Source organism: Convolutriloba macropyga, chromosome 15 (assembly GCF_964194025.1).
Source record: "Convolutriloba macropyga chromosome 15, txConMacr16.3, whole genome shotgun sequence".
Taxonomy (NCBI): Eukaryota; Metazoa; Xenacoelomorpha; order Acoela; family Convolutidae; genus Convolutriloba; species Convolutriloba macropyga.
In genome coordinates this window covers 34,259,708-34,331,796 of record NC_134482.1, presented here as the reverse complement: position 1 = coordinate 34,331,796, position 72,089 = coordinate 34,259,708, and positions in this window count along the sequence as shown.

Here is a 72,089-nt window from a genome sequence, read left to right as displayed (position 1 = left end):
TGCAAATTCGCGAAGAAAACATATCCTTCCTACAAAGGGACACGAAAATAAAGAAGTACAACGAACAACTGTTGCATTATTCTCCACCAAAGATCATATTCCTCAACGACACCAACATTACAAACACAGAAAAAAAGACCACCGTCATGAACAACCACAATCACAAAGTTAAGCAACAACAACAAGCGAATAACATCACAATACAACCACTAACAACAAAAATGCTGTCGGAACCAACAGACATGTCCGCACTAGTTATCTTATAATCCTTACATACAACGGCATCTAGAACAAGTAGCACAACATCGCAAGAGTATCAATCTCCACTTGCATCAACAACGCAAGAGGACATATCGGATTTAAACTTTGAAGGTAACGGAGAGAGAGCTAAACGAAATGTCATTACAGCCATTTTGTCCCCAGAAGGGAAACTGTAACCAAGGACTTACACTATCTATTTTAAAGCACTTTGAAGATTATATTGTTCCGCCTGGATTGATTGACAAAAGTGGTGTTAGGGTGCCTCTAGGTTCATGATTCCTTGGAGTTTTCATTTTTTTGTGCAATGTTGCGTTTTTTGGTCATTCATCGTAATTTTAGCGTTTGGAAATGCGTTTTTGAAAGTAAATTGCGTCATTCATATTGCGTTTTTGGTAATTTTAGCTCCGTTTTTTGAAAGTAAATTTAGGAGCTTTTTGAATACATCTGCGTGTGGGCGGATAAGTGGTTCATTGTCTGAGTCGGATTCGTGGTTCGCGACTGGAGCCACCCGGTTCACGTCCTGAGGATCTTCCGTATCGGTTGCCGAGATTGAACTCAGAATTGGTCTCTCTCTGTCCCACATTTCTGTGGCTGACAATGATTGGTGCTTCAGGAGTCGTTTATCTAGATGGAAACGGGATATGTCTTTTAATGTGAGGAGCTTGAATTTAGTTTGGTTAAACTGTTGCTTTGTTTCCTGTTTGGAGGCCTGTCGAAGTGGGATTGAAAGGTGTTATTTCCGTTCTATTATTAGGGAATAGTATTTTTTGACTATAGAGGCTGTATTTTTCAAAAGGGTGTATTCATCCCAAAGGGCGTCAATTTCATTGACTCGAGGGATCTATTCTGTTTCGCCCCCACCCCCAGCTTAGTGAGCAAAAATTTTTTATGACCGCCAGGCGTACGTGGTATTTTCTTACATAGTAACGTGCTATGTAACAACATATAATTTGTAACGGGGGTCATAGAAAATACTGGGGGGAAACAGAATAGAACCAACTTGAGAAGGCGTTTTACGGTTTGCATAAACCGTTCGACTAGGCCTGTAGCGCGGTGGGCTCCAGCCGGAGCAAGCATCAATTTTATTATTCACAGAAAAATTCAAATGATCGCGATGAAAATGCTTGTGCTCAGTGGCTTAAGCGTAGGATTTTTTGGAATGCGCTGTATTTTTTTGGTAAACTTATTGCTGTTTGAGAACTAAACTGAGGAAGAAAACAGTGGAAGGGAGCGTGGAAATCGGTCGACATGACTACTAATTATAACTCTGTTTTGATTTATTGTCGGGATGGAACCTGTGAAGTCCATTCGGACGTCTTCCTTAGGCTTAGTTAATGTTGCTAAATGATTTGGTTTTGTTTTAGGTAAAAATGTCTTCAGGTTTTTACTCCAATCCTTGTACTAGTTACAGTTCTCAACCCGGAGAGCAAGAGACCTATGGGTGTGGGGAACCAGTTTAGATTGGCGAAGGGGATCCTTACTTGGCCCGGGCGAGTCAATTTCACTTTGTTGTAGTTGTGATTTTCTATCATAAATTAGACAGCGAGATGTAACCACGAGATAGTTGCAAAAGTTGTAGTAATGTTTGTTTATTTTCCCAATGTTGCTCCAGTTTTGTGACTACTGCTGCGTTTATGTGTTTTGAGTTCTTACGTCTAGTCGTTACTGCTGCTAGAAAATTCTCTCCTTAAAAATCTTTAAGTTTTTTACTGTAATCAGTTTTTTTCTGCGATTGGGGCTCTTTTGTTGCTCCCTATGGAGATTTTTTTTTTAATTTGGGACTCAAAAACGTTCGCTGATTGGTATATCAAATAAAATAACAGTAAGTTTCTTCTCGTAATGAGATTTAAGAAATGAGAATTTGGAAAAAAATGAGTTAGAATTGTGTGAAAGAGCGACTGTTTGCTATAAGAACTTAGTTGTAATTGTGACGTCATCCTTTTGAAAATAATATTCAAATGGAGCGAGTCGATTGGATAAGAGTCGTGTTATTCTACTTCAGTTGTTTAGCGTATGAACAAATTCATTTAACTCAAATATAACAAAAAGTCCGTCGTCTGCTTCAATTGGTTGTCCTTTTGACAACGGTTTTCGTCTTAACGAATCTGTGATTTCCACGCCTTTAACAGATATAAGATCAATATTGAATTGGAAAGGGGAGTAAACGGTGGACCAAACGTTTTAGGAGGCTCGAATGTGTCTTGTTTGCTTTGTTACCATCTAAGATTGAAAGTAATGCTCTATTATCTGTTATGAGTTCTAAAAACGTGCCGTATAGGCAGTATTCAAAAAAGTTCAAGGGCGCAGACGACTGCTAAAAATTCAAAATTGTTGGCGCCTTAACGTTTTTCACAGCTGTTTAGATGTGCTCGCGTTGCTATAGAGTGCCATCCATTTAAAAAGATCTATTCGGTGGAAGCTCCTAAATCTAGGCTGCTTGCATCGCATATTACTCTTGTTTTTCTAATTGTGTAAAAGTGTTGTCTCAATATTTTGTAAGTATTTGTGATGTGATCGAATGAATGTCTTATGTATGCTTTTTTCCATTCCATCTTACGGTTTATGATCATAAAGCTGTGATCTAAAAGGGTTGAGGGAAGCTCCTAAATCTAGGCTAATAGGGCCGAGGGAAACTCCTAAATTTAGGCTGATTGCGTCGCATATTACTCTTGTTTTTCTAATTGTGTAAAAGTGTTGTCTCAATTTTTTGTAAATAATTGTGTTCTGACCGAATGAAGGTCTTCTGTATCCTTGTTTTCATTCTATCTTACTGTTTTTGATAACAGAGCTAGGATCTAATAGGGTTGAGGGCAACTCCTAAACCTAATCTAAGAGGGTCGAGGGAAAATCTAGGCTGATTGCGTCGTATACTACTCTTGTTCTAATTGTGTAAACCTGTTGTCTCAATTTTTGTAAGTATTTGCAATTTCGTCATTTAAATAATTTTGGTATGCTTTTGTTTCTATTCTATCTTACTGTTTTTGATTATAAAGCCGGTGTCTAATAGGGTTGAGGAGGTATGCAATGTTGGGAACAATTTTCGTGAAATGGTGGAGTCAATCATATCTGATCAATCATATCTGATCATGAATCTATAAGTTCCTGTTGCATTTTCTCCGATTACACTGAATTTACCATGCTTTCGATCTAAGAGTCCAAATGTATTTGGCTGTACAAAAAATTTTGTCAATTTTAGAAAACAGACAAGTTAAGTAGGCCAAAGTATCTATGAGGTGGCCTATTGGTTGCACATGTTGTTTGTTTTTGTTTATATTTTTTGCTCTATTTTGTTGCTCTATTTATGATCATTGGGTCGTTGTTGGATCTATTTATATGTTCCTATTGCAATGATCAGTGGTCTGATTAATACCCAGTCTGAAATCTTATCATACTTGGTGATTTCTTTTTTTGGATGATTTATTTCTTCTAAAACTTTTTCGATTCTTGGAGGAGTACTCTACGATTAATGGATATCATCTGGGGAGTCAAAAGCTCGTGTAAATCGCTAAGCGACTTCTTTTCTGGAGTGATAGAATTGGGTAGCTATGTACACAACCTTGTTTGTGCAGTTAGTAGCAGTGTTAATGATGGGTACTGCTGAGGTGTCCAGAGAAGATCAATTGTGTACGTGAGACATCAAGGAAAAAAGACCACTTTGTGAAAGAAAACAACTAAATCTTTGCAACTCTATTTTCAATTGACTCTGTTCTGTAACATACAGTTTTTCTTTTCTGCAGATACAATTATATTCGAATGACAAGTGCGTTGGCTGTCAATAATTTCTTAAATAAAGCTGCGATAAAAGTTCATGTATATTATCCTCGCAGATCGTTGGTATCCTTATCGTGCATAAATGCGACGGAAGAGTCCCAGCAAAATGACAACAATTTTTGTTGTGTCAAGGATACTACAGCACTCGAACAGTGCACAAATTTCTCTTTCTAGATAGATTTGGCCGACAAAATAATTATTGCTTATCGTTTGTTATATTTTCCCAAACATGCTGACACGAACAAATTATGCAAACATGGTGCCACAAAGCATTTTCTTGTCACACAGAGACAACAAGACACCTATCAGTCACTCTGAAGCAGACAATAACAGGCAATTGATTAAAGAACATTGTAGCCAAGAACGTTTTTTTTTCGCTTCAAATCCGCACAACAATTTTTTCTCAATGGTTTATATTAACAAAAATTAGATTTCTTTAGAGCAATAGTAGCTTGTAACAAAGAAATGTGTTGTGTAATGGATGATTTAATGGAAAAAAAGAGCACTGAACGCGAGAAAGATTAGGCCCTTAACTCAGTATGTCGTACTAGTGTCAAGAGAATCTTAAGTGTAAGTATAGTTTAACATAGTGATTTAGATTGTTTATCAAACAGAAATTATTAGTGAGTTGAGCAGTCCAAAAAATTAGTTCAAACAGAGATAAGATAGTTTACAGTGGGCTTATTTTGCTGAAAAAATTGAGATTTGCATGCACTCGCTAAAACTTGGTAATGTTCCTAGTGTAGAAGCCATAATTCAAAACTGTATGCAAGCTGTTAAAAAGGTCTTTGGAGGATCAACTAAGACAAACTGTAGATTTTAAACAGGAAGAACTAGAAAAAGAGAAAAAATTAATTGCGTCATCAAGTAAAGTTTTTAGACAAAGGTAAACTCTTTTTCTATAACCACGCAGGGTTGATTTCGCTAGAGCTTGCGATGTAATATTTAAACAATTCAAAAGGTTTGACAGACTTCAATTATATAGAATATTAGCTGAAGTGGCGAGCTTCACAAAGATTTCAAATGGGAGATTATCTCACCGAAGCTGAAGACATAAAAACCAACTTAGTCCTGGTAGGACTCCTGAAAGAATATGAGAAATTTGCAACACTCTTTTTGTATAGCAAAGATGTGAGAACTCTAAAAAACTGTACAACAACTGATTACTTTCGTCAAGGAAACTGTTAAGAAAAGAGCTGAGGGTTTTTCAATTAGTTCAAAAGAACAATTCAAAAAAGAATTTCACAATTTTAGGGTCCAGAGCAAGAAAATAAGACAATGTAATGCGTTAGTACAAAAAATGGAACTTCTTTTCTGCTGATGAAAGATGTTTTTTGTTTATTTGGAAAAAAAACTCTTACTCCACAAGATCCTCAGATCAGTGCAACCTAGCTAATGAAAAACCTTTTGATTTGTAAAATAGGAGAATGGACCAGAACAACGTTGAAGATATTCACGAGCTAAAAGATCTCGCAGGAGGTTTGAAACTGATTGAGACGATTTAGCGAACTGTCAAACATGTCAACTAAACTAACCAAGGAAATTTCTAGTACAGACTCAGTCAAGAACAGGAGTTCTAGAAATTGTCCATCGTAGGAGGCTTAGTCCTCTCCACCCGAAAGAAATGGATAAGGTCAGTAGATAAATTTAGCAGGTATTGGAATGTTGATTTGTTGAGGTCGAGAAGCGATGCCATTGAGTAAATTTGACAGTTCTTTGATGATATAGGAAAACCAGCAATTTAATTTTTTTGCAGTGACGCCGGGTAATTTGCTTTCAATAACTTGAAACAATTTTGTAGACAAATAAGTGTTAAGCTAGAGCTCTCAGCCACGTAAACGCCACTAAGGAGTGAAAAGTTGAGAAATTGAACAATGACAAAATTATTCCTCAGATGTTTTATGCAGCAATCAGTCTTAAATATGGCGTACTCACCGTACGCACTCAAGATGTCAAGAATGACTACAAAATTTGTTTTGTACTAATGAGTTCTTACGCCAACTTTTGAGGCAAATTGGATTGTCAAACCTAGCTTAGAGTCTATCAGATTGATTGTTTCTTCATTTTTTGTTCATATTGAAAAAAAAGTTTTTTTATCAGCGAAATCCTCGAAGTCTAATTTTTAACGCAATAAATTGATCGGTGAAGTCAAAAAATGAAGGAGGGGAGAGCAAAAATCTCATCCAAGGGTTATAATAGTTTTTATCCAGTGGAAGTACTTGGGAATTATTTGAATAATAGTTGTTATATATGTCTACTGATAAAGTCAATAATATTAGAGTTTTGCGTCAAACAAGAAGAATGTAGGAGAATTCAAACGTTGAGAAAAAAGTTTGGCAACCGGTATGGACCAGATGATATATTCCCATCAGTGGCTCCTGAAACTTAAGGCTTGTTTCGCGCGACCGGGGAAATAACACGACATAAAACCAGGTTAGTTGCAAAAGATTCTAGCCGAATACCTGGTTTGGTTTACGACAAAACCTACTCACCAATAACACGCCTCTCTACCATTAGAGTACTCATAAGCTATTCAGTATGTAATGACACCAAATTGAAGTCAATAGACAGTAAAATTGCATCTTTATACGATCTCATTGATAAAAAATTTCAAGTAACAAACCGAAGGCTTCAAAAAAATGGTCGAGCAAGAAAACCTACTAATTTTCGTGCTGACAAAGAGTTTATATAAAAAAAGCAGTCCATTATAAATTGATATCTGACAATTAAACATATCCTCGAGCAATTAGTTTTCAAAACGCCTATCGAAGAAAAGTGTTTTTTTTTGTAACGATAACTGAAATTGATATGGAAAGAATGGTGTTTCCGTGGCAGATGATGGATAGGGTGATAATATGCATCCAAGCAATTTCGAAATAGACGTTATGGAGATCTTAGTTGGTTCTTAAATAAAACAAAGTTAGATAAATCCAATTCTGAATAAAAATATACTACATATGTTGATTGATGACGCCATTAGGAAAAAATTGTTATTGGACAAAGAAAGTAGAAAAATTCAATAATTGAAAAAAATTTTGTAGCTGTGAGTGAACAAATGATTTAAGCCTATTGTTATCCGCTGGCACTTCACGCTTTATTTCTGTCCTGGCGGAGATAACAAGACATAAGGCAACAGTCTTACCGAAAACTTATTGCGAGTTGCTAGCCCGGAATTACGACGAAACGTACTCACCAACAACTCGCCTCCAACCACAAGAGTTCTGATACACTACGCTGCGTTGAAACAAGTACACATCAAAACAACAGACGCTAAGATTGACGAAATGCTCTGTATGCAGTAACGCGAATGCGTCGAAAAATTTAGGAGAGAATTAGCTCAACTTTTTCTCAAGCTCAAGAGAAGTTTATAAGGATTGAAAAAGTTCTGTAGAAAAGGGTACCTTTAGATTAAACTTGTCATCTATCAGTTAGGTTCCGCACCGGCTATTCGAGACCAGTGCGTCTTTATCAGGAAAGCTGAGAATGGTATGGGGCTTGGTGTGTCTTTGGGTAGGAGCGCAAAAAAGGTTTTGTGAGAACTTTAAAAACTAAGTTAGTGTGCACTTCCAAATTTTTAGTTACAGAGATATTAGTTGGTTTATAAATAAAGCAATTCACGGAACAAAAAATAAAGCTGAGTGAAGAAGCTTATATAAATAAATTCCTAGAGAAATTTATCGTGAGAGAATCGATGAACTTTGGGACACAATTAGATGTTAGAAAAAACTGTGAAAATTAGATTTACCAGCAATATGGAGAAACGATCACAGAAACTTGTAATAATGTGACTAAAATGGTATACTGGGATGCTTGAACTATCAGCATAACAAGTAGACAAGATAATGCGCACGCAGGTAAATTAATGAGTTTTGTTTTTGTTGAAAACCTTGTTAACGATCACACGCAACCAGGTTAATGATCAGTCGTGAACTTCCTAGTGATCAGATTTTACCTAGTTAACGATAACATATTACCCCAGATCAAACTTTACATTATTAACGAACAGACTGAACTTGGTTATAACGATCAGACGTCGTTTATGTTTGGAATTTACTTGTACTTTGACAAGGGAGCTCGTACGGAACCAAATTTAAGCCCCCATGCGTATTTAACTTAAGATTCTGATTAGTGTTTCTCACACCAACTTTTGAAGCGAACGCATCAATGAAATATCAGGAAACGTTTCTGAGGGGGGGTGTTGAAATTTAAACTAAAATGTAAAGGGAAAATTAGCTGATCGGAAAAATCACTGACGCTCAAATTATCATACTGATGCTCTTTGCCTGGTCTGATTTTGGCCAAATCTTTGATTTTGATTCCAACGTCTTGTGAATTTAACAATTCGAGTTTATCATTAAGAAATTAACCAATCATAACGCTATATGCGGTTTTCATGGAAGCTTACTATAACCATACAACCGTCATAAAAAATTTTAGTCCGGTTTATAAAAAGTCTATTGGACGAATAACAATTTTTGTACATTTATGCTCACAAAAACTATATAATACTATCGTTTCTTTTACCATGAAACACTGCAAAAGAAAATGTTTTTGTTCGTTTTATAGACATATATTCGTTTTATATCCGTTTTACGCAGGTAGTAAGTTCCGGTTGACACGCGAGTAAATATTGGTTAGTTTTTGCCGTATACCACTGCCTCAAGCTTCAAAATCGGGTCTCAGCATGTAGGAGTTTTTGAATCAATGATAATGACACCATTTCTTCTAAAAATTGCCTACACATCATTTTTTAAATTATATTAGACACTTGCGGCTACTATGAAAATTAAAACAATCTATAGCAATAATAATCTTTATTACCACTGTAGTTGAAAATTTTAACTATTAAAAATCAAAAACGGAGAAATCTTTTGATTAGTCCAGTCATTTTTTAGATTAAAATTTTTGTACCATTAAAATAGTTGTATATACTAGTCGCTGGTGAATTTTTACTACATCAATTGTCTTTTCAAAATGATGCCACGGAAAGATGAACAAGGTTTTGTATACACAAATTATACTTGTTTATTGTCACTGGAGATAGCATAGCCCACTCTAATTGTTCCGATTCCCACTTTAGTGGGGAGGGAGGAACTATATACTCAACTGGGATTTTTTTTGATCAGTCAATTTTGGCCGATCGATATATTCATCGTACAGAATTGTGAGTGGTATCAATAAAAAGCACGTACATCCTATAATATGGAATTAAAAAGATTTTTTCGATTTTCGTGTTTTACAGGGAGTTATAGAGTATTAAAGTTTTGTGAATATTCAACTGTTTCTGTTCACATTTTCAGTAATTTTCGCTAAAATTTGGCACAATTCCGGTAAATTAATTTAAAATAAGTTTAAATTTTTAACGGCAGAGTGTTGTTGTTACCCTTAGAAATAGAAGAGCGTTGCTGAATTGTTTTTATGAAGTTTTTTTGGCTAAAATTTTTCGATAAAATTTTCAAAGTTCGAACGTTTTCCATCAAAATTGGCAGAAAATATGCTTTTTTGGTTCACTTTGTTAAAGTTTGCCAGACGTAGTGACCTGAAACCTTAACATAGACACCCTAACCTTCAACAAGGCGGTATCTGAATTTAGGAGCCCTATCAAAGTCTTCTGGAATTAAATTTTTGCCGTTTTTTGCATATTTAACTCGATAATTATACAAAATGCATCGTTGTTTTTTTTTCTAATATTTGAAGAACTTCACTCAACAATTGGTCTAATTTGCAAACACTTGGAATACTTGGGTGGTGTGTTGAGCCCGCGGCAACATACGGGATAGGTTTGATATTATCTTGGATTTCTAGAATTAGAAACTTTCGATTTTTATTTTAGAGCTGCATTCTTTCAAAAAATTTTGCTTTTGTTCTTTTAATATTAATTATTGACAAAAATTTTTATTCACGGCTCCATTAATGACAGCTACCAATTAGTTAACTATGAGTCTGAATGTAGACAGAGTCTGTTGTCAGAGAACCATAGAGTTTTTACGGCTTTGAGGAATGTATTTGTTTTAAGGAAATTTCAGTGATTTGTTTGAACTCGTCAATTTCTTATATTTTTTTAGACAATTTTGTCGTATTCTCCGTAAATACAGTTCAAACTTTCTTCCCTATAAAATACAATCTAATTTTGTGGCGGATTGTTTTAACGGAAGGTTTTCTTGCTTTTGGTACTACGAGTTTTCATACAAAATTTTATGATTTTTGTGCATAATTGCCCACTTTTGCTGTTGTTTTTGTTTCTTTGGTAAGTTGTCGCAATAATTAACTGTCTAACTGAAAAAAAATTCACAAAATTTGGAATTCAAATTTTTTTTGATCGATTACATATGGTTTTAAGGGCTGCGACACCATTCTATTGCAGAATTTGATTGTTTTTTTTTTATATTTGCCCTCCGTTTGTTGTTAATTTTTGTTGTCGTATGAAAAAAATTTGGTGATGAAAAGTCTCAGTGGCCAACTAAGGATAAATCATTGAACTTAATAGCTGATATCGGTAAATAGCTAATGGTTTTTTTGACTTTCAAATTAAATTCCTGAAAACAGAGTAATAGCATTCTTCAACTTATCACTTTTCGTTCAGATTCGGGTTTTTTTCGTATTTTACAATGTTGTATCATTTTCGTAACTTTGCATTATTTAGAGCTCTTTTAAATGTTTTTTTGAATCAAACAATAAATTCTCTGTTGCTTAAACGTTTTGACTGATGTCTTCAGGGCTTAGACAATTTATTTCAGAAGAATTTTGTGAAATTTATATATTTTTCATTTTTTGTGGTTCTTTTTGCTGTCAATTTGTGATAGTCGTTTTACAAAAAAAAACATTATGATGATCAAACAAGACGTAAATGAAGATTTTAAGTTCCACTGAATAATTTTTTTTAAAATTTAATGGTTTCAACAATGTGGTTTCGTAAAGTTGTGTGTGATTTTTTTTAGTTCAGCTTGTACTTGAGGTTATTTGGTAGTCCTATAATTTAGTGTCACTAATAACGGGCGCAATTAGTTTTCCAGTTTTGCAGTTAATTGCGAGACAAACTCTCTTTATTTTTAGTCGAAAGTTTTTGTTGTCTATGAGTTTTGGAAATATTTGTTTTTTTTAAAAAAGACAATAGATTTTTGTGAATTGCCAATCTTATTTTTGTTAACTTGTAGCTGAGCATCTCTAATGACAGGTCATGTCATTCATCTATTGAAATACAATTTGCTCTTCATAAAGGTTTTATTTTCCTCAAATGGTCATTTTTGCTTGGTACAACCGTTTTTCATAAAATATTCGTTATTTTTGCATATTCGCCCCCTTTTTGTAGGTTTTCTTTTCACAGTATTTCAATAATAGGCGACATTTGATTCACAATTTTTGTCAAATAATGAGACACAATCGAATATTTTGAATGTTTTTAATGAACAGCTTAATGTTAATTGGCTGGGACATCATTTTCGTGCATATTTTTTCGTGCAAATTTTTCCTTTTTGCCTCTATTCGTCCTTCTGTTTGCAGTCGTATGATATATCATGGATAGTGAAAGGTCTCAATCATTCTCTGTGAAGATATAAAAGAATCTCTCAATGATTTCATTTGATGCATAATATTTCTAATCAGTTCGAAATTTATTCTTTTCAAAAAAGCAATGTTTTTTTTAATTTTGCCCTTTTGCTCATTTCTTGTCGACTTGTTACCAAGTCGCATTGGGGATAGGTTCCATGTTTTGTTCTAATAAAAAACAGGTTAACTTTCTTAGTATAAGTTTTATCTGATGACATCTTGATTTGGTTATAAATGATTTTCAAAAAATGGACAACGAATTTTGGTCGTAATTAATATTTGAAACTATTTGATTTTTTTCGCCGTCTTTTCTGGTAGTCATATTATGGTCTCATATGCGCTCTAAGGTAGATTGTTTTTATTCATTTATTACTTTGTCAATTTTTGACATGAACGTCTGTTTTAGAAATCAATTATCCGGGTATGAAATCTTTTTTTTTGAAAAATTGATGAGTAGAAGCAAAGTGCAACTGAAGTTTACCTGAGTTGACACAAAACGCGGCTTCCTTTGATCTGATCATAAACAAAAGAGGCTTAATTGCATCTGAGAATACACAATTGAATCTTACTTTGATCTGAACTATTCCGTGTCGTTGGGAGATGGGGCTGCTCAGGTGATTGGAAAAGAGATTATAAATTGCGTAGAACTTGATTTGGGTTCGGTTGTTACGTGGATACAATTTTGAGGTGGCGGAGGGGGTTGCTAAAAAATAAGGGTCCGTGTTTTATAGTTTGATATTTTGCATCCGAATTAGCAGTTTCATCCGGTTCCTCTTCCCGCTGGACTGGCTGTTACTCCCAAATCTGAGAAGGTAACTGCCTTACAATAGAATTTCCATCTTTGTTGTTAATGGAAATTAAATTAATCTCTTGTTTTGGCAGCTTTAATTATGAATCAAATATGAATTTTTCAGAAAATAAACCATTATTTTTCTAAGCCGCCAATTTAATTCAGACTCTTGTGTTCATTTGCAAAACTTCAATTTCTAGATGCTGCACAGAAATACTCTTACTAATACCAATCTGAACACTCTGATTCTAACATGTGACAATTCAGAAAGAATTCAGTGAAAATTTGTTTCTGTTCATACCACAGTAAGTCTGAGTTTGCTCATGCTCAGCTTTCAGTACATTGTTTGGTTTCCTGGGCAGATTAAAATGTTTTTTTTTTGAATTGTTTTTATAATGATTCACAACTGAATAGTACTCATATACACTGTTTCTGTAATGAATTGCTCTGGGACCAAAGTTTTCCCCCCGAACGGTCTATTATTGTTTCTTTCCAAACGGTCCATTATTTTCTGATAGGTCAAAACATTTTTTGAATGCTAATAATCGAGTTGAATAACTCAAACAAGTAATGTTTTCTACTTCTGTTTTGGGCTAAAGGTGAATTCAGTATGCTCATTTTTTGCTATAGCTCAGAAGCCTATTTTGTATGTAAGGTGAATTTTAAAAGTGTTGAAACACATAAATTTCATACAGCAATATAAATCCACAAGATTGCTTTATGTTTGTGTCACAAAATTTAAAAGAGAATTTTTGTGAAATTAAAAAACCTCTGAATTTAGGTTTCAAAAAGAACAAAATTTATTTTTTATTATCATCAAAACTTTATCTTTATCATTATCAACACTTTATCATAATCGGTTCACACAAATCAATATGAAAAATTATAATTTGAGCCAAGCACTCACGTTTATGAAGGAAGCGTCAAATTCATTAACTCGTTTTTAAATGTTCAACCCAAAAATTCTGACTGATGCAGATTTTTAACTTTTTGTTGTTTTAACTGTAACCATTAGACCCACAGACAGTGTTACGACAATCGCAAAACATCTTTATTGTTCCGACCCCTCTTGAGGGGGAAGGAACTATATACTCAAATGGGTTTTTTTTGTTCCGTGAATTTTGGCCGATCGATATATTCGTCGTAGAGAGTTGAGACTGGTATCACCAGAAAGCTTGTCCAGCGTAGAATATTGAACTAAAAAGATTTTTTTTAATTTTCGTTTTTTACAGGTAGTTATCGAGGTTTGAATTTTGAGAAAATAGAGTGAATTCCGGTGAGATTTTATTCACATTTTCCGGAATTTTTGAATAAAACTTTTTGCCAATTTTCGCCAATTTTGCATAAAATTTGTTATTTTTTTTGAAACAAAAAGTTGTTGATCTTTATTTGTAAAGAGAAAAAAACATTGTAAGTTACTTTTATTAATTTTTTTGTCGAAAAAAGCTGGCTAAATATTTCAAAATTAAGACTTTTTCATCAAAAACAGCACGAAATAAGTTTTTTTAGTCCAGTTTGATTAATATTACAGGAATTACAGACCCAAACAACACTAACACAATCTTTGTAGACTCAAAAAGGGCTTTTTTTCTTCAAATTCTGTTGAGAATAATCTGTAATAAAAACTTTGCCGTTTTTTGCTAATTTTATTCGTTGATTATCAAAAACGCAGCATCTATTTTTGATTCTTTAACTAACAAAATATCAATATCTATAACATTCGAATAATTAAGTGTTCCTTACGACCAAATAGCATTAGCAGGGCTAGTTTTGGACGAATCTTGAACTGGAATAATCCAAAAATATTTCGGATTGTAAACTGTCGATCTTTTTTATTAAAAAAATTCGATCTTTTCTACATTAATTAAATAACAGAACATTTCAAACTACAGCTCACTAATGATAGATCCAATCGGCTTCCGAATTGGCTCCACATTTTTGCATCTAGTTCATTACTTGAAAGCTTATGGTCTTTTTATGGTCCTTTTAAAATACTTTTAAAATTAATTTATTTTTTAAGTAAATAATGACTTATTGAAATTTGCCTCCATTTTTCTCTTAATTTGGTCAACTTGTAGCTTATTGCCATCAATGAGAGAAGGCTTTTTCTTTTTATTGAAATCAAATTCAATCTCTATTGCGGTTTTACGCCTTAAGTTATGGTTTTCTGGCTTTGATACTACTAGAATTCACATTCTTTTTTAACTTAAAGGTTTTTGCCCATTTTTCACGTTTTCTATTTTTGTCACATTATCACGTTATTAACAGTTCACAAATAAAATTATTGGCTTTCAAATTAAGACAAAATTGATAACCGTAAAATCCTTGAAGATATAGATTATGATTTTAAGGGCTTCGACACTACTTTCTCGAAGAACTTATTTGAATTTTTTTAAATTTTTTCCTTAACTGTCGGTTTTAATTTGTCTTTTTAGTCGTATGAAGTTTCCTGTTCATTGAGCCAGTTTCATTGATATTTCATAGAAGAACAAATTAGCCAATATTCTGATATTGGGAGATAGCTGATGGCTTTCATGACTCTGAAAACAATTGTTTTCCAATCTTAAAAAAAACAACACTTTTAAACTTCGAAATTCTGTTCCTTTTATTGTCTGTTTGTTATCTAGTCTCGTTAATTACACGCTAAATGTGACAAATTTGTTGCAAAGGAAGGTTTCAGAAGAGATTGGTGTCACACAATCTAATATTTTTTGTAAGAATTCATTGACTTTACTGGCTTCGACACGGAAAATAAAGTAAATTAATTTTTGATTTTTGTCATGTTTGACGTTCTTTTTGCAGACGTAAGACATATTCCGGATAAATGCAATTCTCAGGTATTCCTTTGGAAGATTAGACAAAACCTTTTTTTTATTTCGTTCTGCAATAAATGGCGTTCATGTCTTTGAAATTTTTTTTCGAAAAAAAATTAAAGTGTTACTTAATTTCGCATTTTTTTCTTTTTTGTCTACTTGCTATTTAGCATCATTTATGAGAGGTCACATAACACATTATCGGTAATGGAACATATTCTGATGGTATGGCTTTAAGGTTTCGAAAGCTTTTTCTGCCAAGTTTTAATTGATTTTTTGTTCGTTGTCTATTTGTTGTTCTTTTTGTGACCGCATAAAAAGTTAAATACCGACAATTCTTAATCCATTCTATAGAAGCTTTGGCAATTGTCCACCTATGGGATGTTTTCATTGATTTCTAATGGTTTTCATTACTTTGAAGTTAAATGAATTAAAAAAATTAAGCGAATTTTTCAACTTTTCTGTTTTTGTTGTTTATTGTCTAATTGTTACCAAGCCTTTTAATTGACTACTCTCATATCTTTTCTGGTGAATTACAAGTTATTTTGTTTAATATCAGTTTTATCCTACGCTATTTTGACTTTGTTATAAAATTTTGTTTTTTAAAACGAACATGAAGTTTTTGATGTAATGAATTTTTGTTGTTGTTATTTGATTTTGCTGTTCGTCTTGACTCGCTTTCTTAATATTTGCACATACTATCAATCTAATGCACCATTTTTACTCCACCACTGATTTAATTGCTTTCGAGGCTATGTTTTCTTTCATACACCAATTTTTTTAAACGTACTTGAATTTCTGAGTTTTTCTATGTTCCTCATTTGGTATCCAGCCAAAATTGTGGATGAGCGGGGTCGGAACCTTATGTGCGATCGCACATAACCGAGTCGCCTTGTATACATTTACATACGAATCAAATTTATCAAAGAAATTTTAAATTGTCGAAGGTTTCCTAGAATCACGAACAGATAAAATTGGAAAGATCACAGCTTGCTAATTTAAAATAATGTTTAGTACCACAAATGAAATTCATGGTTCACCTGAATTACTTTTGTTATCAGTCATGAGATTTGCAACGGAACAAATTTTTGAAGTATTGGTGATTCAAATCTATTTGACATAAAGTGACATTTAAATTGCTACCTCAACAGGAAATTCACCGGCGCCTTCTCAAAAATTATTGAAAAGGTTCTACATTAACTATTTTTATTGTGGTAATATGGGTTTGAAAGTCGAAAAGTATAATGGCTGGTTTTTTGTTATTGTTCCGACACCCACTTTAGTGGGGAGGGAGGAACTATATACTCAACTGGGTTTTTTTTGTTCAGTCAATTTTGGCCGACCTATATATTCATCGTAGAGAATTGTGAGTGGTATCACTAAAAAGCCCGTCCACCGTAGAATACGGAATGAAAGAAAGATTTTTTTTCGATTTTCGTGTTTGACAGGGAGTTATCGAGATTTAAAGTTTTGTGAACATTCGACTGTTTTTGTTCACATTTTCAGTAATTTTTGCTAAAATTTGACACAATTTCGCTAATAAAATTCAAAACAGGTTAAAATTGTTAACGGCAGAGTGTTGTTGTTACCGTTAGAGATAGAAGAGCGTTGCTGAATTGTTTGATTGAAGTTTTTTATTTGGCTAAAATTCTTGATAAAATTTTCAAAATTCAACCTTTTTTCATCAAAAATGGCACAAAAAATGTTTTTTGATCCACTTTGTTAAATTTTGCTAGACTTAGTGACCCAGAAACCAAAACACAGACTCCCTAATCTCAAAACTCCCTAATTTCATACGGCGCCTAATTAGTTGCAAATAGGCGCCGTATGAAAGTCTTCTGGAATTAAAATTTGCCGTTTTTGCAGATTTATTTGATAATTCTACAAAATGCATTTTTTTTTCAATATTTGAAGAATTCCAATCAACCATTGGTCTAATTCGCAAATACTTGGTCGGACAATTGGTCGGTTTGCTGGGCACGCGGCAAAATCAGGGAAAGCTTCGATACTATCATGGAGTGTTAGAATCGGATAATTTGGTTTTTATTTTGATGCCACCTTTTTCAAAATATTTTGCTTTTGTTTTTTTTAATGTTACTTACTGCCAATATTTTTTTATACACGGCACTGTTGATGGCAGCCCCACTTTACGTTAATTTGAGGCCAAATGAAGATACAGTTTGTTTTCAGAGAACCTAAGGGTTTTTATGGCTTTGAAAAGAGTTTTAGTAAAATTTATCTGATTTCTTGTCTTTTGCCTTCAATTGTTATTCTTTTGGCAGTCTGATTTTTAAGTTTAACCACTCAAAGATCTAAATTTCTTCTTCAAAGGATGCAAACGAACCTTTTCAATTTATTTGATTGTTTCCAAATGTCTCTTATGTTATTGAATGTGTTTGTTTTAAGGAAATTTCTGTGATTTTTTGAACTAGTCAGTTTTATATATTATTTTAGTCAGCATTTTGCTTTTGCTCAGTAGGTACAGGTCAACCTTTCCTCCTTATAAAATAAAAACTAATTTCGTGGCCGATTGTTTTAACAGAAGGTTTTCTTGCTTTTGGTACTACGAGTTTTCATACAAAATTTTCTGATTTTTGTGCATAATTGCCCCTTTTTGCTGTTGTTTTTGTTTCATCTGTAAATTGTCATATTATTTAACAATCTCACTGAAAAAATTTTTTCAACATTTGAAAATGAACATAGTTTTTGTTTTCATTACGTATGGTTTGAAGGGCTGCGACACCGTCCTCTTGCAAAAATTGGTAGAGTTTTTTATTTTTGCCCTTTATTTGTTAATAATTTTTGTTGTCATATGCCAAAAACTGTGTAATTAAAGGTCTCAGCGGCCAATTATAGATAAACAAAAGAACTTAAATAACTGATATTGGTAAAAAAACTAATGGTTGTTCAGACATTCGAATTAAATTTCTAAAAAGAAAGAGTAATAGTTTTCTTCAACTTATCACTTTTTGTTCTGGTTTGCGTTTTTTTTGGTATTTTACAATGTTCTATCATTTTCGTATATTAACCTCATTATTAAGAGCTCTTTTCAATGTTTCGTTGAATTAAACAACAGTTTTTCTGTTATTTAAACTTTTTAAATGATGTCTTCAGGGCTTAGACAATTTGTTTCAGGAGAATTTTGTGATGTTTAGATAATTTTTAGTTTCTGTGGTTTTCGTTGTCATTATGTGATAGTCGTTTTACAAAAAGATGTTATGATGATCAAAGGATACGCAAATGAAGATGTTATATTCTCGCGGTTAATATCAAACAAATTTAATGGCTTCAAAATTGTGGTTTCATAAATTTGTTTGTGAAACTTATTCGTTAAGCTTGTATTTAATGTTATTTTAAAGTCTTGTAATTTAACCTCATTAATAACAAATTCCAATTAGATTTCCGAGCAGTTGCAAGGCAAACTGTCTACTCTTTTAGTCGAAAACTTTTGTTGGCTATGAATTTTGGAAATTTTTGTTTTTAATAAAAAAAAGAGATAGATTTTTGAGATCAGCCAATTTTTGTTTTTGTTTATTTGTAGCTAAGCATCTCTATATACAATTCACATCATTTATCTTTTGAAATACAAATTGTTCCTCATAACGATTTTTTTCCTCAAATGCTCTTTCTTCTTGGAACAACCAGTTTTCATGAAACCAATTTTCGTGATTTTTGCAAAATTGCCTTTTTTTTGTAGGTTTCTGTATGACATATCCTGGATAATGAAAGGCCTAAGTCGCTCACTATTGAGGTCGAAAACAATTTTCTCTTCAAGGTTTCATTTGATGCATAATGTTTCTAACCATTTCAAATTTAATTCTTTTTTTTTTTTTAAAAAAAAAGCAATGTTTTAATAAACTTATGCCGCTTTTGCTCATTTCTAGTCGACTTGTTGCCAAGTCGCATTGAGGAAAAGTTCCATATTGTGTGCCAAAAAGTACCGGTTAATCTTCCTAGTATAAATTTCATCTGATGCCATTTTGATTTGGTTATTAGTGGTTTTCAAAAATTGGACAAGGAGTATTGGTCCTAATTAATATTTGTAACTATTTGATTTTTATTGCCGTCTTTTCTGGTAATCATATTATGATAGCCACAGGTCTCATAGGCCCTCTAGAGTAGATTATTTTACTCTTTTAGTGGTTTGTTGAACGATATGTTGATATGTTAATTTTTTTTTATCTCTTCCTCATTTGGTAGACAATTAAGTGAAAAATGTAGATGAGCGGGATCGGAACTTAATGTGCAAGCGCACATTACCGAGCCTCCTTGTTATCATTTCATTACTAAAAGCACATTTGGTTGGGTCTATATACTCACCAATATCAATGTTTTCCGCACACATGTATTAAGATCAGGAGAGTAAGCGAGCGCAGATAAGTCCAGCAAGCTGAACTTTTTGCAAATAGGCATGTATTTTTTGCAATATGCATTGCTCATAATCTAGCAACAATTGTTATAGACTCTAGTCTTTTGTTCTTGTCCCTCATTTCTGCAAGTTAGATGTCAGTGAATTCAACCTTAAACAGTATCCACTTTTCGCAACTTCAATGTCACAATTTCATGCCGGCGGTTTTCATTTGCTTACAGCATCTATCTTCCGCAGCTTTAAATTCACCATTGTCCGCAATTGGTTGTCATTGTACTCAAATCAGTGGATTAACTCCCCCCCCCCACAATTTCCGGCAGAAAGCAGTCTCAGATTGAGCGCACCCCAGGTTGAGGTGCCAGACCGAAAGTCGATATGTCCAGACCGTCCCAGACGGAAAGTGTCTATGTCCAGACCCTCCCAGACGGAAAGTGCCTATGTCCAGACTTTCGTGCGTTCAAAATTTTTCGTGCGTTCATCGTGCGTTCAAAAGTCCTCATGTCCAGACTTTCGTGCATTCAAAATTGCCTATGTCCAGACTTTCGTGCGTTCCAAAAAAAAAATCGTGCGCTCCAAAATTAATAATTTGTGCGTTCATGTCCAGACTATCGTGCGTTCAAAAGTCCTCATGTCCAGACTTTCGTGCGTTCAAAATTGCCTATGTCCAGACTTTCGTGCGTTCCAAAAGAAAATTCGTGCGCTCCAAAATTAATAATTTGTGCGTTCATGTCCAGACTATCGTGCGTTCAAAAGTCCTCATGTCCAGACTTTCGTGCGTTCAAAATTGCCTATGTCCAGACTTTCTTGCGTTCCAAAAGAAAATTCGTGCGCTCCAAAATTAATAATTTGTGCGTTCATTTCCAGACTATCGTGCGTTCAAAGGGCTTTATGTACAGACTTTCGTGCGTTCAAAATACCTATGTCCAGACTTTTTGTTTGTTCAAAAATTGACGATGTGTACTAAATTTGACGATTTGATCAGTCCAAAAAAAGCTAGTCCAAAATGGTTCGGTCAGACCAATTTTTTCAACTCATCGCCAATTATGGCTAAAGCTGAGCATACCCACCTAAGTTGAGCACAATTGGACTAAAATTGACGATTTGGTCACCAAAACAATGTTCGGTGATCGAAAAAGTTCGGATACTTTTTTGGAAATAGGTAAAAACTTGTCCAAAACGGTCCGGTCAGTCCAATTTTTTAATTTCATCGCCAATTATGGCCAAAGTAGAGCATACCATCAAAAATGAGCTATATTGTATTAAAATGGACGATTTGGTGTCCAAAACAATGTTCGGTGATCGACAAAGTTAAGCCTCATCGAGCGCGGTTACTTTTTTGGAAATAATTGAAAACTTGTGAAAAAAAGTTCGCTCATTACATTTTTTTTATTTCATCCCCAATTCTGGCTAAATTGGAGCCTGCCTACCAAAAATGAGCACAATTGGTCTAAAATTGACGATTTGGTCACCAAAACAATGATGAGTGATCGAAAAATTTCGGATACTTTTTTTTTGGAAATAGATGAAAACTAGTTCAAAATGGTTCGGTCAGTCCAATTTTTTAATTTCATCACCAATTACGACTAAACTGGAGCGTAACCACCCAAAAATGAGCACAATTGGATTAAAATTGACGATTTGGTGTCCAAAACAATGTTCGGTGATCGAAAAAGTTCGGATACTTTTTTGGAAATAGGTAAAAACTTGTCCAAAACGGTCCGGTCAGTCCAATTTTTTAATTTCATCGCCAATTATGGCCAAAGTAGAGCATACCATCAAAAATGAGCTATATTGTATTAAAATGGACGATTTGGTGTCCAAAACAATGTTCGGTGATCGACAAAGTTAAGCCTCATCGAGCGCGGTTACTTTTTTGGAAATAATTGAAAACTTGTGAAAAAAAGTTCGCTCATTACATTTTTTTTATTTCATCCCCAATTCTGGCTAAATTGGAGCCTGCCTACCAAAAATGAGCACAATTGGTCTAAAATTGACGATTTGGTCACCAAAACAATGATGAGTGATCGAAAAATTTCGGATACTTTTTTTTTGGAAATAGATGAAAACTAGTTCAAAATGGTTCGGTCAGTCCAATTTTTTAATTTCATCACCAATTACGACTAAACTGGAGCGTAACCACCCAAAAATGAGCACAATTGGATTAAAATTGACGATTTGGTGTCCAAAACAATGTTCGGTGATCGAAAAATTTAAGCCTCATCGAGCGCGGATACTTTTTGAAAATAAGTAGAAACTTGTCCAAAATGGTTCGTTCCGTCCATTTTGTTTCTCTCATCCCCAATGTTGGCTGGTATGGAGCCTGCCCACCAAAAATGAGCACAATTGAACTAAAATTGACGATTTTGTTCACCAAAACAATGTTCGGTGATCGAAAAAGTTAGGATACTTTTTGGAAATAGGTAAAAACTTGTCCAAAACGGACCGGTCAGTCCAATTTTGTAATTTCATCGCCAATTGTGGCTAAAGTAGAGCATACCCATCAAAAATGAGCACTATTGTACTAAAATTGACGATTTGGTGTCCAAAACAATGTTCGGTGATCGAAAAAGTTAAGCCTCATCGAGCGCGGATAATTTTTTGGAAATAGGTACAAAACTTGTCCAAAATGGTTCGTTCAGTCCATTTTTTTTTATTTCATCATCAATTAAAGCTAAAGTAGAGCATACCCACCAAAAATGAGCTCTATTCTTTTAAAATTGGCGATTTGATGACTGCAACAATGTTCGGTGAGGAAAAAAGTTCGGATACTTTTTGGGAAATAGGAAGAAACTTGTCCAAAATTGTTCGTTCAGTCCATTTTTTTTCTTTCTTTGCCGATAATGGCTGCAGTAGAGCTTATCCACCAAAAATGAGCACTATTGTACTACTATTCACGATTTAATGACAACGAAAATGTTCGGTGATGGAAAAAGCTCGGATACTTTTTGAGAAATAGGTAGAAACTTCTCCAAAAATGTCCGTTCAGTCCATTTTTTACAATTCATAACCAATTATGGCTAAAGTGGAGCATACCCACCAAAAAAGGCACATTTCTGCTAAAATTGACGATTTGGTGTCCAAAACAATGTTCGGTGATCGAGAAAGTTAAGCCTCATCGAACGCGGATACTTTTTTGGAAATAATTGAAAACTTGTAAAAAATAGTTCGCTCATTCTATTTTTCTTATTTCCTCCCCAATTATGGCTAAATTGGAGCCTGCATATCAAAAATGAGCACAATTGGACTAAAATTGACGATTTGGTCACCAAAACAATGTTCCGTGGTCGAAGAAGTTCGGATACTTTTTTGGAAATAGGTAAAAACTTGTCCAAAACGGTCCGGTCAGTCCAATTTCTTGGTTTAATCGCCAATTATGGCTAAAGTAGAGCATGCCCATCAAAATTGAGCACTATTGTACTAAAATTGACGAATTGGTGGCCAAAGCAATGTTCGGTGATCGAAAAAGTTAAGCCTCATCGAGCGCGGATACTTTTTTGGAAATCACTAAAAACTTAACCAAAATGGTTCCCTGAGTCCAGTTTTTTTTATTTTAACCCCAATTACGGCTAACGCAAAGGGTACCCAGCAAAAATGAGCACAATTGAACTAAAATTGACGATTTGGTCACCAAAACAATGTTCCATGATCGAAAAAGTTCTTGTACTTTTTTTGGAAATAGGAAAAAACTTGTCCAAAACGGTCCGGTCAGTCCAAGGCTGTAATTTTATCGCCAATTATGGCTAAAGTGGAGCGTACCTAGTAAAATTGAGCACAATTGGACTAAAATTGACGATTTGGTCAGCAAAACAATGTTCGGTGATCGAAAAAGTTCGGATAATTATTTGGAAATAGCAAATAACTTGTCCAAAACGGTCCGGTCAGTCCAATTTTTTAATTTGATCGCCAACTGTGGCTAAAGTAGAGCATACCCACCAAAAATGAGCACTATTGTACTAAAATTGACGATTTGTTGTCCAAAGCAATGTTCGGTGATCGAAAAAGTTAAGCCTCATCGAGCGCGGATACTTTTTTGGAAATCATTGAAAACTTTACCAAAATGGTTCCCTGAATTCAATTCTTTTATTTTATCACCAGTTATGGCTAAAGTGGAGCCTGCCCACCAAAAATGAGCACAATTGGACTAAAATTGACGATTTGGTCACCAAAATAATGATCGTCGATCGAAAAATTTCGGTTCTTTTTTTTGGAAATAGATAAAAACTATTTCAAAATGGTTCGGTCAGTCCCATTGTTTAATTTCATCACAAATTATGGCTAAAGTGGAGGATACCCACCAAAAATGAGCACAATTGGAGTAAAATTGACGATTTGGTGTCCAAAACAATGTTCGGTGATCGAAAAAGTTAAGCCTCATCGTGTGCGGTCAGTTTTTGTGACCGGGTCAAAGTGTTGTTCAGATTAATGTTAATATGATACGAAAAGTTCTAATTGTGTGTTCAAGGCAAATCAAAAGGAAAAATTAGCCTGCTTGCTTTGAAAAATAATCTTCGGTGAAAAAATTTGCATTGGGTCTCAAAATGTTATATTTTTTTCACTGTACTAACAAAAAAAACATTAAATTTATTGTTTTTAAGGGATTCCGCACTTAAAATCTGTTGTGGTTTTCAATAGATCAGGCGTGAAAGAAAAGTTGCGCGAAAAGAAAGGGTCTTTAAAGTATCTTTTACGCATGAAAATTGGAAGAAGTTTTTGAAACTTTTCAATTTTTTTTTAGGTGAATTTTAAAGCATATCAACGTATTTTATCATTACAGAATACTTATCTGGCATATTTATGCTTGTTATACTGCTTAGAAACTCGTCTTTCTAGATATGTATACAAAGACTATCGTTTTTGAAAAAAAGGGTTAAAAAAATTGCAAGGAATTGGAAGAAAAGTGAAAAAAACGCCTTTTTTCAAAATCAGTCCTGTTTTAAAGTTGTGTTTGTACTTCGAAACTTTGATTTTCAGTACGCATCGTGCAGCTTAATATCGCAGCTTTGTAACGAAACCAATTTTAATCTAAAAAAACGTTAAATTTTTTGAGAAATTGGTCAAAGAGTACGACGTACTTGAGGTCGAAATTTCGAAAAAAATTTGAATTTTCAAAGTTGTTTTTGTTAATAACTTCGAGCATAGATAGAGTTAGAAAGCGTTCTATGGCGTAAAATAAAGCTTGGCTAATTTTCGTTACGGTCATGTATTTTGTTGCAATGTTATCTCTGACCAAAGGTGTTGTATTTTTGCTTTCTCTGAAGAATGTCGAAAATGAGCTGTTTTTGACCAAGGGGTCAAAATCATCAAAATTTAAAAACTGTTTTTCCGAACTTTTTTAAGTTCCAGATGATAGCCTTTTTCTTCTTGATTCCAAAACACCTTCATTTTTAAAAATCGGTTCAGTCATCTTCGAGATATTAAGCTTTGAAAACAGGTTGGGGGGGTGGGATCACCAAATAGTTGCTATTATTCCGATCTGTATTCTCTTTTTTCAAAACTAACAACCAAATAGCTAAATATATTCGGCAGCTCGAGGGCATCCGAAATATGTAAATTGAATGCAAGTTGTATTTCGCCTCTCTACAGGTAAGTTATATGTGTTGGCAATGTGAAATATTCGAATTAACTGCCCCATTGTCAACTGACCAGCTGTATACATTCTGAGCATTTCATCTGACAGCAGGAGGAGTGCTATGATGCGCTGTCCGGCTAGATCATTATAATTAACCTGCAAAGAGGTGCATATGAAATGAAATGTATCGGAAACGTTCAAATGGTGATAGTAAGTTAGCGAAAGCAATGAGAAAGTGTCAGAGCCCCCCCCCACCCCCCCGTCGCACATCCAGCAGCTACACCAGAATACCGCTGCCCGTGGATACTAAGCTACGTGTCGTACCCGTACGAGTGTTGCACGTCGCAGAATAGCTGCGCGCGCTTCTGTAGAGCGCAGATCAGAGTGTCAGGCATGTCCCAGGCCATTTTAATAGCAGAAATTGAGTATTTTAGATCTAGTGAGATGCAATCACGATACTTTGACGATGATGTACCCGGACAGGGCGTTAACGTCGATGAGTTTTTAAGTCCAGGAGGCCGTCGAAAAGAGATTAGAGTGAAGTGCTTGAGTGGTTTAGCTAAAGAAAAGGCCTTATTTGCAAGACGCCGGAAACTTGATTTAGATCTTGCTACATCAATAAAGTTTGTTAATTTCCAAGCTAATTGCGAACCCGATAAAGTTTTGTCCAAAGTGAGTAAGCTCTTCATGAATGCCAAATCAGTCAATTTAGGAAAATTAAGACCGAACCAAAAGAGAGGAGAAAAAAACAATGGCGATATAATGGAATGGTAAACTTTTTTGGCAGTGGTGATTGCAATAGTGCGAAGCGTCTTATCGAAAGAAAGAAGCGAAAACTCGGCAACATGAAGATCGAAAAAGTCGGGAACGTAAAGTGTATTGGATTTGATTATAAGAAGAAGTTCATAGCTTCACAATTGATACGATTTAAAGCGAAAAAAAGTTCCAAGACAGTTTTACAGCTGGGGTCACCATTGGTCCCCCAAAAACGATAGTCGTTTTGCTGAAGATTTTTTTGATGGCTTGTTATCTAATGGTGTGGTGCTTGTTGAGTGATCTTGTGTTCTTTATTGTTCTTTATTGTTTTGTCTTGTAGTTTTAGTCGATAGATTGAGAATTTTTTAAAATTGATGTCTATAATAGCATAACCTGAATTCAAGAATGTGCAATTTGACAGCTTTTTTTCAGTTGTTCTATTTATATTAATTACTTTAATATTTGGTTTGTTTTTGAGGTTTCTGCAGGGGAAACCCTAGATTACCAACAGAATCGTTGAAAACATTCCATTTCTTGAAATTTTCGATTTTTCCGAATAACCAATTTTAAATAAAGCTATTTTTGATTAGATCATAGAGTTGTCCTAATCGAATCAAACTTGGTATGAAGTATCCCCTGTGTAGCTAGAGTATAAAACAAAAAGAATTTTTGGTATAGCTTGCCTAGGAAAAAAGTTAGCTTTTCATACGGAAATTTGCTATTTTTTCAAATAAATAATTTTAAAAATAGGTCTTTTTCGTCGGGTCAAGGAGTTGTCCAAAGTGATCCAAACTGGGTATGGAGTATACCATGGGTGTCTAGAGTCTAAAACAGAAAGAATTTTTGGTTTAGCTTGCCTAGGACAAAAGTTAGTTTTTCATACGGAAATTTGCTATTATTTCGAATAAATAATTTTAAAAATAGGTCTTTTTCGTCGGGTCAAGGAGTTGTCCAAAGTAAACCAAACTGGGTATGGAGTATACCACGGGTGCCTAAAGTCTAAAACAGAAAGATTTTTTGGTTTAGCTTGCCTAGGAAAAAAGTTAGCTTTTCATACGGAAATTTGCTATTATTTCAAATAAATAACTTTAAAAATAGGTCTTTTTCGTCGGGTCAAGGAGTTGTCCAAAGTGAACCAAACTGGGCATGGAGTATACCATGGGTGCCTAGAGTCTAAAACAGAAAGAATTTTTGGTATAGCTTGCCTAGGAAAAAGTTAGCTTTTCATACGGAAATTTGCTATTATTTCAAATAAATTGCAATTGAATTTTAAAAATTGGTCTACTTCGTCGGATCAAGGAGTTGTTCAAATCGAACCAAACTCGGCATGGAGTATCCCCAGTGTATGTAGAGTCTAAAACAAAAAGAGTTTTTGCTATAGCTTGCCTAGGAAAAAAGTTAGCTTTTCATACGGAAATTTGCTATTCAAATAAATTGCAATTATTGAATTTTAAAAATTGGTCTATTTCGTTGGATCAAGGAGTTGTTCAAATCAAACCAAACTCGGCATGGAGTTTCCCCAGTGTATGTAGAGTCTAAAACAAAAAGAATTTTTGGTATAGCTTGCCTAGGAAAAAAGTTAGTTTTTCATACGGAAATGTGCAATTATTTCGAATAAGTAATTTTAAAAATAGGTCTTTTTCGTATGGTCAAGGAGTTGTCCAAAGTGAACCAAACTCGGTATTGAGTATACCATGGGTGCCTAGAGTCTAAAACAGAAAAAATTTTTGGGATAGCTTGCCTAGGAAAAAATTTAGCTTTTCATACGGAAATTTGCTATTATTTCAAATAAATATTTTTAAAAATAGGTCTTTTTCGTCGGGTCAAGGAGTTGTCCAAAGTGAACCAAACTGGGTATGGAGTATACCATGGGTGCTTAGAGTCTAAAACAGAAAGAATTTTTGCTATAGCTTGCCTAGGAAAGAACTTAGTTTTTCGTACGGAAATTTGCTATTAATTCGAATAATTAATTTTAAATAATTTTTAAAAATAGGTCTTTTTCGTCGGGTCAAGGAGTTGTCCAAAGTGAACCAATCTGGGTATGGAGTATACCATGGGTGCTAAGAGTCTAAAACAGAAAGAATTTTTGCTATAGCTTGCCTAGGAAAGAAGTTAGTTTTTCATACGGAAATTTGCTATTATTTCGAATAAATAATTTTAAAAATAGGTCTTTTTCGTCGGGCCAAGGAGTTGTCCAAAGTGAACCAAACTGGGTTTGGAGTATACCATGGGTACTTAGAGTCTAAAATAGAAAGAATTTTTGCTATAGCTTGTCTAGGAAAGAAGTTAGTTTTTCATACGGAAATTTGCTATTATTTCGAATAATTAATTTTAAATAATTTTTAAAAATAGGTCTTTTTCGTCGGGTCAAGGAGTTGTCCAAAGTGAACCAATCTGGGTATGGAGTATACCATGGGTGCTAAGAGTCTAAAACAGAAAGAATTTTTGCTATAGCTTGCCTAGGAAAGAAGTTAGTTTTTCATACGGAAATTTGCTATTATTTCGAATAAATAATTTTAAAAATAGGTCTTTTTCGTCGGGTCAAGGAGTTGTCCAAAGTGAACCAAACTCGGTATTGAGTATACCATGGTTGCCTAGAGGCTAAAACAGAAAGAATTTTTGCTATAGCTTGCCTAGGAAAGAAGTTAGTTTTTCATACGGAAATTTGCTATTATTTCGAATAAATAATTTTAAAAATAGGTCTTTTTCGTCGGGTCAAGGAGTTGTCCAAAGTGAACCAAACTGGGTATGGAGTATACCATGGGTACTTAGAGTCTAAAACAGAAAGAATTTTTGCTATAGCTTGCCTAGGAAAGAAGTTAGTTTTTCGTACGGAAATTTGCTATTAATTCGAATAATTAATTTTAAATAATTTTTAAAAATAGGTCTTTTTCGTCGGGTCAAGGAGTTGTCCAAAGTGAACCAATCTGGGTATGGAGTATACCATGGGTGCTAAGATTCTAAAACAGAAAGAATTTTTGCTATAGCTTGCCTAGGAAAGAAGTTAGTTTTTCATACGGAAATTTGCTATTATTTCGAATAAATAATTTTAAAAATAGGTCTTTTTCGTCGGGTCAAGGAGTTGTCCAAAGTGAACCAAACTCGGTATTGAGTATACCATGGTTGCCTAGAGGCTAAAACAGGACGAATTTTTGGTATAGCTTGCCTAGGAAAAAAGTAAGCTTTTCATACGGAAATTTGCTATTATTTCAAATAAATAATTTTAAAAATAGGTCTTTTTCGTCGGGTCAAGGATTTGTCCAAACTGAACCAAACTGGGTATGGAGTATACCATGGGTGCTTAAAGTCTAAAACAGAAAGAATTTTTGCTACAGCTGGCCTAAGAAAGAAATTAGTTTTTGGTACGGAAATTTGCTATAATTCGAATAATTAAATTTAAATAATTTTTAAAAATAGGTCTTTTTCGTCGGGTCAAGGTGTTGTCCAAAGTGAACCAAACTCGGTATTGAGTATACCATGGGTGCCTAGAGGCTAAAACAGAAAAAATTTTTGGTATAGCTTGCCTAGGAAAAAAGTAAGCTTTTCATACGGAAATTTGCTATTATTTCAAATAAATAATTTTTAAAATAGGTCTTTTTCGTCGGGTCAAGGAGTTGTCCAAAGTGAACCAAACTGGGTATGGAGTATACCATGGGTGCTTAAAGGCTAAAACAGAAAGAATTTTTGCTATAGCTTGCCTAGGAAAGAAGTTAGTTTTTCGTACGGAAATTTGCTATAATTCGAATAATTAATTTTAAATAATTTTTAAAAATAGGTCTTTTTCGTCGGGTCAAGGAGTTGTCCAAAGTGAACCAAACTCGGTATTGAGTAAACCATGGGTGCCTAGAGGCTAAAACAGAAAGAATTTTTGGTATTGCTTGCCTAGGAAAAAAGTTAGCTTTTCATATGGAAATTTGCTATTATTTCAAATAAATAATTTTAAAAATATGTCTTTTTCGTCGGGTCAAGGAGTTGTCCAAAGTAAACCAAACTGGGTATGGAGTATACCATGGGTACCTAGAGTCTAAAACAGAAAGAATTTCTGCTATAGCTTGCCTAGGAAAAAAGTTAGTTTTTCATACGAAAGTTGCAATTATTTCGAATAATTAATTTTAAAAATAGGTCTTTTTGGTCGGGTCAAGGAGTTGTCCAAATGGAACCCAACTCGGTATGGAGTATACCATGGGTGCCTAGAGTCTAAATCAGAAAGAATTTTTGCTATAGCTTGCCTAGGAAAAAAGTTAGTTTTTCATACGGAAAGTTGCTATTATTTCAAATAAATAATTTTAAAAATAGGTCTTTTTCGTCGGGTCAAGGAGTTGTCCAAAGTGAACCAAATTGGGTATGGAGTATACCATGGGTGCCTAGAGTCTAAAACAGAAAGAATTTTTGCTTTAGCTAGCCTAGAAAAAAGGTTAGTTTTTCATACGGAAATGTGCAATTATTTCGAATAACTTGAGATTATTGAATTTTAAAAATTGGTCTATTTCATCGGATCAAGGAGCTGTTCAAATCGAGCCAAACTCGGCATGGAGTATCCACAGTGTATGTAGAATCAAAAACAAAAAAATTTTTGCTATTGCTTGCCTAGGAAAAAAGTTAGTTTTTCATACGGAAATGTGCAATTATTTCGAATAAGTAATTTTAAAAATAGGTCTTTTTCGTATGGTCAAGGAGTTGTCCAAAGTGAACCAAACTGGGTATGGAGTATACCATGGGTGCCTAGAGTCTAAAACAGAAAGAATTTTTGCTTTAGCTAGCCTAGAAAAAAGTTAGTTTTTCATACGGAAATGTGCAATTATTTCGAATAAATAATTTTAAAAATAGGTCTTTTTCGTCGGGTCAAGGAGTTGTTCAAAGTGAACCAAACTCGGTATTGAGTATAACATGGGTGCCTAGAGTCTAAAACAGAAATAATTTTTGGGATAGCTTGCCTAGGAAAAAAGTTAGCTTTTCATACGGAAATTTGCTATTATTTCAAATAAATTGCAATTATTGAATTTTAAAAATTGGTCTATTTCGTCGGATCAAGGAGTTGTTCAAATCGAGCCAAACTCGGCATGGAGTATCCACAGTGTATGTAGAGTCTAAAACAGAAAGAATTTTTGGTATAGCTTGCCTAGGAAAAGAGTTAGTTTTTCATACGGAAATGTGCAATTATTTCGAATAAGTAATTTTAAAAATAGGTCTTTTTCGTATGGTCAAAAACTTCTTGAAATTGAACCAAACTTGGTATGGAGTATCCCCTGTGTATGTAGAGTCTAAAACAAAAAGAATTTTTGCTATAGCTTGCGTAGGAAAAAAGTTAGTTCATCATACGGAAATTTCCTATTATTTCCGAATAATTTTGAATAAGTAATTTTTTAATTAAGTCTTTTTCATCGGGTCAAGGAGTTGTTCAAATCAAACCACACTCGGTATAGAGTATCCCATGTGTATCTAGAGTGTAAAACAAAAAGAATTTTGGCTATAGCTTGCCTAGGAAAAAAGTTCGTGTTTCATTCGGAAATATCGACTTATTCGCTTATTATTCGCTTATTCTATTTTCAAAAATATAGAAACTTGATCGGGTCAAGGAGTTGTCCAAATCAAACCATACTCGGTATGTAGTATCACCAGTGTAATTAGAGTTTAAAACAAAAAGAATTTCTGGTATACATTGCCTTGGAAGAAGAAAGTTTTTCATACGGAAATTTGCTATTATTTCAAATAAGTAATTTTGAAATTAGGTGTTTTTATAACGAATTTTAAGTAAAGTTGATTTTGATCAGGTCATTGAGTTGTCCAATTCGAACCAAATTTGGTATGAGGTATTCTCTATGTATGTACGAGCAAATGTCAGCTTGTATAAAGGTTTATTGTTTTCAGTTGTTGTAATGCACCAAACAGAAATTTACGCAAATGAAAAAGGTGTTTTTTGCAAAAAGCGAAGATTGTCTACGGCCATTATTAGCGAATCTAATCATGTAAATGAGGATACATTGCGGAAAGAAATTGAACATCTCAAAAAGAAGGTTTAGGAGCTGAGCAAGAGAGTTGAAGAACTCGAGAAAGCCAATATTGAATTGGTAGACCTGACCAATGATAGCTTTGACACTACGGTATCGGTACACTCAGAAGACTTAATTGAGGTTCCGAATGGCATCTGAAAAAATGGAGTTAGATTAGTTGTAGCTGATTGATTGAAACAGTTGTTCAGACATCGAAAGATCAAACTTGAGGCTTTTTTGTTAAGGTTTAAACTCTGAAATACTCTTACGTTGTATAATGTTTGTTGCGGTTTTTAATCATTTTCCTAACCGGCTTTTCGTCCCCTTAGCCTAAAAAGTTTCTCAATTACGTGAATGTTTCCATTCATCAATAATTTTCCTTACATTCAAGGCTTTATCTTTTTCAGTTTGTGAAAATGTCCGGCTTCAATTGGTTGATTATGAGTCTCGAGAAAGACGACGCTCAAATTATTGATATCAACTCTAAAATGTGGGGAAGCTTGAGCTATGTTGACAAGGTCAAGAGAACGGAAGGCACCCAAACCATGCTCCTAAAGGATGGAAGGTTGCGATCTTACCTGATTTTGAAGCAAGGAGCAGACGATTTCTCTAAAGATCTTGAGGAACTGAAAAAACAAATCAAAGTTCCTGAAACAGATCGCAGGCCACAATTAACGGAAGTAGACGAAACGGCCTCAACTGCATCAAAGAAAAATTCCTCTTTTGTGCAATCGTCTTCAAAAGCGGTCCAGGGAACCACTGTCTCGGTATGTTTAAACTTCCGAAAAATAGATTAAATTTTTTAAAAATGAAAAATAAAACATTTATTTTAACTTATTGTTTGCTAATTTTTATTATGGTTTAGTGCTGTGAAGAACACAAGGGAATTGGGAAGATGCTGCTATTGAACGAGAAGAGGATGCACGACATGGTCACCCTTCTGCAAGGCTCTACTAGTCAGGCAGCGGATGATTTGATGAGCCTCAAACGAAAATTCATTTCGTTTGTTCGTATTTCTAATTTGCTTTCGTTTTTTATTTATTGGCAACCAATGTGAATATTTTCATATGTAACCCATGCACTGGCGGGCATTGATAGTGTCGAAAATAGTGGAGATGGACAACAAGCTCAAGAAGAAGAGGACAGGGAGGCCGATGATGTAGCGGAAGACAAAGATCTTGAAGAGGCCTTAATACTTCGACTTGTTGAGAAAAAGCCCCCCGTGCAATTTGGTCTAAATGGAAAAAATTTAGACCTCATTTACAGCGGACATAAACCCACTGACTACGGTTTAGCGCTACGAAAGTGGATTTGGGGCATTGACGGTTTGTCTTATGAATGATTTTGCCGTCAAAGAGCTTGACTGATGGACGTAAATGTGCCACGAAAGATTCAATGCTCAAGTTCTTCCGTGAGTTTGTACTATTTTTCACAATCACTTGAAACTTGTTTAATTTTGCGTATCAATGTTTCTTCTGCGCTCAAGGTTGTTCTCTGGGTAAAAATTTGTTTGAACATGAATAATTTTTTAGGATCAATTGAGAGGAAATTTCCGAGTTCATCCTTTCCCAATGCTAAAGAACAGGCAAAAAAGCAGCAAACAAGGCTGTGAACTAAATGCGAAACAGCGGATAGAGGGCAAAGGAAAATACAGCGAGCAAGCAAAGGAGTTGAAGAAAGCCAAATATGTGAAGAAAAATGCTGGAAAGTAATTTGCTCTTAATCAGATCTGAGTTGCTTGTTTTAAACTATACATGTACTGCAGTTTGTTATTTTATCAGGCAGTTATCTCATTTTGTAGTCTCCAATTGCAGAGTTCTTATATAAATGTTGTTAGTTATAGCGTATATCATTATTGGAAGTTTATATCATTATGGAAGTTTTCACCGTTTTACTCGATATAAATTTGTTGTTTTTAGTTAACTTTGAACTGCTAATTGTACTCTTTTTAACTCAATTGAGGAGAGAAACAGTAAACCAAAACATAACAAACGCTTTATCCCTTAATGATCTGAAGAATTTTTGTAGTAATTTCTCGATTGTCTTTAAGATTTATGGAGAACTCCAAACAAGACAAACGCCCTAAAAGGCAATCCAAAGTTCCCAGCTTCGAGACAGATCCTGAAACTCAAGTCGAACGAAGTATTCGTTACGAGCACAGGAACACAGCTTTTATTTTTATCTATGAAAAAGCGTGTGTTACGACAACACTTAACAACCGCGCTTGGCCTCGAGGATACAGTGATGAAGAAAAGCTAGCTCTGAGACCGGGACAATGTGAGTTTATCACTCACAATAGTACACCACATAGAATGATGTATTTGGGAAGAGCATCAATTGAGAGGGCGAGAGAGCACAAGAAGCTGGCATCCGAGGTTTATGTTAAAGGACAACGACCGCCGTATATATGGGAAGGACCAGGGACTGAAAATGCCACCATTGTTACCAGTCAGCCAACAATCAGTGCAACCCAACCAGCCAACGTATTTGTACCAGAATCACCGGATATGCTCTTTTCTCCTGAACCGGTCAACGAAACTCCAACCAGAAATACAGCCGAACAATTGACTGTAAAAAGCAAAAACGTTGCTAAAACATCTTGCCAAATGAAAGCAACAACACAGCCACTTCTGTTCCAAGAGTGTGCAACAACATCAACAGCGAATACCAGTGCACAGGTACTCTCATTCGGTCTGAAAAAGCGTTTGGTTTTATTGCTTTTTGATTGGAATTTTTTTATTTAGGGTGCCTCTTCGATTTTTAGCGCGTTCAAAGAGTTTTTGAAAGGCCACGAGGAAAGAATGTGTCGAGCTACTCAAGTTGAAGTTGGAAACACGACAAAAGGCGAAGGAGGCTTTTAGGAGAATTGAACGATACGGTATGTCCTTGTGTAATTTTCTCATACGTCTTAATTCATAAATTTTCGAGTTTTGTGAAATGATCTATAACATTCTGATTTTGACTTTAGCTAGATGAAGTCAATGAAATATCGCTGCTCCAACGGTTTGGGTTTCAAAGTGTGGACGAGGATAAGAGTCTTTTACAAGCCTATCCCATTCATCAATTTCAGTTTGAGGGCGAGGATTTGATGAAAACCCACCAAGCGAGTTCTTATCCATCTCAACTTGGGCGTACTTTGCGAAGAACTCTGTTTGGGATCGATGGTTTGGTTGACGAGATGATGAACAGTGAAGGCTCGTACACTCGGTCTGAGGCATCCAAGGAAAAAACTCTGCTGTTCGAGGGTAATTGTTTTCATGAACTACTAAAAATTATTTTGATAGTTAAGTCCAATATAAACAGAACATTCAACTCAAAAAAACAAAACGCTGAACTGAGAGATGTGAGGTTTAGTTTTTTATTGTTTTTATATCCATCCTTGTTTAGATGTTGTAAAGCAGAAGTACCCCATTACACCCCGCCTGGCATTGAAGAAGGCAAAGGACTCCGCAAATCAGGCTGGGAGAGAAAGGCGAAGTTACCTGAAAAATCCAGAAAACCTGGAGCATAGTGTCGAAGCAACAAATTCTACCCCGCCTACTACTACTTCTAATCAACTTGAGTAACTGTTTCTGTGCCTCTATCTATTGTGCTCGTGTTTACGTAACTGATAAAACAGTCTAATTGTAGTGATTAATAGTGAGTTTGTTTTGTTTAAGGCTTATGTTTCAATACTTAGGGCATTCTTATCTGATTAGCATGTGATTTTTGCTGCTGCTGTTTTTGCTGATAAATTGGTTCTGTTTTGATTGAGTTAATTTGTGGTTTGTTTACTCCGCATTTCTTGCAGTAATCAGTTTTAGTGTTTTAGTGCTCGTATTTACCTAACTGATAAAACAGTCTAATTGTAGTAATTTATAGTGAGTTTGTTTTATTCGAGGCTTATGTTTCAATACTTACGGCATTCTTATCTGAGTAGAATGTGATTTTTGCTGCTGCTGTTTTTGCTGATAAATTGGTTGTGTTCTGATTGAGTTAATCTGTGGTTTGGTTACTCATCATTTCTTGCAGTAATCAGTTTTAGTCTTAAAATTATTGTCTCGATTTTTGTTAATGATTATTTGTCTTGCTATTTCGAAAATGAAAAGTTACGCGTGTTCAAAGTTCTTTTTAATTCTTGTTTGCCATCATAGTTCTTATGATTTGAATGGGTGGAAACGCAAATTCAATTTTTGATCAGTTAATTATTTTAAGATAAAATGGATCTGTGCGAGAAGCTCGCTCAAGTTGAAGGCTTCGTGGCAGGTCATTATGCTGAAAAATCTGATCACGAAGTACACCTGCTCACAGAACTGATTTCGAAAGACAGCTATCTGGCTTTGATGAACTCAGACAACCACTTCAAAAAGTTGCATCAAGATTTGGAGGAAGTTTATAAATGTTCATTTAATGCGGGGTTTAGGGTTGAACCTGACAATTTTGGTGGTTATTGTTTGATCAATCGCAGCGGGAAAACAATTAAATGTGGCGAAATTGAAGTTGCTGTTGGCTTGTTGGCAAAAAAGCCGAAAGATCGTGAGATAGATGACTGGTCTTTAATGGAAGGCGACAAGTTGTTGGTAGGAGTCGCAAGATGGGCAAATCATTCGTGTGTCCCAAATTGCGACTACTACATGTGCGGAGGATACAAGGGGAGAGAATTCGTACGACTAAGAGCTTTAAGAGAAATCAAGGATGGTGAAGAGCTCACAACTTTTTATAATGTAGATTTTTTTGGAGAGAAGAATAAGTTCTGTCTATGTGAACATAGATCAAAACATGGCTCAGAAGAAGAATCGCAAGAGAAGAGTGATGAACCTGTTAAACCACCGAAACGAAAAAGAAATGTAAAACCATGGACAAAAATAACAGCTAGTGACGTACGTGGTTCCTTACTCATTGAACTCATTAAATTCTACAGCGAGGATTCGAACGTCAGTTTAGCTTCAGAAGTTAGCTCTATTCCCTTCACAAATAGCGATTTTCCAGATAATTCAATCAGTGATGCAGAACAAATTGAAAAGGATGATAATTGCTCTGATTTTTCCGATGGTTTTAGTAGTACCGAGATCAGTTATCCTTCCGATCAACTTGAAACTCGTGTTGGATTTGATTTGTTTGGAAATTTTTCAGCCACCGAGAGCGATTCAGAAAATGAAGAAAAGGATGATAATGATCAAACTGTGCTATTAACTGAAGTACCGGGTGCCCCAAAAGAAAATCTTAAAGCTTCCTTTTTAGCTATTGTGTCGGTTCATAATGGCTCTGATTCGCTATTGAACGATCTTTTAAAGCGTGATCAGTTGCTGTTCGGTGGTCAAACTGTTTCGCCGTGGGCCGTCAGGAAACAGTTTGAAGAATTTTGTACACTTTACCAATCCAGTAAACAATCTCTTAACAACGGCGAGCTAATTCTGTTAAATTTTCGTCCTTTGTTGATTGACATTATTGAAAACACACTCCCTGAGAGGCTAAAGTACGCCGAAGAGAAAGATTCTTCACGCGATCTTTTGAAGCCAACTTTTTCCATAACTGAACAACGGCGAATAAATGTCAGATTAATTGTCAACACCGATGGCGCTAATGTATGCAAGACACCCATAACTTCAGCTTGGCCTCTTTTCTTGGCAGTTGCAGATCTAGCTCCTAAGGTTCGCCACCTCTTCAAAAACCTTGTTCTGGGAGCATTGTTTGTTGGCTCGGGCTACCCTGATTTTGATATCGTCTTTGAATATATAAAACAAGAATTGTCAGTTACAGAGAAAATCATTTTCAATGGAGACGATTTGCTTGTTACATTTGAACCTATTTTGCTAGTTACTGACCTGATAGCAAAATCTAAGTTTCTGAAAATGAAGCAGTGCAATGGTTTCTATGGATGTACGCTTTGCAATCAAAGAGGAATTCATGTAGCGGGTTCCCATCGATATCCTCACGATGAAAGCTTCCAGATGCGTTCGTTTGATGCCCATATGCAAAATATCCAAGAGCTGGAAAGGGGAAGTGTGGGTGAATTAAGAGTTGAACTCGGTCGAAAGGCGGATTGTGAATTTGAAACTCTCGGTGTTAAAGGGAGAAGCAAAGTTTTCGATCTGATTTCAAATCAACCACTCTCATCTCCAGTTGACCCGATGCATCAGTTGTTCCTTGGTGTTGCAAAAGATATTCTATTGCATCATTATGAGAGGATGAGGCCTGAGCATAAAACTGAAATCAATTTTTTTATTGAGTCCCTTGATTTACCAAAAGAGTTCAAAAACTCACTCCGGAAACTTGATTCGTTGTCCAACTTCAAAGCAAATGAAGTGAAAATCATACTACTGTACTTGTCGCCCATAATTTTTCCTCCATTTTTGTATGGCGAAGAGAGAAAAAGTGACGAGTCTGACCTAAAGAAGCTAGTTTTTTCGATTCGAGAACTTTTTGAGTCGTCCAACAACGCAAATTTATGTGATCAGCTTCCAAATGAGTTCTGTCTTAGCATGGCGGACAAAACTAATAAAATGGAGTCAATCAGTTTCCATCTTTTGAGACATCTAGGTTGGCAAGCGAAAAATATTGGACCACTGTTTACGACATCTGCTGCTATGTTTGAGTCTGCTAACAGATTGCTTATTGCACCACTAACTGGAACCGTCAATCAGTGTCAATTAATGGTTTGGCGATTTGTAAGGGCAAAAATGATAGCAAAGATGAGCATTAAGGACGACTGTCTCACAGAAATGCTGACAAATTTTCACGAGAAAAGAAAATTAGATGAAAGTTATGGTTTCGTGGAAAGTTCAGAAACAAGAAAATTTCGCCAAGAGCATCCGAATTTAAAGTTGTTCTGTCGGAATCTTGATTTTTGCTTCCTATCATCGGCTGCATATGGACGGGGATGTACTGCTGATAAATATGTTGCTGCCTTTGTTGATGGTGAAATGATTGCCGGAGAAATACTGTTCTTTTTTCGTGGAATTGCTAACAATTGTGTGCTCCGAAAATTCAAAATTGTAAGAAAGTTGGCATTGATAAAATCTCAGGCCCGAAATGTTGTCCCATTCGGATTTATTGTCCAGGATACAGAAGAGAAAATGCAAATTTGTTTAAGTGCCATCAAACATAAACTCTTCTATTTTCAGTTCAAAGAAGTGTCATATCTGATTGCCATGCTGTGTCATTATGAGCATAATTAAACAGTTTTTGATTCGATTTAGCAAATGCAAATTGTAATTAAAGTCTAACAGAACCAATTTTGTAGTTCAGCGTACCTGCAAAAAATAGTTGAAACTATTTTTTCCTGCAATTTTTGCGTGCTTCTTAAAAATTTTTATCATAAGAAAAGAACTTAATTATAAGTTCTGTCAGGTGAAACAGTTGTTGAATTTAAAGCAATCTCGGTATGGAGTATAATTGTCCATTCCATGTGAAGTGTTTATTGGGGAATGTGAAACGAAAGGAATTGGTTTTCATACCTAAATTTCCGATTTAATCGAAAAACGAATTTTAAACATAAGCTCTTTTTGATTCGGTCATAGAGTTGTCCAAAGTGAACCAAACTCGGTATGTAGTGTTCCATGAGTACCTACAGTTTAAAACATAAGGGATTTTTGATATAGCTTGTCTAGAAAAAAGTTAGGTTTTCGTACGGAAATTTGAGATTATTTCAAATAAGTAATTTTAAAAATAGATCTTTTTCGTATGGCCAAAAACTTCTTCAAAGTGGATCAACCTCGGTATATAGTATCCCCATTGTAGCTAGAGTGTAAAACAAAAGGAATTTTTGCTATAGTTTGCCTAGGAAAAAAGTTAGTTTTTCATACGGAAATGTGCAATTATTTCGAATAAGTAATTTTAAAAATAGGTCTTTTTCGTATGGTCAAGGAGTTGTCCAAAGTGAACCAAACTGGGTATGGAGTATACCATGGGTGCCTAGAGTCTCAAACAGAAAGAATTTTTGCTTTAGCTAGCCTAGAAAAAAAGTTAGTTTTGCATACGGAAATGTGCAATTATTTCGAATAACTTGAGATTATTGAATTTTAAATATAGGTCTTTTTCGTATGGTCAAGGAGTTGTCCAAAGTGAACCAAACTCGGCATTAAGTATACCATGGGTGCGTAGAGTCTAAAACAGAAAGAATTTTTCTGATAGCTTGCCTAGGAAAAAAGTTAGCTTTTCATACGGAAATTTGCTATTATTTCAAATAAATTGCAATTATTGAATTTTAAAAATTGGTCTATTTCGTTGGATCAAGGAGTTGTTCAAATAGAACCAAACTCGGCATGGAGTATCCCCAAGGTATGTAGAGTCTAAAACAAAAAGAATTTTTGCTATAGCTTGCCTAGGAAAGAAGTTAGTTTTTCATACGGAAAGTTGCAATTATTTCGAATAAATAATTTTAAAAATAGGTCTTTTTCGTCGGGTCAAGGAGTTGTCCAAAGTGAACCAAACTCGGCATTGAGTATACCATGGGTGCCTAGAGTCTAAAGCAAAAAGAATTTTAGCTATAGCTTGCCAAGGAAAAAAAGTTAGTTTTTCATACGCAAATGTGCAATTATTTCGAATAAATAATTTTAAAAATAGGTCTTTTTCGTATGGTCAAGGAGTTGTCCAAAGTGAACCAAACTCGGTATTGAGTATACCATGGGTGCCTAGAGTCTATAACAGAAAGAATTTTTGGGATAGCTTGCCCATGAAAAAAGTTAGCTTTTCATACGGAAATTTGCTATTGTTTCAAATAAATTGCAATTATTGAATTTTAAAAATTGGTCTATTTCGTTGGATCAAGGAGTTGTTCAAATCGAACCAAACTCGGCATTGAGTATACCATGGGCGCCTAGAGTCTAAAGCAAGAAGAATTTTAGCTATAGCTTGCCTAGGAAAAAAGTTAGTTTTTCATACGGAAAGTTGCAATTATTTCGAATAAATAATTTTAAAAATAGGTCTTTTTCGTCGGGTCAAGGAGTTGTCCAAAGTGAACCAAACTCGGCATTGAGTATACCATGGGTGCCTAGAGTCTAAAGCAAAATAATTTTAGCTATAGCTTGCCTAGGAAAAAAGTTAGTTTTTCATACGGAAATGTGCAATTATTTCGAATAAATAATTTTAAAAATAGGTCTTTTTCGTCGGGTCAAGGAGCTGTCCAAAGTGAACCAAACTCGGTATGGAGTATCCCCATTGTATGTAGAGTCTAAAAATAAAAGATTTTTTGCTTTAGCTAGCCTAGAAAAAAAGTTAGTTTTTCTTACGGAAATGTGCAATTATTTCGAATAACTTGAGATTATTGAAGTTTAAATATTGGTCTTTTTCGTGGGATCAAGGAATGTTCAAATCGAATCAAACTCGGCATGGAGTATCCCCAGTGTATGTAGAGTCTAAAACAAAAAGAATTTTTGCTATAGCTTGCCTAGGAAAAAAGTTAGTTTTTCATACGGAAATGTGCAATTATTTCGAATATTTAATTTTCAAATATAGTATTTTTTATCAGGTCAAGGAGTTGTTCAAATCAAACCAAACTCGGTATGGAGTATACCATGGGTGCTTACAGTCTAGAACAGAAAGTATTTTTGGTATAGCTTGCCTAGGAAAAAAGTTAGCTTTTCATACGGAAATTTGCTATTATTTCAAATAAATAATTTTAAAAATAGGTCTTTTTCGTCGGGTCAAGGAGTTGTCCAAAGTGAACCAAACTGGGTATGGAGTATACCATAGGTGCTTAGAGTCTAAAACAGAAAGAGTTTTTATTATTGCTTGCCTAGGAAAGAAGTTAGTTTTTCGTACGGAAATTTGCTATTAATTCGAATAATTAATTTTAAATAATTTTTAAAAATAGGTCTTTTTCGTCGGGTCAAGGAGTTGTTCAAATCGAATCAAACTCGGGTTGGAGTATCCCCAGTGTATGTAGAGTCTAAAGCAAAAAGAATTTTTGCTATAGCTTGCCTAGGAAAAAGTTAGTTTTTCATACGGAAATGTGCAATTATTTCGAATATTTAATTTTCAAATATAGTATTTTTTATCAGTTCAAGGAGTTGTTCAAATCGAACCAAACTCGGTATTGAGTATACCATGGGTGCTTAGAGTCTAGAACAGAAAGAATTTTTGGGATAGCTTGCCTAGGAAAAAAATTAGCTTTTCATACGGAAATTTGCGATTATTTCCAATATTTAATTTTCAAATATAGTATTTTTTATCAGGTCAAGGAGTTGTTCAAATCGAACCAAACTCGGTATTGAGTATACCATGGGTGCTTAGTGTCTAGAACAGAAAGATTTTTTGGTATAGCTTGCCTAGGAAAAAAGTTAGTTTTTCATACGGAAATGTGCAATTATTTCTAATAAGTAATTTTAAAAATAGGTCTTTTTCGTATGGTCATGGAGTTGTCCAAAGTGAATCAAACTCGGTATTGAGTATACCATGGGTGCCTAGAGACTAAAACAGAAAGAATTTTTGGGATAGCTTGCCTAGGAAAAAAGTTAGCTTTTCATACGGAAATTTGCTATTATTTCAAATAAATTGCAATTATTGAATTTTAAAAATTGGTCTTTTTCGTCGGGTCAAGGAGTTGTCCAAAGTGAACCAAACTGGGTATGGTGTATACCATGGTTGCCTAGAGTCTAAAAAACAGAAAGAATTTTTGTTATATCTTGCCTAGGAAAAAAGTTAGCTTTTCATACGGAAATGTGCAATTATTTCGAATAAGTAATTTTAAAAATAGGTCTTTTTCGTATGGTCAAGGAGTTGTCCAAAGTGAACCAAACTCGGTATTGAGTATGCCATAGGTGCCTAGAGTCTAAAACAGAAAGAATTTTTGGGATAGCTTGCCTAGGAAAAAAGTTAGCTTTTCATAAGGAAATTTGCTATTATTTCAAATAAATTGCAATTATTGAATTTTAAAAATTGGTCTTTTTCGTCGGGTCAAGGAGTTGTCCAAAGTGAACCAAACTGGGTATGGTGTATAATATGGTTGCCTAGAGTCTAAAAAACAGAAAGAATTTTTGGTATAGCTTGCCTAGGAAAAAAGTTAGCTTTTCATACGGAAATGTGCAATTATTTCGAATAAGTAATTTTAAAAATAGGTCTTTTTCGTATGGTCAAGGAGTTGTCCAAAGTGAACCAAACTCGGTATTGAGTATGCCATAGGTGCCTAGAGTCTAAAACAGAAAGAATTTTTGGGATAGCTTGCCTAGGAAAAAAGTTAGCTTTTCATAAGGAAATTTGCTATTATTTCAAATAAATTGCAATTATTGAATTTTAAAAATTGGTCTTTTTCGTCGGGTCAAGGAGTTGTCCAAAGTGAACCAAACTGGGTATGGTGTATAATATGGTTGCCTAGAGTCTAAAAAACAGAAAGAATTTTTGGTATAGCTTGCCTAGGAAAAAAGTTAGCTTTTCATACGGAAATGTGCAATTATTTCGAATAAGTAATTTTAAAAATAGGTCTTTTTCGTATGGTCAAGGAGTTGTCCAAAGTGAACCAAACTCGGTATTGAGTATACCATGGGTGCCTAGAGTCTAAAACAGAAAGAAATTTTGGGATAGCTTGCCTAGGAAAAAAGTTAGCTTTTCATACGGAAATTTGATATTATTTCAAATAAATTGAAATTATTGAATTTTAAAAATTGGTCTATTTCGTTGGATCAAGGAGTTGGTCAAATCGAACCAAACTCGGCATGGAGTATCCCCTGTGTATGTAGAGTCTAAAACAAAAAGAATTTTTGGTATACCTTGCCTAGGAAAAAAGTTAGTTTTTCATACGGAACTGTGCAATTATTTCGAATAAGTAATTTTAAAAATAGGTCTTTTTCGTATGGTCAAGGAGTTGTCCAAAGTAAACCAAACTCGGTATTTAGTATGCCATGGGTGCCTAGAGTCCAAAACAGAAAGAATTTTTGCTATAGCTTGCCTAGGAAAAAAGTTAGTTTTTCATACGGAAATGTGCAATTATTTCGAATATTTAATTTTCAAATATAGTATTTTTATCAGGTCAAGGAGTTGTTCAAATCGAACCAAAATCGGTATTGAGTATACCATGGTTGCCTAGAGTCTAAAACAGAAAAAAATTTTTGGTATAGCTTGCCTAGGAAAAAAGTTATCTTTTCATACGGAAATGTGCAATTATTTCGAATAAGTAATTTTAAAAATAGGTCTTTTTCGTATGGTCAAGGAGTTGTCCAAAGTGAACCAAACTCGGTATTGAGTATACCATGGGTGCCTAGAGTCTAAAGCAAAAAGAATTTTAGCTATAGCTTGCCTAGGAAAAAAGTTAGTTTTTCATACGGAAATGTGCAATTCTTTCGAATAAGTAATTTTAAAAATAGGTCTTTTTCGTATGGTCAAGGAGTTGTCCAAAGTGAACCAAACTCGGTATTGAGTATACCATGGGTGCCTAGAGTCTATAACAGAAAGAATTTTTGGGATAGCTTGCCTAGGAAAAAAGTTAATTTTTCATACGGAACTGTGCAATTATTTCGAATAAGTAATTTTAAAAATAGGTCTTTTTCGTATGGTCAATGAGTTGTCCAAAGTGAACCAAACTCGGTATTGAGTATACCATGGGTGCCTAGAGTCTATAACAGAAAGAATTTTTGGGATAGCTTGCCTAGGAAAAAAGTTTGCTTTTCATACGGAAATTTGCTATTATTTCAAATAAATTGCAATTATTGAATTTTAAAAATTGGTCTATTTCGTTGGATCAAGGAGTTGTTCAAATCGAACCAAACTCGGCATTGAGTATACCATGGGCGCCTAGAGTCTAAAGCAAAAAGAATTTTAGCTATAGCTTGCCTAGGAAAAAAGTTAGTTTTTCATACGGAAAGTTGCAATTATTTCGAATAAATAATTTTAAAAATAGGTCTTTTTCGTCGGGTCAAGGAGTTGTCCAAAGTGAACCAAACTGGGTATGGAGTATACCATGGGTGCTTAGAGTCTAAAACAGAAAGAGTTTTTATTATAGCTTGCCTAGGAAAGAAGTTAGTTTTTCGTACGGAAATTTGCTATTAATTCGAATAATTATTTTAAAAATAGGTCTTTTTCGTATGGTCAAGGAGTTGTCCAAAGTGAACCAAACTGGGTATGGTGTATACCATGGTTGCCTAGAGTCTAAAAAACAGAAAGAATTTTTGGTATAGCTTGCCTAGGAAAAAAGTTAGCTTTTCATACGGAAATGTGCAATTATTTCGAATAAGTAATTTTAAAAATAGGTCTTTTTCGTATGGTCAAGGAGTTGTCCAAAGTGAACCAAACTGGGTATGGTGTATACTATGGTTGCCTAGAGTCTAAAAAACAGAAAGAATTTTTGGTATAGCTTGCCTAGGAAAAAAGTTAGCTTTTCATACGGAAATGTGCAATTATTTCGAATAAGTAATTTTAAAAATAGGTCTTTTTCGTATGGTCAAGGAGTTGTCCAAAGTGAACCAAACTCGGTATTGAGTATACCATGGGTGCCTAGAGTCTAAAACAGAAAGAATTTTTGGGATAGCTTGCCTAGGAAAAAAGTTAGCTTTTCATACGGAAATTTGCTATTATTTCAAATAAATTGCAATTATTGAATTTTAAAAATTGGTCTTTTTCGTCGGGTCAAGGAGTTGTCCAAAGTGAACCAAACTGGGTATGGTGTATACCATGGTTGCCTAGAGTCTAAAAAACAGAAAGAATTTTTGGTATAGCTTGCCTAGGAAAAAAGTTAGCTTTTCATACGGAAATGTGCAATTATTTCGAATAAGTAATTTTAAAAATAGGTCTTTTTCGTATGGTCAAGGAGTTGTCCAAAGTGAACCAAATTCGGTATTTAGTATGCCATGGGTGCCTAGAGTCCAAAACAGAAAGAATTTTTGCTGTAGCTTGCCTAGGAAAAAAGTTAGTTTTTCATACGGAAATGTGCAATTATTTCGAATATTTAATTTTCAAATATAGTATTTTTATCAGGTCAAGGAGTTGTTCAAATCGAACCAAAATCGGTATTGAGTATACCATGGTTGCCTAGAGTCTAAAACAGAAAAAATTTTTGGTATAGCTTGCCTAGGAAAAAAGTTATCTTTTCATACGGAAATGTGCAATTATTTCGAATAAGTAATTTTAAAAATAGGTCTTTTTCGTATGGTCAAGGAGTTGTCCAAAGTGAACAAAACTCGGTATTGAGTATACCATGGGTGCCTAGAGTCTAAAGCAAAAAGAATTTTAGCTATAGCTTGCCTAGGAAAAAAGTTAGTTTTTCATACGGAAATGTGCAATTCTTTCGAATAAGTAATTTTAAAAATAGGTCTTTTTCGTATGGTCAAGGAGTTGTCCAAAGTGAACCAAACTCGGTATTGAGTATACCATGGGTGCCTAGAGTCTATAACAGAAAGAATTTTTGGGATAGCTTGCCTAGGAAAAAAGTTAGTTTTTCATACGGAACTGTGCAATTATTTCGAATAAGTAATTTTAAAAATAGGTCTTTTTCGTATGGTCAATGAGTTGTCCAAAGTGAACCAAACTCGGTATTGAGTATACCATGGGTGCCTAGAGTCTATAACAGAAAGAATTTTTGGGATAGCTTGCCTAGGAAAAAAGTTTGCTTTTCATACGGAAATTTGCTATTATTTCAAACAAATTGCAATTATTGAATTTTAAAAATTGGTCTATTTCGTTGGATCAAGGAGTTGTTCAAATCGAACCAAACTCTGCATTGAGTATACCATGGGCGCCTAGAGTCTAAAGCAAAAAGAATTTTAGCTATAGCTTGCCTAGGAAAAAAGTTAGTTTTTCATACGGAAAGTTGCAATTATTTCGAATAAATAATTTTAAAAATAGGTCTTTTTCGTCGGGTCAAGGAGTTGTCCAAAGTGAACCAAACTGGGTATGGAGTATACCATGGGTGCTTAGAGTCTAAAACAGAAAGAGTTTTTATTATAGCTTGCCTAGGAAAGAAGTTAGTTTTTCGTACGGAAATTTGCTATTAATTCGAATAATTATTTTAAAAATAGGTCTTTTTCGTATGGTCAAGGAGTTGTCCAAAGTGAACCAAACTGGGTATGGTGTATACCATGGTTGCATAGAGTCTAAAAAACAGAAAGAATTTTTGGTATAGCTTGCCTAAGAAAAAAGTTAGCTTTTCATACGGAAATGTGCAATTATTTCGAATAAGTAATTTTAAAAATAGGTCTTTTTCGTATGGTCAAGGAGTTGTCCAAAGTGAACCAAACTGGGTATGGTGTATACTATGGTTGCCTAAAGTCTAAAAAACAGAAAGAATTTTTGGTATAGCTTGCCCAGGAAAAAAGTTAGCTTTTCATACGGAAATGTGCAATTATTTCGAATAAGTAATTTTAAAAATAGGTCTTTTTCGTATGGTCAAGGAGTTGTCCAAAGTGAACCAAACTCGGTATTGAGTATACCATGGGTGCCTAGAGTCTAAAACAGAAAGAATTTTTGGGATAGCTTGCCTAGGAAAAAAGTTAGCTTTTCATACGGAAATTTGATATTATTTCAAATAAATTGAAATTATTGAATTTTAAAAATTGGTCTATTTCGTTGGATCAAGGAGTTGTTCAAATCGAACCAAACTCGGCATGGAGTATCCCCTGTGTATGTAGAGTCTAAAACAAAAAGAATTTTTGGTATACCTTGCCTAGGAAAAAAGTTAGTTTTTCATACGGAACTGTGCAATTATTTCGAATAAGTAATTTTAAAAATAGGTCTTTTTCGTATGGTCAAGGAGTTGTCCAAAGTGAACCAAACTCGGTATTGAGTATGCCATGGGTGCCTAGAGTCTAAAACAGAAAGAATTTTTGCTATAGCTTGCCTAGGAAAAAAGTTAGTTTTTCATACGGAAATGTGCAATTATTTCGAATATTTAATTTTCAAATATAGTATTTTTTATCAGGTCAAGGAGTTGTTCAAATCGAACCAAACTCGGTATTGAGTATACCATGGTTGCCTAGAGTCTAATACAGAAAAAATTTTTGGTATAGCTTGCCTAGGAAAAAAGTTATCTTTTCATACGGAAATGTGCAATTATTTCGAATAAGTAATTTTAAAAATAGGTCTTTTTCGTATGGTCAAGGAGTTGTCCAAAGTGAACTAAACTCGGTATTGAGTATACCATGGGTGCCTAGAGTCTAAAGCAAAAAGAATTTTAGCTATAGCTTGCCTAGGAAAAAAGTTAGTTTTTCATACGGAAATGTGCAATTATTTCGAATAAGTAATTTTAAAAATAGGTCTTTTTCGTATGGTCAAGGAGTTGTCCAAAGTGAACCAAACTCGGTATTGAGTATACCATGGGTGCCTAGAGTCTATAACAGAAAGAATTTTTGGGATAGCTTGCCTAGGAAAAAGTTAGCTTTTCATACGGAAATTTGCTATTATTTCAAATAAATTGCAATTATTGAATTTTAAAAATTGGTCTATTTCGTTGGATCAAGGGGTTGTTCAAATCGAACCAAACTCGGCATGGAGTATCCCCAGTGTATGTAGAGTCTAAAACAAAAAGAATTTTTGGTATAGCTTGCCCAGGAAAAAAGTTAGTTTTTCATACGGAACTGTGCAATTATTTCGAATAAGTAATTTTAAAAATAGGTCTTTTTCGTATGGTCAAGGAGTTGTCCAAAGTGAACCAAACTCAGTATTGAGTATACCATGGGTGCCTAGAGTCTATAACAGAAAGAATTTTTGGGATAGCTTGCCTAGGAAAAAAGTTAGCTTTTCATACGGAAATTTGCTATTATTTCAAATAAATTGCAATTATTGAATTTTAAAAATTGGTCTATTTCGTTGGATCAAGGAGTTGTTCAAATCGAACCAAACTCGGCATTGAGTATACCATGGGCGCCTAGAGTCTAAAGCAAAAAGAAGTTTAGCTATAGCTTGCCTAGGAAAAAGGTTAGTTTTTCATACGGAAAGTTGCAATTATTTCGAATAAATAATTTTAAAAATAGGTCTTTTTCGTCGGTTCAAGGAGTTGTCCAAAGTGAACCAAACTCGGCATTGAGTATACCATGGGTGCCTAGAGTCTAAAGCAAAAAGAATTTTAGCTATGGCTTGCCTAGGAAAAAAGTTAGTTTTTCATACGGAAATGTGCAATTATTTCGAATAAATAATTTTAAAAATAGGTCTTTTTCGTCGGGTCAAGGAGCTGTCCAAAGTGAACCAAACTCGGTATGGAGTATCCACATTGTATGTAGAGTCTAAAACCAAAAGATTTTTTGCTTTAGCTAGCCTAGAAAAAAAGTTAGTTTTTCATACGGAAATGTGCAATTATTTCGAATAACTTGAGATTATTGAATTTTAAAAATTGGTCTTTTTCGTGGGATCAAGGAGTTGTTCAAATCGAATCAAACTCGGCATGGAGTATCCCCAGTGTATGTAGAGTCTAAAACAAAAAGAATTTTTGCTATTGCTTGCCTAGGAAAAAAGTTAGTTTTTCATACGGAAATGTGCAATTATTTCGAATATTTAATTTTCAAATATAGTATTTTTTATCAGGTCAAGGAGTTGTTCAAATCGAACCAAACTCGGTATTGAGTATACCATGGGTGCTTAGAGTCTAGAACAGAAAGTTTTTTTGGTATAGCTTGCCTAGGAAAAAAGTTAGCTTTTCATACGGAAATTTGCTATTATTTCAAATAAATAATTTTAAAAATAGGTCTTTTTCGTCGGGTCAAGGAGTTGTCCAAAGTGAACCAAACTGGGTATGAAGTATACCATGGGTGCTTAGAGTCTAGAACAGAAAGAATTTTTGGGATAGCTTGCCTAGGAAAAAAGTTAGCTTTTCATACGGAAATTTGCGATTATTTCCAATATTTAATTTTCAAATATAGTATTTTTTATCAGGTCAAGGAGTTGTTCAAATCGAACCAAACTCGGTATTGAGTATACCATGGGTGCTTAGAGTCTAGAACAGAAAGAATTTTTGGTATAGCTTGCCTAGGAAAAAGGTTAGTTTTTCATACGGAAATGTGCAATTATTTCGAATAAGTAATTTTAAAAAAAGGTCTTTTTCGTATGGTCATGAAGTTGTCCAAAGTGAACCAAACTCGGTATTGAGTATACCATGGGTGCCTAGAGTCTAAAACACAAAAGAATTTTTGGGATAGCTTGCCTAGGAAAAAAGTTAGCTTTTCATACGGAAATTTGCTATTATTTCAAATAAATTGCAATTATTGAATTTTAAAAATTGGTCTTTTTCGTCGGGTCAAGGAGTTGTCCAAAGTGAACCAAACTGGGTATGGTGTATACCATGGTTGCCTAGAGTCTAAAAAACAGAAAGAATTTTTGGTATAGCTTGCCTAGGAAAAAAGTTAGTTTTTCATACGGAAATGTGCAATTATTTCGAATAAGTAATTTTAAAAATAGGTCTTTTTCGTATGGTCAAGGAGTTGTCCAAAGTGAACCAAACTCGGTATTGAGTATACCATGGGTGCCTAGAGTCTAAAACAGAAAGATTTTTTGGGATAGCTTGCCTAGGAAAAAAGTTAGCTTTTCATACGGAAATTTAATATTATTTCAAATAAATTGAAATTATTGAATTTTAAAAATTGGTCTATTTCGTTGGATCAAGGAGTTGTTCAAATCGAACCAAACTCGGCATGGAGTATCCCCTGTGTATGTAGAGTCTAAAACAAAAAGAATTTTTGGTATAGCTTGCCTAGGAAAAAAGTTAGTTTTTCATACGGAACTGTGCAATTATTTCGAATAAGTAATTTTAAAAATAGGTCTTTTTCGTCGGGTCAAGGAGTTGTCCAAAGTGAACCAAACTCGGTATTGAGTATACCATGGGTGCCTAGAGTCTAAAACAGAAAGAATTTTTGGTATAGCTTGCCTAGGAAAAAAGTTAGCTTTTCATAAGGAAATGTGCAATTATTTCGAATAAGTAATTTTAAAAATAGGTCTTTTTCGTATAGTCAAGGAGTTGTCCAAAGTGAACCGAACTCGGAATTGAGTATACAATGGGTGCCTAGAGTCTAAAACAGAAAGAATTTTTGGGATAGCTTGCCTAGGAAGAAAGTTAGCTTTTCATACGGAAATTTGCTATTATTTCAAATGAATTGCAATTATTGAATTTTAAAAATTGGTCTTTTTCGTCGGGTCAAGGAGTTGTCCAAAGTGAACCAAACTGGGTATGGTGTATACCATGGTTGCCTAGAGTCTAAAAAACAGAAAGAATTTTTGGTATAGCTTGCCTAGGAAAAAAGTTAGCTTTTCATACGGAAATGTGCAATTATTTCGAATAAGTAATTTTAAAAATAGGTCTTTTTCGTATGGTCAAGGAGTTGTCCAAAGTGAACCAAACTCGGAATTGAGTATACCATGGGTGCCTAGAGTCTAAAACAGAAAGAATTTTTGCTATAGCTTGCCTAGGAAAAAAGTTAGTTTTTCATACGGAACTGTGCAATTATTTCGAATAAGTAATTTTAAAAATAGGTCTCTTTCGTATGGTCAAGGAGTTGTCCAAAGTGAACCAAACTCGGTATTGAGTATGCCATGGGTGCCTAGAGTCTAAAACAGAAAGAATTTTTGCCATAGCTTGCCTAGGAAAAAAGTTAGTTTTTCATACGGAAATGTGCAATTATTTCGAATATTTAATTTTCAAATATAGTATTTTTTATCAGGTCAAGGAGTTGTTCAAATCGAACCAAACTCGGTATTGAGTATACCATGGTTGCCTAGAGTCTAAAACAGAAAAAAATTTGGTATAGCTTGCCTAGGAAAAAAGTTATCTTTTCATACGGAAATGTGCAATTATTTCGAATAAGTGATTTTAAAAATAGGTCTTTTTCGTATGGTCAAGGAGTTGTCCAAAGTGAACCAAACTCGGTATTGAGTATACCATGGGTGCCTAGAGTCTAAAACAGAAAGAATTTTTGGGATAGCTTGCCTAGGAAAAAAGCTAGCTTTTCATACGGAAATTTGCTATTATTTCAAATAAATTGCAATTATTGAATTTTAAAAATTGGTCTATTTCGTTGGATGAAGGAGTTGTTCAAATCGAATCAAACTCAGCATGGAGTATCCCCAGTGTATGTAGAGTCTAAAACAAAAAGAATTTTTGGTATAGCTTGCCTAGGAAAAAAGTTAGTTTTTCATACGGAACTGTGCAATTATTTCGAATAAGTAATTTTAAAAATAGGTCTTTTTGTATGGTCAAGGAGTTGTCCAAAGTGAACCAAACTCGGTATTGAGTATGCCATGGGTGCCTAGAGTCTAAAACAGAAAGAGTTTTTGCTATAGCTTGCCTAGGAAAAAAAGTTAGTTTTTCATACTGAAATGTGCAATTATTTCGAATATTTAATTTTCAAATATAGTATTTTTATCAGGTCAAGGAGTTGTTCAAATCAAACCAAACTCGGTATTGAGTATACCATGGGTGCTTAGAGTCTAGAACAGAAAGATTTTTTGGTATAGCTTGCCTAGGAAAAAAGTTAAATTTTCATACGGAAATGTGCAATTATTTCGAATAAGTAATTTTAAAAATAGGTCTTTTTCGTATGGTCAAGGAGTTTTCCAAAGTGAACCAAACTCGGTATTGAGTATACCATGGGTGCCTAGAGTCTAAAACAGAAAGAATTTTTGGGATAGCTTGCCTAGGAAAAAAGTTAGCTTTTCATACGGAAATTTGCGATTATTTCCAATATTTAATTTTCAAATATAGTATTTTTTATCAGGTCAAGGAGTTGTTCAAATCGAACCAAACTCGGTATTGAGTATACCATGGTTGCTTAGAGTCTAAAACAGAAAGAATTTTTGGTACAGCTTGCCTAGGAAAAAAGTTAGTTTTTCATACGGAAATGTGCAATTATTTCGAAAAAGTAATTTTAAAAATAGGTCTTTTTCGTATGGTCAAGGAGTTGTCCAAAGTGAACCGAACTCGGAATTGAGTATACAATGGGTGCCTAGAGTCTAAAACAGAAAGAATTTTTGGGATAGCTTGCCTAGGAAAAAAGTTAGCTTTTCATACGGAAATTTGCTATTATTTCAAATAAATTGCAATTATTGAATTTTAAAAATTGGTCTTTTTCGTCGGGTCAAGGAGTTGTCCAAAGTGAACCAAACTCGGTATTGAGTATACCATGGGTGCTTAGAGTCTAGAACAGAAAGAATTTTTGGTATAGCTTGCCTAGGAAAAAAGTTAGTTTTTCATACGGTAATGTGCAATTATTTCGAATAAGTAATTTTAAAAATAGGTCTTTTTCGTATGGTCAAGGAGTTGTCCAAAGTGAACCAAACTCGGAATTGAGTATACATTGGGTGCCTAGAGTCTAAAACAGAAAGAATTTTTGGGATAGCTTGCCTAGGAAAAAAGTTAGCTTTTCATACGGAAATTTGCTATTATTTCAAATAAATTGCAATTATTGAATTTTAAAAATTGGTCTTTTTCGTCGGGTCAAGGAGTTGTCCAAAGTGAACCAAACTCGGTATTGAGTATACCATGGGTGCCTAGAGTCTAAAACAGAAAGAATTTTTGGTATAGCTTGCCTAGGAAAAAAGTTAGCTTTTCATAAGGAAATGTGCAATTATTTCGAATAAGTAATTTTAAAAATAGGTCTTTTTCGTATGGTCAAGGAGTTGTCCAAAGTGAACTAAACTCGGTATTGAGTATACCATGGGTGCCTAGAGTCTAAAACAGAAAGAATTTTTGGGATAGCTTGCCTAGGAAAAAAGTTAGCTTTTCATACGGAAATTTGCTATTATTTCAAATAAATTGCAATTATTGAATTTTAAAAATTGGTCTATTTCGTTGGATCAAGGGGTTGTTCAAATCGAACCAAACTCGGCATGGAGTATCCCCAGTGTATGTAGAGTCTAAAACAAAAAGAATTTTTGGTATAGCTTGCCCAGGAAAAAAGTTAGTTTTTCATACGGAACTGTGCAATTATTTCGAATAAGTAATTTTAAAAATAGGTCTTTTTCGTATGGTCAAGGAGTTGTCCAAAGTGAACCAAACTCGGTATTGAGTATACCATGGGTGCCTAGAGTCTAAAACAGAAAGAATTTTTGCTATAGCTTGCCTAGGAAAAAAATTAGTTTTTCATACGGAAATTTGCTGTTATTTCAAATAAATAATTTTAAAAATAGGTCTTTTTCGTCGGATCAAGGAGTTGTCCAAAGTGAACCAAACTGGGTATGGAGTATACCATGGTTGCCTAGAGTCTAAAACAGAAAGAATTTTTGGTATAGCTTGCCTAGGAAAAAAGTTAGCTTTTCATACGGAAATTTGCTATTCAAATAAATTGCAATTATTGAATTTTAAAAATTGGTCTATTTCGTTGGATCAAGGAGTTGTTCAAATCAAACCAAACTCGGCATGGAGTATCCCCAGTGTATGTAGAGTCTAAAACAAAAAGAATTTTTGCTATAGCTTGCCTAGGGAAAAAGTTAGTTTTTCATACGGAAATTTGCTATTATTTCAAATAAATAATTTTAAAAATAGGTCTTTTTGTCGGGTCAAGGAGTTGTCCAAATCGCACCAAACTGGGTATGGAGTATACCATGGGTGCCTAGAGAGAATGTAAAACAGAAAGAATTTTTGCTTTAGCTTGCCTAGGGAAAAAGTTAATTTTTCATACGGAAATTTGCTATTATTTCAAATAAATAATTTTAAAAATAGGTCTTTTTGTCGGGTCAAGGAGTTGTCCAAATCGCACCAAACTGGGTATGGAGTATACCATGGGTGCCTAGAGAGAGTGTAAAACAGAAAGAATTTTTGCTTTAGCTTGCCTAGGAAAAAAGTTAGTTTTTCATACGGAAATTTGCTATTATTTCAAATAAATAATTTTAAAAATTGGTCTATTTCGTTGGATCAAGGAGTTGTTCAAATCGAACCAAACTCGGCATGGAGTATCCCCAGTGTATGTAGAGTCTAAAACAAAAAAATTTTTGCTATAGCTTGCCTAGGGAAAAAGTTAGTTTTTCGTACGGAAATTTGCTATTAATTCGAATAATTAATTTTAAATAATTTTTAAAAATAGGTCTTTTTCGTATGGTCAAAAACTTTTTGAAATTGAACCAAACTCGGCATAGAGTATCCCATGTGTATCTGGAGTCTAAAGCAAAAAGAATTTCAGCTATAGCTTGCCTAGGAAAAAAAAGTTAGTTTTTCAAACGGATATGTGCAATTATTTCGAATAAATAATTTTAAAAATAGGTCCTTTTCGTATGGTCAAGGAGTTGTCCAAAGTGAACTAAACTCGGTATTGAGTATACCATGGGTGCCTAGAGTCTAAAACAGAAAGAATTTTTGGTATAGCTTGCCTAGGAAAAAAGTTAGCTTTTCATAAGGAAATGTGCAATTATTTCGAATAAGTAATTTTAAAAATAGGTCTTTTTCGTATGGTCAAGGAGTTGTCCAAAGTGAACTAAACTCGGTATTGAGTATACCATGGGTGCCTAGAGTCTAAAACAGAAAGAATTTTTGGGATAGCTTGCCTAGGAAAAAAGTTAGCTTTTCATACGGAAATTTGCTATTATTTCAAATAAATTGCAATTATTGAATTTTAAAAATTGGTCTTTTTCGTCGGGTCAAGGAGTTGTCCAAAGTGAACCAAACTCGGTATTGAGTATACCATGGGTGCCTAGAGTCTAAAACAGAAAGAATTTTTGGTATAGCTTGCCTAGGAAAAAAGTTAGCTTTTCATAAGGAAATGTGCAATTATTTCGAATAAGTAATTTTAAAAATAGGTCTTTTTCGTATGGTCAAGGAGTTGTCCAAAGTGAACTAAACTCGGTATTGAGTATACCATGGGTGCCTAGAGTCTAAAACAGAAAGAATTTTTGGGATAGCTTGCCTAGGAAAAAAGTTAGCTTTTCATACGGAAATTTGCTATTATTTCAAATAAATTGCAATTATTGAATTTTAAAAATTGGTCTATTTCGTTGGATCAAGGGGTTGTTCAAATCGAACCAAACTCGGCATGGAGTATCCCCAGTGTATGTAGAGTCTAAAACAAAAAGAATTTTTGGTATAGCTTGCCCAGGAAAAAAGTTAGTTTTTCATACGGAACTGTGCAATTATTTCGAATAAGTAATTTTAAAAATAGGTCTTTTTCGTATGGTCAAGGAGTTGTCCAAAGTGAACCAAACTCGGTATTGAGTATACCATGGGTGCCTAGAGTCTAAAACAGAAAGAATTTTTGCTATAGCTTGCCTAGGAAAAAAATTAGTTTTTCATACGGAAATTTGCTGTTATTTCAAATAAATAATTTTAAAAATAGGTCTTTTTCGTCGGATCAAGGAGTTGTCCAAAGTGAACCAAACTGGGTATGGAGTATACCATGGTTGCCTAGAGTCTAAAACAGAAAGAATTTTTGGGATAGCTTGCCTAGGAAAAAAGTTAGCTTTTCATACGGAAATTTGCTATTATTTCAAATAAATTGCAATTATTGAATTTTAAAAATTGGTCTTTTTCGTCGGGTCAAGGAGTTGTCCAAAGTGAACCAAACTCGGTATTGAGTATACCATGGGTGCCTAGAGTCTAAAACAGAAAGAATTTTTGGTATAGCTTGCCTAGGAAAAAAGTTAGCTTTTCATAAGGAAATGTGCAATTATTTCGAATAAGTAATTTTAAAAATAGGTCTTTTTCGTATGGTCAAGGAGTTGTCCAAAGTGAACTAAACTCGGTATTGAGTATACCATGGGTGCCTAGAGTCTAAAACAGAAAGAATTTTTGGGATAGCTTGCCTAGGAAAAAAGTTAGTTTTTCATACGGAAATTTGCTATTATTTCAAATAAATTGCAATTATTGAATTTTAAAAATTGGTCTATTTCGTTGGATCAAGGGGTTGTTCAAATCGAACCAAACTCGGCATGGAGTATCCCCAGTGTATGTAGAGTCTAAAACAAAAAGAATTTTTGGTATAGCTTGCCCAGGAAAAAAGTTAGCTTTTCATAAGGAAATGTGCAATTATTTCGAATAAGTAATTTTAAAAATAGGTCTTTTTCGTATGGTCAAGGAGTTGTCCAAAGTGAACCAAACTCGGTATTGAGTATACCATGGGTGCCTAGAGTCTAAAACAGAAAGAATTTTTGCTATAGCTTGCCTAGGAAAAAAATTAGTTTTTCATACGGAAATTTGCTGTTATTTCAAATAAATAATTTTAAAAATAGGTCTTTTTCGTCGGATCAAGGAGTTGTCCAAAGTGAACCAAACTGGGTATGGAGTATACCATGGTTGCCTAGAGTCTAAAACAGAAAGAATTTTTGGTATAGCTTGCCTAGGAAAAAAGTTAGCTTTTCATACGGAAATTTGCTATTCAAATAAATTGCAATTATTGAATTTTAAAAATTGGTCTATTTCGTTGGATCAAGGAGTTGTTCAAATCAAACCAAACTCGGCATGGAGTATCCCCAGTGTATGTAGAGTCTAAAACAAAAAGAATTTTTGCTATAGCTTGCCTAGGGAAAAAGTTAGTTTTTCATACGGAAATTTGCTATTATTTCAAATAAATAATTTTAAAAACAGGTCTTTTTGTCGGGTCAAGGAGTTGTCCAAATCGCACCAAACTGGGTATGGAGTATACCATGGGTGCCTAGAGAGAATGTAAAACAGAAAGAATTTTTGCTTTAGCTTGCCTAGGGAAAAAGTTAATTTTTCATACGGAAATTTGCTATTATTTCAAATAAATAATTTTAAAAATAGGTCTTTTTGTCGGGTCAAGGAGTTGTCCAAATCGCACCAAACTGGGTATGGAGTATACCATGGGTGCCTAGAGAGAGTGTAAAACAGAAAGAATTTTTGCTTTAGCTTGCCTAGGAAAAAAGTTAGTTTTTCATACGGAAATTTGCTATTATTTCAAATAAATAATTTTAAAAATTGGTCTATTTCGTTGGATCAAGGAGTTGTTCAAATCGAACCAAACTCGGCATGGAGTATCCCCAGTGTATGTAGAGTCTAAAACAAAAAGAATTTTTGCTATAGCTTGCCTAGGGAAAAAGTTAGTTTTTCGTACGGAAATTTGCTATTAATTCGAATAATTAATTTTAAATAATTTTTAAAAATAGGTCTTTTTCGTATGGTCAAAAACTTTTTGAAATTGAACCAAACTCGGCATAGAGTATCCCATGTGTATCTGGAGTCTAAAGCAAAAAGAATTTCAGCTATAGCTTGCCTAGGAAAAAAAAGTTAGTTTTTCAAACGGAAATGTGCAATTATTTCGAATAAATAATTTTAAAAATAGGTCCTTTTCGTCGGGTTAAGGAGTTGTCCAAAGTGAACCAAACTCGGCATTCAGTATACCATGGGTGCCTAGAGTCTAAAACAGAAAGAATTTTTGGTATAGCTTGCCTCGGAAAAAAGTTAGTTTTTCGTACGCAAATTTGCTATTAATTCGAATAAATAATTTTAAAAATAGGTCTTTTTCGTCGGGTCAAGGAGTTGTCCAAAGTGAACCAAACTCGGCATTGAGTTTACCATGCGTGCCTAAAGTCTAAAGCAAAAAGAATTTTAGCTATAGCTTGCCTAGGAAAAAAGTTAGTTTTTCATACTGAAATGTGCAATTATTTCGAATAAATAATTTTAAAAATAGGTCTTTTTCGTCGGGTCAAGGAGTTGTTCAAATCGAACCAAACTCGGCATGGAGTATCCCCAGTGTATGTAGAGTCTAAAACAAAAAGAATTTTTGCTATAGCTTGCCTAGGGAAAAAGTTAGTTTTTCGTACGGAAATTTGCTATTAATTCGAATAATTAATTTTAAATAATTTTTAAAAATAGGTCTTTTTCGTATGGTCAAAAACTTTTTGAAATTGAACCAAACTCGGCATAGAGTATCCCATGTGTATCTGGAGTCTAAAGCAAAAAGAATTTCAGCTATAGCTTGCCTAGGAAAAAAAAGTTAGTTTTTCAAACGGAAATGTGCAATTATTTCGAATAAATAATTTTAAAAATAGGTCCTTTTCGTCGGGTTAAGGAGTTGTCCAAAGTGAACCAAACTCGGCATTCAGTATACCATGGGTGCCTAGAGTCTAAAACAGAAAGAATTTTTGGTATAGCTTGCCTCGGAAAAAAGTTAGTTTTTCGTACGCAAATTTGCTATTAATTCGAATAAATAATTTTAAAAATAGGTCTTTTTCGTCGGGTCAAGGAGTTGTCCAAAGTGAACCAAACTCGGCATTGAGTTTACCATGCGTGCCTAAAGTCTAAAGCAAAAAGAATTTTAGCTATAGCTTGCCTAGGAAAAAAGTTAGTTTTTCATACTGAAATGTGCAATTATTTCGAATAAATAATTTTAAAAATAGGTCTTTTTCGTCGGGTCAAGGAGTTGTCCAAAGTGAACCAAACTCGGCATTGAGTATACCATGGGTGCCTAGAGTCTAAAACAGAGAGAATTTTTGGTATAGCTTGCCTCGGAAAAAAGTTAGTTTTTCGTACGGAAATTTGCTATTAATTCGAATAAATAATTTTAAAAATAGGTCTTTTTCGTCGGGTCAAGGAGTTGTCCAAAGTGAACCAAACTCGGCATTGAGTTTACCATGCGTGCCTAAAGTCTAAAGCAAAAAGAATTTTAGCTATAGCTTGCCTAGGAAAAAAGTTAGTTTTTCATACTGAAATGTGCAATTATTTCGAATAAATAATTTTAAAAATAGGTCTTTTTCGTCGGGTCAAGGAGTTGTCCAAAGTGAACCAAACTCGGCATTGAGTATACCATGGGTGCCTAGAGTCTAAAACAGAGAGAATTTTTGGTATAGCTTGCCTCGGAAAAAAGTTAGTTTTCCGTACGGAAATTAGCTATTAATTCGAATAAATAATTTTAAAAATAGGTCTTTTTCGTCGGGTCAAGGAGTAGTCCAAAGTGAACCAAACTCGGTATTGAGTATACCATGGGTGCCTAGAGTCTAAAATAGAAAGAATTTTTGGTATACCTTGCATAGGAAAAAAGTTAGTTTTTCGTACGGAAATTTGCTATTAATTCGAATAAATAATTTTAAAAATAGGTCTTTTTCGTCGGGTCAAGGAGTTGTCCAAAGTGAACCAAACTCGGTATTGAGTATACCATGGGTCCCTAGAGTCTAAAACAGAAAGAATTTTTGGTATAGCTTGCCTAGGAAAAAAGTTAGTTGTTCGTACGGAAATTTGCTATTAATTCGAATAATTAATTTTAAAAATAGGTCTTTTTGATTAGGTCTTAGAGTTGTTCAAATTGAACCAAACTTGGTGTGGAGTATCCACTTTGTAGGTATAGCGTTACACGAAAAGAATTTTTCCGATAACTTGGGTAGGAAAAAAGTTAGTTTTGCGTACGTTTTTTTTTTGAAAAAAATCAAAAATATAGAGTTAAAAATGGGTGGGACGCCTTTCGGGCGTCAAGATTTTTCGGTGCTCTCTCTCCCCTCTCCCCTCGTTCTCTCGTCCCTGTTTTCGTCTCTCGCTCGTGTCTCGCGTACTCTCGCTCGTCTCGCGTTCTCTCGCTCGTCTCGCGTTTTCTCGCTCGTCTCGCGTTTTCTCGCTCGTCTCGCGTTCTCTCGCTCGTCTCTCGCGTTTTCTCGCTCGTCTCTCGCTTCGGTCTTTTGGTTTGAGTCTATGATGTGTGTTTATGATGTATGATATGTGTTGATGTTGATTTCAGCTTTCTTGAATGAGTGTCAAAAAAAAGTCTTATCAAAAAAAGTCTTATTAGAGGTTCAATTTATTCTTAATACTGATAGATAGACTTCTTGAATTTTGCTCACGCTAGCAAAAAAAAGGCTGTCTACTATTAGTATAAAGATGTTCATGTACCTCACGTAAAAAAAAGACTTTATATGTGGATTTGTGGACTCATGGAACCCTCTGGCGTCTTCATCTTCAATGGGCATCTACAAGCATAAAAGGTTAGTTTTTTAGTCTGGACATATGCAACTTTGAACGCACGAAAGTCTGGACATAGGCCTTTTTGAACGCACGATAGTCTGATCATGAACGCACGAAAATGTTTTCGTGCGTTCATGATTAGACTATCGTGCGTTCAAAACGGCCTATGTCCAGACTATCGTGCGTTCAAAGTTGCATATGCCCAGACTATCGTGCGTTCAAAGTTACCTATGATCAGACTATCGTGCATTCCAAGTTGCATATGTCCAGACTATCGTGCGTTCAAAATTGCATATGTCCAGACTATCGTGCGTTCAAAATTGCATATGTCCAGACTATCGTGCGTTCAAAATTGCATATGTCCAGACTATCGTGCGTTCAAAATTGCATATGTCCAGACTATCGTGCGTTCTTTTTTTTCCAGACCGTGTAATTTTGAACGCACGACGTCACCTTGTGCGTTCATTTCGGTCTGGACATATCGACTTTCGGTCTGGCACCTCAACCTGGGACTGTTTTCTATTTATTTTTTTTCTTTTGTATATTTACTTCTCTGAAATAAACTGATAATTTTGCTTGAACTTCTAATAAAGCTGTAAACTCTCATATTGGATTAGTTTCAAGAAATCAGTATATCGATAAAACAGTAATCAAAATTTCTGGTTAGTTAGATTAATCTAACCAAAACTTAACCCTATCAACCTACAGATTGAAGTGTTTTCGTTTTAACTGAGGCATTCTTTTTTGAAATTGTTAAGTCGATTAATTAATAACCAAAACCTAGAAATTGAGATGGCGAAACTTAAAAATTGTACAAAATATTAACCAACAGGTAAACTGTGAAATGTCGTTCTCCCGTATGGCAATGGTTTCTGTAGTCTACTGTTGTCCACACAACATACACGGGTTGACCTCATGCTCCACATAAAATTCAGTGGTTACGTTAAGCACCATGCGTTTATATTCGTTAGTATTAGTATTGTTTGGATGGTATTTCGTCATTATCATCTGGGGAAAAAAGTAACAATATTTCCATCATATTAAGTGATTTTTGAATAGATATGGAAGCCAAAACTATTTCAACTGAGGCTATTCCAAAGTTTAAAGATAGCTTATACCCCCATGCTTTCATCGTTGTTCATTAAAGCACTATGTTTGTTAAAGTGAAACGCTCGAATACGTTCTATCCCAATCCAGATACCTCTTATGCTATTTATCCCAACAAATTTGACTCTAATAGACAGTAACAATTAAAAACACTGTTTTTTTTAGTTGAGCTGAAAACTTCGCATTTCAACACAGATTGTTTCTTCGAAAAGTCTTAGCGAGAACTAAGTACTAAAAACTTATCAAAATTGATCACTTAAATAGATATCTTAAAAACATTGATTGATTTTTACTTAATTTTGCTTAATTATATAATAACTAAAGTTTTTCAACTGAGGCAATTTCCAACTTTGAAAGATGCTTATGCACTCATCATGCCTTCATCGTTTTTCAGTAAAGCACCTTGTTTGTGTACGCCAAACGCCCGAAAGCCTTAAATCCTGATCCAGATGGTTCTCCTGATGCACCTCTCAACAAAATTTGACTCTAAAAACAAAACAATAACAGTTTAAAACTTTGTGGTTTTTTAAGTCGAGTGTAAAACTTTACATTTCAAAGCATATAATCTCTAAGTCTCTAAAAAATCAAAGTAAGAACTAGATAATAAAAACTATTCTATATTCTCCAGTTTAATACTAGTCTTAAAAATTTTTATACGTTAAAATTTAATTTTAGATAGCTATATATTAAATAAAATAGTATAATTAGCTCAATCTACAGTTAATAAAAGCGCCAGGATGTCTAATAGATAATCGAAAGAGCTCTGGCTATAAATTAATTCTTTTTTACATGCCCGCGAAATGCAGATGAATAATTACAATTCCTTGTAAAACGCAGCCGCGCAAGTCGGTGGATTAGTTGCTAGCCATCCATGATAACAAAGTCTTGCTAGCCATGAGTTGCTAGCCATGATAAAAAGTCGCTAGCCATGATAACAAAATCTTGATTTTATTAATTTTCAGTGGTTTTTCTTTTTACAGTCCCCGGAGCCTATATATTGATTATTGAGATAGTTTTTTTAAAGTTTCAGAGAAGTTTATGTTGAGAATTGTTACAAAAGATAATATAAGATAGCTGACAAAGAAAAATTAAAGGATTCTTTAGGTCAGAAACAACCAACCAATATAGAGAAAAATTTTGCAGAGCATTGATGAATAATCGTTTCCGGGCTGAACAGTCAAATTTGCAGTTATCAAAACCAGCAACTTTTATTCTCAAAAAAATTTGTGACATCCTCTTTTTTTGAAAAAGACAGTTTGTAAGATTTCTGTTTGTCCATTACCAATTATCCTGATATTTATAAACAAGCCCAAAATTTTCATTGGGGTTCATTTTGAGGATTTTTGGGTTCATGGATGCATTGTAGAATCCCACAAATAAAAAGCCCATTTTTATAGAAATTAATCTGTTCAAATATATTATGATTCAAAGAAAGTATTGTGAAATTGTCATTTTCTTTATAAAATAAATGTCGGCAAATTCATTCTTTCCTTGTTCTTTTTTTCATTCAACCTTCGAAAATAATTTACTGAAAAACAGCATTTTACCGATTTAATGATTGTTGTGTAAAAAAACAAAAATGGAGAATACGTGAGATAACTAACGAGTATGCAGCAATCCAAGTGCGCGAAAAAAACAGCAAAGTTTGAATAACTAGTTTGATTGGTGTTCAGAATTAACATTTTCATGCATATGATAAACGTGGCTAAAACTAATTTCAACTAGATGAGAAGAGCTTGCTGGAAAACACAGCTGTCGAAATTATACTTGTAAAGATTTGACAGGAGGGCCAAAAATACGTAGTATATCAACATGTATAGTTTAATTTACTGCAAAACTTAAGTTATACGGGAACATTTATATTTCCAAACGTTTTTTTCTGAGTAAATCTAGATGAAAATGAGGAGATTTAGAACGAGTAATCTTTCTCTGGTTTTGTCTCAACAAATGTTACAATATATAGTAGAAAAAAACGACATTTGACCTATGGGCTGATTTCACCCATCAAGATAAAATTTTGAATAGTGTGTATGTTAAGGCTCTGAACATGCCTCAAGCATGCCTCAGCCATTTTCAGCTAAATTTACTCAGAAAAAAATGTTTGGAAATATAAATGTTCCCTTATAACAAGCCACTTAAGCACAGATCTTGAGGCATGTTCAGAACCTTGACATACACACTATTCAAAATTTTGGATTTTCTTCCAGATCGAGTAAGAATTGTTATTTTATAGTAAAATGATTAGTATTTTCATGGTGCTTTGAACATCTGCTAAAAGCTTTGCCAAGGTATCAAAAAAATGCTCAAGATACTTATAATAAAAACTATTTTACCAAAGATTAGAAATTGTCTACTTCTCATCGTTCAAGATGAAGTTGGATCTCCATTTTTGTTTTTGGAATAACAAGGGTGAACAGGCTTGAAAGGTTTGTTGTGATTTTTCAAAAATTGATGCTTCTGCTATTCGTCTGATTTTTGCAGAAAACTAAAATTTTGAATGAAACTTTTGTTTGTTTGTTTGTTTGTTTGTTTGAAGACACTAGATCATTGAACAAGCTATCTGCTAACAATAATGTTCCGCACAAAAGCTAAACTTTTGGTTTTGATAATTGTGTTAAAAAGTTTAACCAAACACAAAAAAAGAGTTAGTGAACAGCTAGTTCGTGCCTTCAGTCAAAAGGACATATGTTTTTTTATGACAACCATTTTTCCATTACATAATGAAAAAAAGTTGTCATCTGAGGCTCAGATTTCAGCTGACTGCAGAATAAAATATTTCCAAAACTCTGATGTCTAAATGTTTTTGTATGAAGTTCTATGAGTACAACTTTTTCATAAAAACGGTATCACTGAAAAGTAATAGTTTCCGATTTTTAGCTCAATAATTTTTGAAACATTTTATTTGAGCTCTGTTTTAGCTTTTTTCCTGATTTCTCTTAAAATTTATTAAATTACAACTTTCATTTTTTGATAGTTCTATGACTAAAACTGTTCATAGACGCCATAATATGAAGTTGTAATTTTGAACTGTTTTGAGTTATGGGGTCAACCCGGTATGTTAATATCCGGCAAAATGACAAAGAACTAAGTTTCATCAGTTAAATTAATTCTACATCAATTAACTTAGCTCTTAAAGTTAAAACTTTTACTGCAGAGAAAGTTTTTATTGTGAGCATTAGAACAATTGCTGTCATAAAATGATACGGAAAGAGATACAAAAAAACACAACTCATTAAGAAAAAAACCGTCTTGATTTGTCTTGACTAATTTTTTTTTTACACAGGACTCGTAATCTGGGTGATATCTGCAAAAATTTTGACAATTTCTGGGCTGCTGAAGTTTTGTAAAATTTAATTTCGGTGCAAAAGCTTCACCTACCGTAATAATCATTGTTCTTGCAAACGTTGAAATATTTATAGCTTAAAAGAATACATAGATTGTTTCAAGATAAGAGTTAAAAGCGCGTGTATACAATTTTGAGAGCATGCAAATTTTGTTGAAGTATTCTTCAACTTTGAATAAATCCGTCAAAATTTTCAACGATGCATATTAATGAGCAAACCAGGACAGCGTGTACAAACTTTTGTTAATCTTGTCTACACAACTTGTCAATTTCGTCCAAGCGATAACTGTTGCATACGGTTAATACACACAATAGTTAACCGTTTGCCAATTTGAACAAACTGAAAGTAAGCCAAATTGATTACTAATTTCAGAAAAGTGTCTCGCAATACTGATACTAATCATCCGTGCTAAGGTGGACGTAAGTAAAAGACAATTCATGTCTTTTCGTCGCTAACTGTGACGAAAAAGACGTCAACTCCTCCGCTGTTGACGTGACCAGTTTTTACCGTGAATGTAGATGACCCAGAGTAAAATTGGCGACGAGTTTTTGTCACCGTTGTCCACAAAATAGTTAAAAAACAGAAGTTTTCATCGAAAAAATCGAAATAAGTAATTTAAAATATAATGCAAACACAATTCATTGGCTCCAGTTCGGAACATTACATGCAAGCGCACATGATCAAGCCTCCCTCTTAAATTCTAAACAACATACTTATATACTTAAATCCGATTCAATTTTTGTTCAGAGAAAAATTGGAGAAAACATTGAGAAAAACTTTTAAAAATTGATTGAGTGCCGCCGTCACTGTATTTATCAATCTTTCTCAAACCGCATGTTGCTCATTCTTAAATGTTTCTCAATCATTTTCAGATATGAGTGTAGTTAATGGTTACCTTTACATTTATTATCTTAAACTTATAATTTAAAATTTGTTAAAATTTTCAGAAAGGCTCAGATTGGAGATCGCTGAACGAATTCGCCCTTTATGGAAAGCTTTCTTCGTCGGACTTGTGTTGGCTGTTCTCGCTGTAGGCTTTGGAGCTGGAGCTTTGACATACGCAATTCTGAATACGAAGGGTAATAGTTATAGCAATAGAGTCGCTTAAAATTTAAAATATAATAAATATGTTAACTGTATGGTCCAAAATTTTTAATTTGAGCGCAACAACTTTTATTTCTAACAAATAATTGAACTATTGTAAAAATGTGTAAACTGGGGACCATAGTATAAATATATATATATATATATATATATATATATATATATATATATATATATAATATATATATACATATACATATATATATATATATATATATATATATATATAAATATTATAAATGTACAATTTAAAGTGCCTCTTTTTGTTTTTTGTATCTCTAGTGTATACCGCGATTTATTAAGAGGAATGAGAAAACTGTTTTCGACAGACCAATTTTTAGTACCTAAAGAATTTGCCTGGACTTTGCGTGATTCCTCAATTTTGACTGCAACTGAACCAACCGTCATCGGCTCTGGCTAGACAATGTAATCTGTCCTGCAATTGTAAAGGACAATAAAACGTATGGAACTTGGTTGGACAATAAAACGTGTCCTGGAAACTGACTGGAAAATGAAACGCGCCCTGGAAAAAAACCGTCTTACGAGCGTTTTTACTGCTAGCTATTGCTTATAAGGTAGTTAGCAGCATGCATGCTTTTTCGTTTTTTCTGATTTAGAACAACTATCAATCTATCAAAAAATCAGCCTCGTTTTTAAACACTCCTCATTTTAACGCCTCATTTTCATCATGGCCATTGCAAAAAATATCACTACAATTATACTAACTAGTTTCATTCAACCAAAATTTGTGACCTAATCAATTACCGCAATTTCAGCAGCAAAATCCTTAGGGTGTGAGGTTTTTATAAAAAGAAAATTTTCTCTAAAGTTGCTTAGGGTGTAAAATCCCGACTGTTCGATTACCTTTTACCGGGTTTTATTTTTACTCTTCAAAAGTTTTAAGCTCTTTTTTAAAACTTATTGTACTTAAGTAATCCATTCATTTATTGTGGAGTACCACGAAATATTAAAGTGTACTCAAAGTTTCCACAGTTGTTAAAGAACCCAGCTCCAATCTAATCAAAAATCGTCCTTTAAAAGCTCAGAGCTTGAAACGGGCTCATTTTAAAATGAGTTACTTAGGCAGGCCGTTGTCTGAAGCTGGAACTACAGCTGGCGAAACAACCCATGACGAGAATGACTCAATTGAAGTACGCAACAAACGAAAACAAATATTGACACCAAGCAAAAACATCCGACCGGTGGTTGTTTTCATCAATCCTAGGTAGTCGCTAATTCAGTTCATAGAGCTATCCAAATGAGATTCCCTAGGAATATGATCAATCATAACAGTTAACCAATGCACGAAACCGAACTTTTTTATCCCGCCAGCGTGCTCAGCAGCTCGAGAATGCCTAATGTTTCCCTCTAACATCAAAGAAGCTTTTCTTAACGTAAATATAAATACTAGGAGAACGCTCCCTAATACAAAATCCGCGCCAGGTTTCATTATTGTGAACGTTCAAAGCACCCTAAATGAGAGCGAGCAAAAAAAAAAGTTTCGAATGACAACGCTATGAATGTAAAAAAAGGTAACGTTGATAAAAAGCAGAAATACTGGACAGCAGTAATAGGACTAATCACCAGCTCAAACAAAAAGTCAGCGCCGCTCAAAAAAACGGCGTTAAACTAGGTTTCTAGGTGACATATGCTATTTAGTTGAAATATGCTTCAAGTTTGAATGTATCAATCATAATTTTTGACGTTGCATATTAATGAGCAGGGACAGGAGTTACAAAATTTTCTCACTCTTACCGAAGCAACTGGTCATTTTTATCTATGACATACCTGTTACGTACGGCTATTTAATGCGATACTTAACCGTTTTTCATCTGAACTGAACTGAAAGAAAGCCAAAACCGAAGGAGTGAAAAATTTCAAAATGTCTCTTGGAAAACTAAAACTAATCATCCTTGTAAATTTGGAGGTCAAAAACAGAAAATTAAAACAAGTATTTTCCTTAGCGAACGTCTGACGGGACTTGTTTTCATTATACATAAAGGTGACCTAGAGTCAATTTGGCGACGAGGTTATGTTACTTTTGCCACAACCATTTTGAAAAACTGAAGTTTTGTCAAAAAATTTTAACAAAATATAATAATATTCTAAACACAATAAAAGCACAATTTATTGCATTCAGTTTAGAACAATATAAGCTAATACGGTTTGGTTCTAACTTTGACCTAAAACACGTTTTTTTACCCTATGAGAAAGTTTTTTTCAATCAATAGTACTGTGAAGTTAACGACCCAAAACAAAGCAACGAAGGAGAGCATCCGACTAAAAGAACGCACAAAGACTGAAAAGTCTATTGGTATGAAGTCCAATCTTTAGCTCTACTTTACCAGTCTATATATTTTTATCCTCTTATTACGTTTCAAATTAAAGCACCTTTTCTTGCACCAATCGAAATAAAGTGCATGCGGCTAGCCGCTCGCTTACACAATTTTGGGGCTGAAACAACACCCTTCAATAAATCCTACTTCACATTAGACAATCTTGTTTGCCTTCGCTTTCGCTCTCCTAGTTGGTTCTGAACCAAACCTATCAAGAGACTTAATAAACTGTTAGCATAAAGAGGATCAGGATATGCAGTCTTCGTTGCCATCCCATCTTTCATATTTATCGTTTCCTTTACTACATTCCACTGATTAGTCAAGAACATGCAAAGCCTCAATTACATGATAATATTGTATATATTTAATTGCTAAGCGTGGTCTGGTTCAGTGAATTTGGTTCAGTGGTTTAGGTCACCTTAACACTTTTTAATCAAGTACTTCTTAATTTTGTTACTTTCATTTTTTGAATTCAAAACAACGTTTGTTTTTTCCCTTTTCGATCATTAGTTTTTAGGGTATGTTTGTTAGACTGATGGTTGTTTTCTCAGTCAAAACATGGTTCCTTTTTTCGGATGCAGGACTAAGTATTTGTTTTAAATTGGTTTGAATTTATATCGTAATGTCGTCACGAAAAAAAGCGAAATATATGCAGCATCCTACCTTGAATGTCAGATAACTTGTCATCGAAAATGCGCACGTTGGTTCGACCCTCATATTGATCAAGTTGCTTCCTTATATTCGAAAACAACTTATATTAGAAAACAATTTAGTGCAGTGAACTATTACCGAGCAATTTGCACACATCCACACAATGACGTTGGAGCCCCAAAAATGCACATCAAACTTTTAATATCCCAATATTTATTATTTTTGTTTTAATTATTTAACAGTACATGGTACTTACCTTGCGCAACTGAAAATTGACGCTCACACTATCTTCTATAAAGCTAGCCAAATAATTAAGCCAATATCTTTTTGATATGTCAAATTCAGCCAGTAGAAGTCCTCAATGGTGCTTGGAGGGGTTGAGTGCGATTGAGGCAGAAGAAGTTCTTTAATACCCGAGAACAGAAACTCTGTTTTAACATGTTTTTTTTCAACAATATTTTTAAACTGTGTATTAAAATTCTTTTGCCGAATGGTTGTACATAAATTTTTTTCTATATATTGATTTATCTCGAAAATTGCAATTCTTCAGTCTTTTTGCAGTTCTGCAACTGTTTTTTCAAGTTTAACTGCTCTGATGCAATATTGTTTAGTCTCGCGCCGCTGCTCCTTCTTTATGTACAAAAGCAGAAAAGCATTCCGAGTTTGCTGAAAAAAACTTATAAAAAGACCATACTCGACCCAAGACCACTATGAAAAGACTCTCTGCTTGATCCAAAGTATCTAGGTAAAAAGTTTTGTTCGACCCATGAAAAGAAGTTGCCTCGACTTTAACTAAGCTCCTTGACCTTGTTGTTTAATTTAATATTATTCAATATTTACCCACACACACACACACAGACACACACACACACACACGCACACACACACACACACACACACACACACACACACACACACACACACACACCTGGACTTATTAGTCTTTTCATAAATTCCAGGTCTAGACTAGGGATTCATTGACCAAAATTAGTCAACCCGGTCGAGAAAATGTCAAAAAAATTTGTAAGAATTGCGCTGAAAAGCGCTCAAATTTCAAAAAATTCAGCGCACAAACCTTACATAATATTGCGCTGATATGCGCTGAAACGTGCTGAAACTTTGTAAGAAATGCGCCGAAATCCGCTGAAATTTCAAAAAGTTCAGCTCTTTTTTTTGCTGAAAAATGTGCTGAAACTTATTTAAGAAATGTGCTGAAAATGCTCGGAAATCATGTAAGAAATGCGCTAAAGACGCGCTGAAACTTTGCAAGAAATGCGCTGAAAAGGTGCTGAAAGTTATGTAAGAAATGAGACGAAAATGCACTGAAATTATGTAAGAAATGCGCTGAAGGTGAGCTGAATTTTTAAAGTTTCAGCGCCATCTCGAAATTTCAGCGCATTTTTTACATAATTTCAGCGCATTCAGCGCATTTCTTACAAAAACGTGCGCTGAAACGGCGCTGATATCTCGACCCGGGAATCGAAGCTCATCAAATGAGGGTTGGTTGATGGTGGACGAGCACATCCCCCCCCTCATATCAGATTCCAGATTTTGCCCGCTATTAAGACCATTTTAGTTACACTCAAGCGATAGAGGGCAAATTAATTAACATGCTATATAGATAAAGAGCGTTTCATAGGAAAACTGAGACGAGTTGCGGAATTTAGTTTAGGTCAGAGGCCAAAATCTGAAAAAAAATCAGAGACGCAAAATTTGATATGAGGATTTGAGCATTTTTATCGGCACCCCATCTCATTTCACACTCAGTAGAACTGTTTTGTTTAAGTACGCGTCGTACCTGCCTGTTGCTTGACTTTTTCCCGCACTTTCGCTTAACTTCCTTTGATTTGTTGTCTGTCGACTGCGTGAGAATCGTTTTGAACATATGACAGAGACCAGCAAATCATATCCACGACGCAAAAAGGAAAAATTTCCTGGAATTCACTCCCGGGTTGACCACCATAAACCTTTCTTGGCAACCATATCCAAGCCATATACGGAGTGTATGGTAACTTGGCAACCATATAGATAACCATGCAAAAAATCAACATCGCTCAAAAAGCTCTCAAAACACCCATACATTGCACTCTGAGTAGAGAAAAACTCATCAAGACACTTGAAAAAAAAATTGAAGTTCATGGTGTCATGGAAACCATATCCAAGACCATACACATTTAAGGTGCCATGTAAGACCATAAAATTCAAGGTAAAAAATACAAAAAAATTACAGAGAACAGCTTAATTGACATCTTCTGACTAAATTAAGCCTTCCAAAAAAGCAAATTAGATTAGTTCAATTTTTTATTTCTTGGCAACCATATCCAAGACCATAAAAATTTATGGTCTTGCACATGGTTGCCAAGAAATCCATGACTTTTCAGATTTCTAAAGAGTGTCTAAAAAGTTTGAAATATGACATTAAGTGAGACATTTTTGTAAGCAAAAGGCATATGTTTACTTCAGCAAAGTGTGGACATCTAAAAAAAATAATAGGAGAAAAGCAACGAAACGTAGTTAACATTTGGCAAAAATACTTGGTTTCTGGAGCCAAAATCAGTAGTAAAAACAACGACCACTCTTTTCACAAATAAAAGGCCATACTATAGTGTTCTTGTGGGAATTTTGTTCAGAAGGCATAATTAGTAACAGAGAGCTCATTCAATTACACAAAAATAAGCTACTATTCTTCTTTATTAGGATTTTTTTTTAATTTGATGTTATTATAATTTGTAGTATTTCGTGGATTGTGATATGATGTGCTATAAGTGATGTAATAAACATCTGAAACCAGCATATGCGGCCTTATACCTGCAAAAATGTCACTTTTTTATTTTGTTATTATGTTCTTTGATATGATTGCCAAGAAATCCAAAAAAAAAATTGGTTTTAAAAAAAGACCTTTTTTCATAATTTTTATTGTTGCCTCAAAGTTGTCCTATACTAGCGTACTCTGCCACTTTTGTTCA